The sequence below is a fragment of the Pavona decussata genome, unplaced genomic scaffold, assembly GCF_977016875.1.
Source record: "Pavona decussata unplaced genomic scaffold, jaPavDecu1.1 SCAFFOLD_214, whole genome shotgun sequence".
NCBI classification, from domain to species: Eukaryota; Metazoa; Cnidaria; class Anthozoa; order Scleractinia; family Agariciidae; genus Pavona; species Pavona decussata.
The window spans coordinates 2,045,306-2,106,253 of NW_028145619.1; the positions used below are offsets into that span (position 1 = coordinate 2,045,306).

At 37.9% G+C, this 60,948-nt stretch overlaps 3 protein-coding genes and 1 pseudogene across 4 annotated transcripts in view; 1 reads left to right on the top strand and 3 right to left on the bottom strand.

Moving 5' to 3' along the window:
• Positions 1-20,903, bottom strand: part of LOC146460202 (uncharacterized) — a 32,490-nt gene extending 11,587 nt beyond the window's left edge. Inside the window, exon 1 of the mRNA XM_085088550.1 lies at positions 18,788-20,903. The gene's annotated coding sequence lies outside the window, so the exon portion shown is untranslated. The remainder of the gene's footprint in view (positions 1-18,787) is intronic.
• Positions 508-2,034, top strand: LOC146460203 (uncharacterized; annotated as a pseudogene).
• An 11,211-nt stretch (positions 20,904-32,114) lies between the features above and the next one.
• Positions 32,115-50,677, bottom strand: LOC146460204 (uncharacterized). Of its 2 annotated transcripts, XM_085088549.1 has the most exons (9): positions 50,414-50,677; positions 49,438-49,503; positions 48,498-48,615; positions 48,028-48,189; positions 47,842-47,919; positions 46,394-46,461; positions 46,008-46,101; positions 38,923-39,468; positions 33,853-38,682 (listed from the first exon to the last, which is right to left on the bottom strand). In XM_085088549.1, exons 3-9 carry the CDS (start codon positions 48,586-48,588, stop codon positions 34,319-34,321), a joined length of 5,403 nt encoding a protein of 1,800 aa, XP_084944675.1. In that variant the 5' UTR covers positions 48,589-48,615; positions 49,438-49,503; positions 50,414-50,677; the 3' UTR covers positions 33,853-34,318. The 2 variants fall into 2 exon arrangements, with proteins under 2 accessions (XP_084944674.1, XP_084944675.1); XM_085088548.1 differs by lacking the exons at positions 46,008-46,101; positions 46,394-46,461; positions 47,842-47,919; ... (2 more) ...; positions 49,438-49,503; positions 50,414-50,677 and adding an exon at positions 32,115-32,157 and having other exon boundaries at positions 34,302-39,175.
• Positions 50,678-54,550: 3,873 nt separating this feature from the next.
• On the bottom strand, positions 54,551-59,822 carry LOC146460205 (tRNA endonuclease ANKZF1-like). Its single transcript, XM_085088533.1, has 5 exons — positions 59,292-59,822; positions 57,828-57,926; positions 57,367-57,447; positions 55,723-55,790; positions 54,551-54,777 (listed from the first exon to the last, which is right to left on the bottom strand). The coding sequence occupies exons 2-5, from the start codon at positions 57,900-57,902 to the stop codon at positions 54,654-54,656; spliced, it is 348 nt and encodes a 115-aa protein (XP_084944659.1). The 5' UTR covers positions 57,903-57,926; positions 59,292-59,822; the 3' UTR covers positions 54,551-54,653.
• Positions 59,823-60,948: the final 1,126 nt, after the last annotated feature.

Below are 60,948 nucleotides of genomic sequence, written 5' to 3' on the forward strand. Positions count from 1 at the left end.
TAACATACCGTGCAAAATATGTTCAAGTTGCGGTTGTAATATACCGTGCAAAATATGTTCAAGTCGCGGTTATAACATACCGTGAAACATATGTTCAAGTCGCGGTTATAACATACCGTGCAATTGACGGCCTTGGCTTTGTTATTTTTGTGCAATCACTTTGCCTTATCAGTGTACAACTATTGATCGCCCCCTCCAGGGGTGTGTCCAATGCACTTGGCATTTTGTGATTTTGCACTTGTTTTTGTTCCTGACAGAAATGGCCTTCTGTGTGTTTGGTCTGGTTTTTAACTTTCGATTAGATTCGTATTACCTCGCCGGCTTGGAAGTGATTTTCCTGATTTTTCTTTCGTAAAAACGCCCCTCGCAAGATCTATTCTGTTTCATTTCCAGACAACAATCCCGGGCGGCTACAGTTACATGCATTGTCACAGTTATTTTAGTAATCCGACGTCCAGCGTTGTGTCTGCCTTCTCATATTTTATTATCAATTGTATTCTGTAAGAAATGCCTCCTAAAAAGCGTGCCGCCCCTAAGACTTCCACGGCTTCTGCAACTTCAACACGAGCCAAAAGACCTCGAGCCTCCATAGTGACCACAGTTTCCGAGAGCGTTCCAGTCCGTGTTGACGACACCTCTTTGACCCGAGGCACAGTTTCCTTGGACGTTTCCGCCATTTCATCAACCATATCTGCCGTGGTCTCTCAAGCCATAAAGACTGCCTTCTCGCCAGAAAATCTAGCTGTTCTTCTCGAAAGCAGTAGACCTCCACCAGCCGTTTTGCCTGTGTCTCCCCAGGGTTCCTCTGGCGCTCTTGATGACGCTGTCAGTGCGGAGGTGATTGATATAATCCAGGACAACTCGTCAGACAATGCCGCAGTGGTTGACATTATCAATAAGCAGACGTCGAAACACCAGGACATCATGGTGCTCTTAAGAGATCTAGTGTTAAGTTGCCTTAGACATCATATTTTCTTTCAAGCCCGTCATATTCCTGGGTTACAAAATTCTAGCGCCGATTACATTTCCCGTTCCCAGGTAGAGAACTTCAAGGCCATATTTCCAGAAGCCGACGAAAATCCCACTCCACTACCCGAGAACCTAATGCCGAAGAATTGGGTGCTAACTCAAGAAGTCTCTTAAGCTCCTCTCTGACAGCCAGCTCGCGTCGCACGTACCAGCGTGCGTGGACTGTTTTCCGCCAATTTTACGTTCACTTTTATGATTCCGGAGATCCTCCTTTACCACTACCTCGAGCATGCATTCCTCTTTTTATTTCTTATCTTACATTTCGTAAATTGGCCTTTTCCACCATTAGTTCGTATCTTTCAGCTATTTCCTACGTACACAAATTACAAGGCCACCCAGACCCTACGAAATCGTTTTTAATTCAAAAACTGTTAACGGCTCTTAGCCGTCGACATCCTGTTGATATCCGTCTTCCGGTGACTCGACCTGTTTTGCATCAGCTCGTTCGTGCCCTTAGCCTTACTAATTCTTCGGCATTTCAGCGTTCTCTTTTTTCGGCGATGTTTCTAGTGGCGTTTTACGGCTTATTTCGCATCGGAGAACTGACTGCCAAGAGCACCCGATTTGCGCCTACGGTTATCCAGTATCGTAATCTGACCCTTTTGTCCAACGATGGACAAAAAAAAAATTACGATTTCAGAGTATAAGCACAACACTAGTCGTCGTCCATTTGATATTCTAATCACTCGGGATGTTTCTTCCACATTTTGCCCGGTCCAAGCCCTTATTCAATACTGCCAATTGCGGGGACATGGTTCTGGTCCGCTATTTTGTCACGCCGATATGAGTCCAATTTCTGCTCACCAATTCAATATCGAACTACAGCGGTGCTTAGCTTATTGTGGTTTAGACACCAGTCGCTATAAAAGTCATAGTTTTCGTATCGGCGGTGCTTGTCATGCCGCTGATCGGGGCTATTCTGATGCGCAAATCCGTGCTCTGGGTTGTTGGAAATCCGATGCTTTTAAAGTCTATTTGAGGTCGGAAGTTCTTCAGGCGAACTAATAATTTTTGCACATTGGGTTTTTCACGCCAAGCCTTTTAACATGGCCATTATATACAGCATGTTAGTTCAGACAGGGGCTGCTATAATGCTGTCACTACCCGTTTTGAATTTGTTAGACATTACTTTCAAAGTTTGGATGCCTGTTGAGTCGGTCAGACACTGGGCTCGACTCGGCTTGCATTATCACTTCTTTCCTGATTTTAATTTTATTTCTTTTGTGTTCACGTTCGTTCTACCTTTATTGACTATGTTATTCTATATGTATTTCCGTTGTCCCAAGGGAGCAACGTTTACGGCCTTCAGTTGTTGTTATTCTTAGACTTTTTTGCGTTGGTCAGTCATTGGGCTGCAACTCGTTAGACATGTATCTTTCGGTCTCAAGTGATATGTCACTTTTGGGTTCTATCCGCAGTGGGTGGGGATGCCTGTGGAGTCGGTCAGACAATGGGCTGCGACTCGGCACGCCTTCTCACCTCATTACATTGCCATTTCCGTCGTTGAGTGCGAGCTTTGTTTTTCGTTGGGGCTTAAGCCACATAGTGTGGCTTGTGGCGAAATTTTGTCGCCCCATTTATCAACAGGAGATTGTACTTTAATTTTTATTGCTGTTTTATGAGTTTGATAATTTGTTCAATTAAACTTGCCACAAACCGTGGCCAAATTTATTCCAACAAAGTTGTCTGTTATTCTCGCTTCTGGGAAATCTGCTAGTAACAGTGTTTTCAACAAAGCTCGCGCTTTAACTGCACCTTTTGTTTAATGAGAACATGCGTCGATATAAAACCAAACATTATGGCCCGACAGAATGTAATTTATATCGAGGCGTGGTGTTCACGTGATAATCCGGTGGAGGTGGGTCGTACCAGGTGCGGATAGAACCGTAAGGTAGCCAATGAGCTTAGAGCAAATGATAAAGCGTGGTTATGAAATAGAAATTTTTCCGAGGTAGTCTTCCTTCTTCTCCTCGCCATCAGATTGAACAGATCCCCAGAAATCTCTTTCCCACCTCCTCCCCATTTTCACCACCTGTTACGTTAACGTTTTCTCTTTCTGCGTGGGTAGAGTCCAACCAAGGCGAAATTTTGTCGCCCCATTTATCAACAGGAGATTGTACTTTAATTTTTATTGCTGTTTTATGAGTTTGATAATTTGTTCAATTAAACTTGCCACAAACCGTGGCCAAATTTATTCCAACAAAGTTGTCTGTTATTCTCGCTTCTGGGAAATCTGCTAGTAACAGTGTTTTCAACAAAGCTCGCGCTTTAACTGCACCTTTTGTTTAATGAGAACATGCGTCGATATAAAAAATATTAATTGGAAAACAGTTGACGCAGAAAACAAAACTGGATATTTATTGGAAGTTGATTTGGAATATCCTCATGAATTACATGACCTGCATAATGATTATCCTTGTGGCGCTGAACAAATCAAAGTGACACAAGATATGCTGTCAGATTATTGTCAAAGAATTGCAGAAAAATTTGGAATCAAAAGTGGACAAGTCAGCAAGCTGATTCCAACATTGGGAAACAAAACAAAATATGTATTACATTATAGAAACTTACAATTATACCGTGAATTGGGACTCAAATTAACTAAAATTCACCGTGTTCTGTCATTTGACCAATCACCCTGGTTGAAGACATATATTGATTTCAATACTCGTCAAAGAACTAATGCAAAGAATGCTTTTGAGAAAGATTTCTTCAAACTGATGAATAACTCAGTGTTTGGTAAGACTATGGAGAATATCAGAAAACGGGAAGATATCAAATTGGTTACCAATGAAAAACAATTATCGAAACTGACTTCCAAACCAACATTCATCAATAGCAAAATCTTTCATGAAAACTTGATTGCAGTCCACAAAATCAAGGAATCATTGACTCTCAATCGACCAGCACATGTTGGTATGTGTATCCTTGATTTGAGTAAAACTCTAATGTATGACTTCCATTACAATTTCGTTAAAAACAAATATGGTAACAAAGCCAAATTATTGTTCACGGATACTGATAGTTTGACATATGAAATTGAAGCCGAAGATGTGTATCAAGATTTTTGGAATAAAAAAGAAATGTTTGATAATTCAGATTATCCATCCAATCATCAATTCTTTGATGCCACAAATAAGAAAGTCATTGGTAAGTTCAAAGATGAAGCTCCTGGAATCCCCATCACTGAATTTGTTGGATTGAGATCCAAAATGTACTCATACATCAAAGACAATAATTCGTTAGGACACGAACAAGGTGGCAAAACGGCTGAAGGAATCAAAAAGAATGTCATCAAAAAAGAAATTCAACATTCTGATTACAAAGATGTTCTTTTCAATGAGAAACAATTGCATCATCAAATGAAAACAATCAGAAGTAATAACCATGAACTTGGAAGCTTTGTCATCAATAAAACATCCTTGTCATGTTTCGATGATAAACGATATTTACATCCGAATGGTCTTGATTCATATGCTTATGGACACTTTCGTTTGTAAACAAAATTTGTGACAAAACTTGTGCCACAAACTTTGTGTAAAAACTTGGTTTTCGATTTTCATTCAATTTCATTTTTGTATTTTTATCAATTTTCGACTTTTTTTTAATCAATTTTCGAATGTTTTGTTGGGTGTATGCCCCATAAAACAAATAACAAGAATGGTACGATGGGTGCCAGACACATGCCAATCCCCATCAAAGATGATTCCATGCAGGTGGATTCATCTGTCTGTCAATCCCTGCATTGCTATGATTATTGCTTCTTTTGCAACTATCACAAAGAATCATCCAATAAAACATCAAATATGCCATATTGTTGTGAAAATCAAAACATTCGAGATATCTCTGGTCAATTGACTTGCGTTTATTGTGGACAAGTTGTTGGTGAAGATTTCAAAACAGAATACATCAATTTTCATGCCAATTTGTTCAAAATATACAAGAAAACAGTGTATAATAGAAAATACCATTTGTCGCATACATTAGATCAAATTATTTTGAAAAACAAAGTTGAAATCAGTTGTTCAACCAATTTCAAAATTCATAAAATATTCGTTGAAATAAACAAAATACTGCCACAAATCAATGGCAAACGAAAGAGAATAATCAGTTTGAAATATCTTTTGCATAGAATATTGCAATTTATGAAAATTGATTCTTCCCAAATTGACTTGACAAAATCCAAAAAAACAATGAAATTATACAATGTTTATTGGGATAAAATTATGAATATTATTGGCCCCAAAATCATGCACATTATTAATCAAACATAAGTGAATATCTGATATTTTTTATCATATTTGTCACCCCATTTATCGACAATCGGCGAATTATCCAAAATGAAATCATCATTTTGAGTAAGCTTGTTTGTCAAATCATCTCTATCAAAATGTCCATTTCTCATTATTTCTTTTATTTCATTTAATAAATGTCCGTAAGTTTGAAAAGCATATTGGCATTGATACAACCTTATTTCAATATTTTTATGTTTCATATAAGCTTGAATTACGACAGAAACTGATGATATTGCCAATAATGAAGCTCCACTGGTTGCAACTGATGATGCAATGCCACCAGTTGCAAACACAATGGATGAAATATTACCAGCAAACTCCCATTTTTTGTATGCACTTTTGTACATCCACATCTTTTTGTGATATGACATGTAATAAGCTTTCAATTCATCAATTTCTTCATTTGATAATCGATTTAAAATATGATTGAAATCAATTATTAATTTCTTCTTTTGTTTTGAATTGTTTTGCATATATTATATGGTTATCTTATTTTTGATGCAATAATAGAGACCAGTTATTTGACCCAAAAACATGCATTTTTTCATCCAAGGATATGTTTTTTTCTCATTAATGGTGTACATGTATCCTTTGTCACGATGATATTTGTTGTAAAATTGACCATAGGCATCATGTAATATTCCATGTGATCTGATATATAGTTTATGGTTGCCAACCAAATAATCGATGGAGAATAGCTGTTAAACATCCATCTCCAGGTCCAATTAATCCAATTCCATCATGAATTAACTCTTTGTAAACTTCATCAGGTAAACCTGTGTTGTAATATTTTTTATGCAAATATGTGAATATTACGATACTTTTTATCTTGCATTCCTGTTTGGGTAATATTGGAAGACTCAATTTACGGTGAAAATCTATCATCGATGTTCGAATGTGTTCTTGCAATTCTGACAATTCTTTCATTATACAATTTGATTACAATATTTTTATTCATCATTATTGTCAGGTAATTGTATCCTAATATATTCAACAAAATACTTCATTGTCCAATCAGATGGATGATTGTTAAAGTAGCAATAATAGTTTTCAAATGACACATCAAAGAAGAATTCCAATTGATCAAATGATGATGACACCAAATCGGATTTGGAATGATGATATCTGTCATTTCTCCTGATATATGTGTTTGTCACAATAATCTCTTGCAATGTATTGATTCCTTTAATGTCATCTTTACTCAATAATTTTATCCATGTGTAATTTGTTTTTGGTATTGTACCACTTTTTCTTCCTATTCTCATTGCAACTTGGTTGTTCAAATATTGATCAACACCTTGAACCAACTCAGCTTTGAAATTAGTTAACCAAGTATTTATTCTTTTATCAACTGCTGCCATTATTGCATCCATTGGGTCATCTTCAGATGGTTTTGATGCATCTTGTTTCAGTTTATTTGCACAGAGTGTGATTGCTGTGTCTATTTTTTCATCCACTTTTGGCATTATTGTTTTCTTTATTGATGAATCCAACAACCCTTTGACATCATTATCCAAATGCACCATTGATTGTTGGATTTTGGTTCCAATATATGGTTTGATGATGTCCTCATTGTTGTTAATTAATTGTTGGAGTGAAATTGCATGATTTGAATTAACTCCATCTTTTATCACCAAATGTCTGTCTTCAGTATCCAGGTGCCCATCATCATTCAGATGTATTGGTTCTCTGTATTTGAATTCATCTGGTAAGTTGTCATAAGTGACTGTAAATTCAATTTTATTTCCATTTTCATCAAGAATATGGTTTCCATTTTCATCTTCAATGTATGGCATTATATTAATAGTGTTGATAAATAAATTTCAAAAGTTCCTGTGACTTCTTGGTTTATAATTGGAGAAGTAAACCCTGAAATTCTTTTAAAAATCCCCATTTGAATTATCATGGGTTTGATTGTTGTATTTGTAGTTACAAAATTTCTCCCAATTTTCATATTAAATTGTATTAAATGGGAAAATAAAGTTTTACTGTTAGCAATGGCGACAAAAGAAACTTGGTATTGATTTTTTGTATTAATTACAATATTTTTTATTTTAACCGGGCCTAATGTTCCAAATTTGTAACCATGTACATTTTCAAAAACTCCATTTTTTATGTCACCGTTAACAACACTTGAAGTTTCAATATTTGACAACCAACTTTTATTGTCAGCATGATATCTTTCAAAAAAATCAGAGTATAATACTTTCAATTCAAAAGTTCCATTAACAGCAGTTCCTGCTCCAATATTATCCAATATTGACATAGAATCAATACTAACAAATTTCATTGATTTGGGCAAATCAAATGTATTGCTTCCACTTATTATGTTTCCTATTCTGTGGTATGTGTCAGTGTTGGTTGTTTCACCTTGTTTTACTCCATTTAACAAAATTTGTGCATTTGCAACTTGTTGATTGCTTTGGAAAACAACGGAGTATAGATTGAAAAAGTTATTTCCATCAGCAGCGATTTGAAAATTATTTGTTGGATTTGTTCTTTGGAAAACACCACTGGCAATAGTTCCAGTGTATTTCGTTTTGAATAAGTTGGTAAAATAACCCAAATTCATTGCTTCAGAATCATAAAACGGATTTATTAAACCAGAAATAATCTTATTATTCATATCCAAATTGACTTGCATCTGCATATCTCCATTTTTATATTCAAACATGACATTGTCCAAGCCGTCATAAACTCCTGGATAAACGCTATCTGACCAATCTTTTACCCCATAAACAACCAGATGACATTGTACTGGAGTCGCTGTAGCTGTTCCATGCATCGTCAAATAGATGTAATTTGGAGTTTGTTTGCTGTTGTTATTGAATTGAACCAATAGCTTGCTATAAGCAGTGAAATCACGCTGTACAGCTTTGTGGATGTATGCTTCAGAAGCATCACATGATAATTGAATATTAGTCATTTCTGGTGGGTAGAATTCAAACACAATTGTGTATGTTCCAATAGCAAGAGTATAAATATTGAAACCTATCCTTGATCTGTAATCATTACTTCCACTGTCTTTAATCAATGTGATATCATAAGCTTTTTTATTCTGATGTGGGGATTGATTGAAAGCAGCTATTCCATACACTGTGATATTATATTCTGAACTGCTTTCATCGGTATCTGTAAGATATTTGAATTCATTTGTTTTATGGTTGCTGACAAGATGACTTTGCTCCAATTTGTCATCAAAATATTTTTTGGTAGTAGCATCATTATCATCAGTTGGTTGAGCCATATCTTTGATTTGTTTATTATTCATATCAAGGTTTCCAGTCATTGCAACACTTCCATCTTTTTTTAAATAGTCACTCAAATCAATATTTCCACTTATTTTGGCTATTTCTGTATCAACATATGCTTTAGTGGAAGCATCATTGGGATTGGAAGGATTTCCAAGAACGATTATTTTATGACCTCTCATATCTAATTCACCATCAAGAGCATTGGGTGTTAACCTGTTGAGAAAGTTATGATCAACGTAGTGTTTATTAACAGCATCGTTATCATCAGCTGGTTGAGCCATATCTTTGATTTTATGATTGTCCATATCGAGGTCACTATTGGAGACTTTTTGTAAATATTTTGTATCACAGAAACCTAAATTAACGACATCATATGTATTTTGTATATTGGCTCCAAGATTAGTAATTTGTTGATTACCCATATCCAGATTTCCAGTCATTTCAACAGTGCCATCTTTTTTCAAATATGTAGACAAATCAGGTGATGGTATTTTTTTAATCTCATCATCGACATATTTTTTATTCGCCGCTTGATCGTTATTATCAGGTTTTAAAACACTAATATCAAAAAATGTTTTCCGTCCAGTAATATGTTGTTCTGTTGATGTAACCATTATTTCGCTTTTAGCTCGTCCACCATGGCCATCAAAGTTTTTCAAATCTGGTATATTAAGATGAATGTTTTCATAAGACTGATGCTCAGTCAATAATCGAACATCATTGGAGCTACCAGCCCCGTCTGGCGTGTCTCGTAGATAGATACTATTGGTATGAACACTACCAGTATTGCTGTAAATTACTGCTTTATCAGCTTGTACATTACCAGGAGCATTATCCAGCAATTGTATTTGGCTCTTTGTGACAACATCATTGGGATCAGCTCCTTGTTTAACATTAACAAGTTTTTTGTTTTGTATATCATAATTGCCATTTTGGGTCAATTTAAACCCTATTCCTTGAGGCCCAGCGGCTCCTTGAAGAGGAACCGTTCTGAATCCTCCTGTTGTGAAAGAAGACGATGAACTATGTTCGTTGAATATTCCCATTTATATCATTTGGTTATATTGTTCCATAAAAATTCCTGTTAATTCTTTTCATGGGCTTATCAACATATAGAAATGAAAATGGCTCGTTTGTTGCTTTAATGTATTTATCCTTGTCGACTCCCAACTCACGAGATATCAGACTTCTTTCATTGCTGCTAGGAAAGTCATAGACACAGAAATGAGAGCAATTGAGTCAAATATCTTTTGGTGTTTTGTAGAACGATTGGCTCAGATAAATAACAGAGCAGTTTTTGTGTCTGCCACGAATGAAATAATCAATCAATGGTTTCTGGTTTTTTTCACAAATAAAGTCATCAAATATGACTATCTTCTGGGCATCATCATCCTTTAATTCCTCCACTGGAATTATATCATCATTGCTACAAACAAGGACATTATACCCGACACTATTTGATATATCAGTCAATGTTTGAATCATATCCTTGTATTTTTGTTGCTCCAAATTTTTGGCATATAAATGTATTCTATCATAATACAAAAGTGGTTTCATCAGCATATGGTACAATAAATTTGTCTTTCCAGATCCTGAATTACCACATATTAACATCCGAAACGTGTCACTTGGCATGTAACCATACAATCTTTTGAAATTAGTGTTTTTATCATGTCTGTCATAATTTGGGATTTCCATGTATATCAATACATTATATAAGTTGAGAAAGTTAATATAAGTTAATAACATAATGGATTTACAGAGATTAAAACAATTATCTGAAGCCAAGATTAAGGCTGGAACAATAACCAAACAAGTTAGAGATACATTGAAGGAGTACAAGCATGATAAACAAGATTGACAACAAGGTTTATCAGAAACTTTCAAACCAATTATTAAAGCTCAAGAGGAAACAAAACAAACAATTGATGAAAAACAAGACAAACTGATTGAACAATTGGAGAAAAACCAAAAAGCGTTGACTTCAGGTTTGGAAGACATTGCTATGTTAACTTACCAACCAGAAACAAAACCACAACCACAATCACCAGAAGCAAAGCTACCAATCAACCAGCAATGTCAAATGTGGATGCTGGTTTTGATGATGATGAGTTCCAAAAATTGATGCAATACGATCTTGCACCTCCGAGTTCTGTTCTCCAAGCTTCTATGCAAGGAGATATTGACATCAAGGATTACGATGCTAATATTGGCAAAATGTTGAAAAAACTTGGAACAAAGAAGGGTCCTTTATCCAAGGGCCAAGGAAAGACCAAGAATAAAGACAAAATTGATAAAATAGATGAAGATATAAAATTATTACAAAAATACAGAGGGCGCATTAAAATAATCCCAGAAGGAATGAAAACCATCAAAAAAGGTTATGGTTATACGTAACCAAAGAGAAATGCATACAAAATATCATCTTCTGGGAAATATGGTGGACTCATGATCGATATTCCAAAATTAATGGGACAACTCAGACTTGTGGCAACAAAAGATAAACGCAAAGTTATGGACAAAAAGGTTGATTTCGATACAATCGATTTATTGACCAAGAGATTTAATTCAAAGAAGAAATACAGCGATATTGCCAAAATGGTATTCGATGAATTGAACCAACTCAGTGAGATTCCAATCCATAAATCCAGCAAAAAATTCAAGAAATTGGGCTCTGGTGTTGTTTATTTCAATGATGCTAATGATTTGATTGACAGAATGGAATTGCTCGGTGGATCCATTTTGGCTGGTAATAATGGAGTCAAAGAGGAATTTTCACAAATAGCCCATAAATTGAATCAACTTGGCTTGATAAACAACAAACAACTCATTGATTTATTGCAACAATATATAATGTAATGATATATGCAAGAAAGGGCGATACATATTTCATCTGTTAACCGACAAAAAATAGGTCGAAGTCGGCCTGAAGACTTTATTATCAAATTTGATCCACCATTGAAGCTTGACACAACAATGAGACATGAGCTAGCTGTTGATCGAGTTTCAATGACATACTCGTGGCATAATGTCAATGCAGGATACAACAATAATACAATAAAATACAGCCCAGATAATGGTACAAAATGGAAGACAATCACATTTGTTGATGGAATGTATTCATATGATGATCTTGATGATTATATCACTCAATCAATAATTCAAAATGGAGATAAACCATCTTCCAGCAAGGGCATCAACCTATATTTTGTGCTTTCATCATATAGAGTTGTCATTGAGCTAGACAACCAGTGGAAGCTTGATATTACAAACTCTAATTTTGGAGCGCTTATTGGATTTGAACCAAAGTTAATTAACCAAACTGAACATGGGACAAAATTGCCAAATATTACCAATGATATTGACGTTTTGAACATTAATTGTGATATAATAACTGATAGCCTCAGTGATGGACGATTCACAAATACACTGATAATGATACCCACTGACAATTTAACAAGGAGTTATACCTTTACTTTTGAGCCAAAAAGAGCATTATTCAGCCCAGTTTCCAAGTCAATTATTTCAGAAATGGGGATAACAGTGACTGACGCTTTGGGTCGGCCAATTGACTTGAATGGCATTGACTGGTTCATGAGCTTGATTCTCAGGTCTAGTTTAATATAATATATCAATATATGGTACGACAAAGTGAATTTAAGCCACGTTTTGACCCAGAATTGGGTCGTTATGCGATGAAACATATCCATGGTGAAGGAATTATGGATGTTTTCAGATCAGTTGGATCAAAACTTTTCGGAAAAACAGCAAAAGAATTAGCTAAGAAAGGAGCCAAAACTGCAGCTGAAAAAGCAGTCACCAAAACTGGTGAGTTTGCTGGTAATAAAGCAGGTGATAAAATAATTCAATTATTGAGCAAAAAACAACCTTCCAAAACAAAATCAGTGACAATGAGCCAACCAAAAATGGAGCAGCCACTGACTGATTTTCAAATAGCTGAGAGAGTCAATCAGATGATATCCGGTGGAAAACTCAAAAGAAGGAGAAAATGAAAATAATAAAAAAAAAGAAAGAGAAAAGAGAAAGAGAAAATGTAACATATCTGTATAAATGAAATCATTCAGAAATCCAAAATACATTGAGAGATATGAAGATGTCTTCTTCCAATTGGAGACACCATTGAATACTGGTAATCCAGGAAATAATAGGTCACAAAAGAAAGATGGTTATCGTTTTGTTGTTGACAACACAGGAGAAGTAACACCATTTGATTGGTATAATGCAAGAATATCAGTTGGTTTTAAAGTCCAAACAATGCAAAATGGAAATATAGCAGCTGAAGACCATAATGGTATTGTAAATGGTTCACACAGTCTTATACATGATTTCGATGTAAGATTGAATGGTAAAATGGTATATGATTGTAATGATGCAAATCATTGTGTAAATATTAAGAATCTATTGGAATATAGTCCAGTATATGCTCAATCAACTGCAACCAATGAGTTTTTCTATCTGGATACAAACCGACATGCTTAAGAACGATCGGCTGAAGACAACTACAATAAAGGATTTGCCACTAGAAAAGCACTTTTGGGTCTATCAGTGGTTGTCAATACAGAAATACCATTGAATCGATACTCATTCTTTGAATCATTGATGGATGAGTTATTACCATCAACAAGATTGGAAATAAATTTGCAGATTGAATCTGATACTATTCTAATATGGCAAGCTGGGGCTGATTGTCGTGTAATTATTACCAGAATGGAGTTGATTGTGCCACGAATCACTTTCAATTCAGAGGGGCAATCACTGTATATGAGTCAGTTTTTGAAGCCACATAAATGGGTTTCTTTGCGAGAAAATATTGAGAGAAGTAATTCTTCAACACAAAGAAGTGGCCATTTTCAGATAACAAGTGGGATTTCAAAGCCAAGACATGTGTTTGTTTTCATTATCAATGATGCAAATCTTACTGCACAAACAGTAAATCCATTTTTGTACAATACATTTAGTGTATCAACAGATCCCAGAACATTGCTAAATTGTCATTTATCTGTGGCTAATGGCAATGAATATCCTGATGTACATTACACTCCAGAGGCTGATTTGACTCGAGTTTACAGAGATGTCCTCAAATATGTGCATGCAAATAATGAATACAGTCAGGGGACTTTGTTGAATATCAATAACTTCAAAACACTATTCCCATTCTTGTATTTCGATTTAACAAAACAAAAAATGGATATCAAAGATGGTACCACAAAGCTGACATTCCACTATGAATTATCTGGCACAACTGCAACTGCATATTCAGTTTATGCATTGACATTATATGAACAAGACGCTGAACTCATCCAAAAAGATGGTAAAATATTGTTTCGATAAATGGAATAAATTTTTAATGTAACGTTAGTTATATAAAAGATATGACAACTTATCATTCACACGGAGTAAAACTATCAATTGGGCAAAAAGATAAACTAGCAAAAGCATTAAAAAACAATTCAGCAATAACAATAAGATTATCAAATTCTGAATTAACTGGACCGGATCAGCTGATGTTAACCATAACACAAATAAATAGGCTGAAAAAGGCAATGCAAAACAAAACTGGAGCAGATATTAAAATAAGCAAAACACAGATACGAAAAGCTGTACAACAAGGAGGCAGTCTTTGGTCATCATTATTCAAAATTTGCACAAAATTACTACCAATGGCAGCAAAAGCAGTTGGACCATTAGCTACTGGAGCACTTTCTGGGCTTGCAAATGTGGGAGTCAATAAAATATTTGGTAGAGGACAAGTTGGTGGTTTCCTCATTCCTCAAAACAAAATTGATCAATTAATAAAATACAAAGATTGGCTCACTGAAGCACAAAAGAAGCAAATTGTCAATGCAATACATACTGGTGGACAGATTGTAATTAAACCAACTAAGACACAATCAGGAGGTTTTTTGGGGACATTATTGGCTTCAATTGGCATTCCAATGGTTTTGAATGCATTAATGGGTAGAGGGTTACAGGTGGATAGAAGTAGATCCAGAAGATCGGTCCCAGTTTTTGTTCCAAACACAACCAAAAAAGATGGTGGTTTGGTCCTACCAGTTAATTATAGGCCGCCTCCATTTTTCGGTACATGGGATCAATATGGTAAAGGTAAAAAAAAAACCAAAAAAGGAAAAGGTCTGTTATTAGGCAAAAACAGTCCATTCAAGGGGATTCCGTTAATCGGAGACATTCTGTGAAATTCATAAATAAACCACTCAGTAACTTTGAACTCATTGATTGGGTCAAAAAACTCAAAATAAAACACTTCAGAGGCATTTACAGCAGAGATAATCTACCACAAAAGATGAAAAAAGATGAAGTTGGTATCATTAACCTGGATTCACAGATTGGACCAGGTACACATTGGGTTGCGTATCGAAACGGAGACAAATATGTAGAATATTTTGATAGTTTTGGGTTAATTATGCCAAAAGAAATTATGCAATTTATGTCAACAAGTGGCAAACGATTAATGTATTCAGGTGATGAAATCCAGGAAAGAGATTCAGTATTATGTGGCTATTGGTGTTTGTATTATTTATTTGAGAGACAAAAGGGTACAAGTATATTGAAAACAATCCACAATGCACATTTTGACATGAACAATCAAAGTGTCAATCATAATTTTATAATCCAATATTTTAGAAAATTATCTAATTAATTTGTATAATGGTTGATATAAGATATTGTGAAGAATGTGATGAATACACAGAATTTTCAGGAAAATTATGTTTATGGTGTACATTGGTAACAGATTCTGAGTCAGAGGATTATGAGACGGATTATGAGTCTGACTCTGATGATAATTAATCTAATATAGTGATATAAAATGGTCAAATCATATTGTGTTAAACAAAAGAAACAAACTGAATGTATTCAGCCTTCAGGTTACAAGCAAGCCAAAAATGGTCGGCTCATGTTCTTCTGTACATGTGCTGAATGTGGTATAACTAAAACCAAATTTGTTAAAAAACAGGGAAACTAAATAGCCCGTTCGAAGGGGCGGGCATAATGGATACTTTAGCATCAACTGGTGCTGATATGTTAATTCAACATGCATTACCATGGATGGGAAAGAAAGCAGTTGAAATGGGTCGATATTATGGGTCTGAAGCTCTTAGAAACCCCAAATTGAAGAAGAAAGCTATTGATTATGCTATCTCTAAAGCAACACCTTTTGTTCAAAAGACTGGATCAGAGATGTTTGATAAATTATCAACCAAAGTAAGACCAAAAAGAAGGTACAAAACTGACCGAAAAGAACTTGACGGTGGTAATTTGAATACAATTTTGGAACAACTCGGTACACCAGGTAAGGTTGCATCGAAGTCGATGGATGTTGTTGGAACATTAATTCCATCAACAAAGGAAGTCTTTGATAGATACAAATCTAGAGACATTGCTAAAAGTGCATTTAGCACAGATACTGGCATATTGTCGAGTCAATTTTGGTCTGGCAAGGCTGGGAAAAAGACATTAGAAAAATACAAAGATTATCCTTGTGATAGTGTGGTAAAGATTGGAAAAAATATCACAATACACCAAGTTGTTCAAGCTATGATTCAATTGGTTGGCACCCACCAAATTGGGATGAGTATGAAAAGGGAATCAAAGGACGACCCAAAAGCGGTGGTTCAATTGATATACACAAAATGATTGGTAAATTACCGCGCCCAAAAGCTGGTTGGGTAGTGCCTGGTCATAAATATACTGGGCCATATAATGATCTCGAAAATCAAGTCAAGTGGGATCCAAAAACTGGACAAATATTGGAAATATATGATAAACCAACAGGCAAAACAGATGCAATAGCCATGCAACATGATGTTGATTATTCAGTCTGCAAAGATGACAAAAAATGTAAAAACAAAGCTGATAAAAAGATGGTTAAATCATTGGATGCTGTTCCATATTCCGAACGACAATGGGGACATTGGTTGGCAAGAAATGCAATAAATACAAAACAGAAACTGGGTCTTGGGGTTCCAAAAAACGTCAAAAGCCGTCGGGTAAAGAGGAAAACTGGCAAGAAAAATTAGCTAATGAGCTGCATAAACCCATAAGGCGTAACTTTACTCGGCGGCGTGTTATTGTAAATAATATTGATGAAATATGGGCTGCTGACCTTGTTGAAATGCAACAATTCAGTAAATGGAATAAAGGTAATAGGTATCTTCTCATGACTATAGATGTTTTCAGTAAATACGGTTGGATTGTCCCATTAAAAGATAAAAAAGGTGAGACCATAACTAAAGCATTTCAAAGCATATTCAAAGAGGGTCGAAAACCAAAGTATCTGTGGACTGATAAAGGCTCAGAGTTCTACAACAAACATTTCAAAGACTTGCTCAATAAACATAACATTACACTGTATTCGACTGAAAATGAAGAAAAGTCATCAGTGGTGGAAAGGTGGAACCGGACGATTAAAAATAAAATGTGGAAACGATTCACTGCTCAAGGCAATACAATGTATCTGGATATTTTGCCTAAAATATTGAATCAGTATAATAACACTAAACACAGTTCAATAAAAATGACACCGACAGAAGCATCTAAGAAAAAGAATGAAGGAACTGTTCACTTCAATCTTTATGGCAATTTGAAGCAATTGTCATCACAAGCAAAATTTAAAGTTGGTGATAAGGTTAGAATATCAAAGTATAAAAGAAAGCTGTTTGATCGAGGTTATACAGAAAAGTGGACAGAAGAGGTCTTCATTATCGATAAAATTCAATACACTACACCAATCACTTATAAACTGAAAGATCTAAACGATGAACATATTAAAGGGAGCTTTTATGAACCAGAATTATTGAAAGCTAAACAGGAGATACTCAGAATCGATAAAGTCATCAGGAGAGATTACAAGAAGAAACAAGCTTTGGTAAAGTGGAAAGGATACAATGATGCCTTCAACTCTTGGATCCCAATCAAGGATTTAGTTGCTGTGCAAAAATAAATAAGCTCATTTCACGGCCTCACGAATATTCGATAGCGAGTCGATCCAATAAAAAAATCTATTGTTGTGTGCAAGATAAATGATATTCTTACCTCAAAAAGCGTCTACAAACATCAGAACGATGAAAGTGGAGAAACAAATGTCCAATATATCCCAAAACATGAACGATAAACATCAAAACACAAAATGGCGACAAAATGGCCGACACGTGTATTAACAAACTAGTGTCCAGTCCCCTTTGGGTTGTGTCATCGTGTACTTGCATGAAAGCGCATGCGTGTTAATCCAAATCAAGCAATATTACGCAATATACAGAAAAATAGCACCACAAGTGTAAAAATTTCAGAACTGAGTGTAATATATAGGTAATCAGGCCATTGTTACATTAGTTCACAAACTCTGGTGAAGCTTTAGGGTGGTGTCAGTTGGCCCCTGACTGAAACCTGTTTGACGGCTTGTGCAGATGGTGAATTACTGAGTAGTGTGGGATGTCTTCCAGTAGACGGTACCTCCAGGGTGAGCCCGCTCAGGCCCTACTGGTTTACAGCGGGGTGCTCAGAGTTCTTTCCCGAACTCAACCTCTGTCCCAGAGGTAAACTGGGAAGGGACAGCCGCCTTTGTCCAGCGGCGGGGAAAAGACCTAGCAGGGGCTAGGCAAGTAAACAGCCAACCGAGCACCCCACGTCTAGGGTTTTGTCCATTTTCGTGACAAGTCACACAACGTCACGCGTGACAGTAACGGCATCCAGTCACACAACAACCATAATGATTATTTTTTTATCCAAATTGGTGTTCAAAAATATTGTATTCATCATTCAAATCAGCGATTGATGAGTTGGTTGGATTTAATCGATGATTGTTTGTGAGTTGGGGATCAGTTTGGTGTCATTTTTTGAAAAACCTAAATTTAGGTTTTTGAGAAACCGAGGATAAAAATTTAGGTTTTTGAAAAACCGAGGATTTACGTTTTTTGAGTTCATTGTTGAATCAGGTATGAATTCAGCGAAATTTTCAAAAGTGTGCTTATACACCCAAATATCTAACTACTAAAAAAACCAATCGAGACTCCGAGATCCTTAGCCTTGCAAAACATCGAGACTCCGAGACACCTTCGTATAAAAATCGAGACTGCGAGACGCACATAGCCGCTAAAAATACGAGACTGCGAGAACCGTGAAATTCGACAAAAATTTTGCGAGACCCAGAGTTTTTGAAGGACCATTCGCCACCCCTTCTTCTAGGACCTGTCGCTGATCTTCCCTATCTTGAAGTTGATGTTTAAGGTTATCAACTTGTTTCAGCACATCTCTTAACTCTTCCGTAAGAAACGTTGTCTTGAATTTTTACAGTATTGAGACCAAGCGCTTGAAAAGCACCGCAAACGTTGCTGGTGGTTTGTGAAAGTCTGCATCGGAGATATTGTCTCGGAGCGTGTGAACAAATACTTCGTTCCTAAATTTTCTAAGATCATCTACATTTGTCCTGACTGTTGCGTTAATACCGTGCCCAACACAATTAGAGTAAAGGATAACGTAAAACAGCATTGTGCAATCCCATTCAGATCTATCTTTATTCGTCATGGTGGCCAGGAGATGTGCATTTTTTCTTCGGTTTCGAAGAGACTCCCCGTTGTAAAAGTCCAGTCCATTCCTAGGCTCATCTTTCCATTCTCCCATTGTTGCCTTTGTACTGTTTGTCCCATTCCTGTTTAAAATTTGTTCTCAGACCCTCAGCTAGTATATTAGAGGTTACATGGCAAATTCTGAAGTAGTTTAGCTGTTCATTGGTATATTCGTTTGAAGAGGCCATATCTGGTACTCTTATGGAACTTGGAACCTTCGTGGAGAAAATGACCTTCCCATTAGCAAACTGGCGGAAATTTGACGCGGAGCGAAAGTAGATTTAACCTGCGTTAAGAATTGAAGAAGGTTGTTGTAATAGTTTTTAATTCAACAACTTGGAGTGGAAAGTTCCAGAATTTTCTCAATTAATGGACTCCAGTGTTTTCTTGGCGTCTATCTGTTAAAAGCGGAAACTCCCTATGTTTGATATTTTTAAGTGAAAAATAAAACGGCAACAACCAAAAAACGTCGACGGATAGCACTTGCACATCTTATCGTATTTTACTTTATATACTAGATACAGCTAGATAGTATATGTACTCAGTGACACTCCTACATAAAAACAAGAAAGCCATAAAGGCTTAATCGGCCCTATTTATTCCCATTGTACGCCTCGCAGTTTTTTGAACCTTTCATCCAGGCACGATTGAGCTAATTAAATAATTTTAGTCATAAAGAAGATAGCGTGATATTGTTTTGTTACCCTTCCATTGCGCCACTTGACTTCATACCGGAAGTTGCTTATGATAACGTAACGGCCGATGCGCATCAGAGACCTGACTTCCGGTTACCTATGGCTTGTCCTTTAAGCATCTTTAGATGTGTTTGCTCTAAATCTGAATCGAATACACAGAGATCGCAACAACGTTTATGAAAGGGAAGCTAGGACTGTCGATTGATGACAATAAATAAACCTAAATCGACCATTTAACTGCTACGAATGGCGGGTCAGGGTTGGCATGCGAAGAATGGTCAAGAAATCGACCCCATAATTGGTCAGTTTTCATAATACCCCTTATAGACGACAGGCCATACCTTTCGAAATACTGGATTTACTTCTTTTGTATTTCGCAATTTTCAATAAACCAGAAACAACATGATCATGTCTTAATTTCTGTCGAGCAGAGTGGCCGCCTGCGCAAATGATTGTTTTAAAATTAACATAAGATGCCAGTCAAGTAAGACGAGAATGCGAGGAAGATTCTTCCAACAAGAATCCGCCCCCACCCCCGGCCCTCTTCCCCTGATCTAGCCGGTCTAGATAGGGCTAAGCGTCATAAACAAGGTATTAGATTTGATAAAGGATAGAAGAAGAAAAAAAACAGTTCAATTCATCTTAAATAATATGGGTCAATATGATGGTTTGAGGGATAAAGAGACATCCTTCCACCGACACTTTCTTCTGGTACGCAATGACGCACTTTCTACTTAGCTCATTTTGACGTGCGCGTGAAAAACGCGTGGTGTGATGCCGCAGGAAGTAATGACGTGAGCGTGTTGTACAGTCGAACCTGTGTATAACGGCCCTGTATTAAACGGCCACTCTCTATTAAGTGGCCAGTTTTCAAAGTCCCGATTGTTCGCTCATATAAACGCTGCATTTGTTACCTGTATTAGGCGGCCACCTCTATTAAGCGGCCGCGGCCACCCTGTAGCAGTCCCATGTTTGTCTTTCTTTGTTATTTTTACCTGTATTAAGCGGCCACCCTTGAATAAAAACTAAGCCATAGTTCAAGTAGCCTCCCACACAGACGTCCTTAGGGGTTTGTCACGCGTTTCGTGGGGGAGAAAACGCATGACGAACCCCTAAGGACGTCTGCGAGGGAGCCGGAGTAGTTCAAGTTCAAGTTCAGGTTTATTCAAAAGAAAAATGTTCAACATAAAATTCAAAGACAACACTAACCCGCAAAAAGCTAGAGCTAATCTAGGCGGGTAGTGAGAAGACTAATTTACAAGAATTAATTACAGTTTACAGTTACATTTACAGTTTATGTTATTTTATGCGGTATTTTATTGTGTTTAAAATGCGATCCAGCATCACTATAAAGAAATAACATGTACAAAGCTACTGTAAGCTGACACTCGGCCGTTTAATATCGTTAACGCTTTTCAGATGTCCACAATGTGCCGAAGTACAGTAACATATCACGAACGCTAAAAGAAATTTGTTTTGAATATGGTTCACTCTTTAGCAAGAAATTCCTCTTTAATTAGCTTGTTCTTCAGCCATGTGACATTGAACATTGAGAGTAACAACTATGAAATGACTGAATGAGATATTTTGTTGTGAACTGTAAGTCATAGAAATAGAGCACTGTATACCGTAGAAGAGTAGAGGACAATTTATTGCATAGTACTTTTACACAATGTTACGTATATTATACCGTTAAGTAACAAGTTGGCACTGAACTTTGTTTAAAGGATTGGTCGCTTGAAAGAGTGTTGATTGTCCTATTGTTTCCTTGCATGAACTGTTTTTGTATGATACGCCATTAATACTGACATTAGACAACGCCCAGTGAGTATTTTTAGTGATCCTGAATTAAGCGGCTGTCTGTATTAAGCGGCCAGTTCCTCAAGTCCCGAGGGTGGCCGATATATACAGGTTCGACTGTATTTTAAAAATAGAGACGTGTTAGTCACTATAGCAACAGATTGAGTACTTGTCATGCTTCAGAAAACGTTGCAATACCGTGATCTTCGCTTGTGTCAAGTCGACTAAACAATTTTCCAAAGACGCGAGTAATAAAACACATAGTAAGGCGTATTCAGAGCGATCGTGAAATACAACGGGACACGCAGATGTCACAGAAGAGTTGAAGATTCCTTTTGGAAAATATAGTGGATCCGGGGATACTCCTCAGTATTGCTGGTTGGTGTGTGAGGCTCGATTCTCGAAACCTAACCCTATTTCAGACCCAAATAGTTCATTTCTGTGGTCTTACTTGAAGTTAGGTGACACATGAGACCCCCCCCGCCCGCCCCCCCTTCCCCACCCCCACACTATCCCCCAACCAAAACCAAGAATACTTTCATATATCGACTTTTGATTTTGCAATGGGGTGCTAAGGGACGACTAATTTAATGGGCGAACAGAATAAGAGCACGCTTTCCTTATTTAAAGAGACGAACACAGTTGCTTGTGTACCTTTCAAGCATTCTTCAAATGTTTTTGTTCTAGAACTATATCATTATGATAACGTAAGACCACACACATGGCCTGACTCCCGTTTTCTATTCTGGTTATGTAATTTCAATAAAAGTGCAAGATTGTTCTCGTTTCATAAAAAAAAACAGCTTATCAATGACATCTCCTCCTTGCATTGTGGTTCTACAACTGTCAAACAAAGCATGATTCCTTTGCCAGGAACTCTCCAATTTACACCGTTTTAATTTTCGAGTGCTTCTTAGAAGTTATTCTTTCGATTTACCGCTTCAAAAGGGTTAATTTTGTTTTTGAAAACGACATAGTTGAGTTTAAAACTTGTAAACAATATGGCCGCCATAAGGAGAGAGAGAATTTAATCCAGGTTTAATGAATAAATCAAATGATGATTTGACGTCACACAGGTAAGGAAGAGGGGGTCCCTCCCTCGTGATATACGCGCCGGTAATAGATTTTGATTGGGCCGTTTTTGTTGAAGACAATAAGAACAACCGATCCCTTCTAGACGAAAGCAGAGTTTAATTAATGAACAAGACGCCTATAGCCGTAAAAGCTTTATTTAGAGAGAAAAGGGAGGAAAGCTCTGTTGGAAATGCTCCAGTGCCGAGGCGATTTTCACCCGGAAATTCGAATTGCCCCGCTTCCAAACCCAGCACCAGTGAAGTGGAGATGTTAAGCTTTCCTCTCGTACCATACGATCGAAAATCCGTTCTAAACGAGAAGCGCCAGGCGGCGAAGAAAATCAAGATATCGGTATTCGAAGTCCAAATTCACCGTTACAAATTTTTGTGTGCAGGTCAAGAACTGTCATGCTGACTGCTCCATTCTGATTGGATGCGGTAAACACTGTGGTTAAACAAAGTCCATTCATAAATCACTCCCGTGGGAGTGGAAGCGTGGTCAAACGTGATACTAACTTCGCAACAACAATTCTGCCTGCCTGTCCTTAGCCTCCCACGCAGTCGTTTTTAGGGGCCTCGTATTACCTCCTCCCCACAAACGCCTGCTTACCCAAGCGCCACATTCCTTTCCGCCGCTAAGCCAATCACAGTGAACCTTCTAAAATCTGGAAGGTTGACCTTGACCTCAGAACGCCTCTCGCGGCATCACAACAGAGACAGAACTTGACCGAGCTTACGTGAGTTTTTAGCACCGGCCGTGTGCCCTACGTTCAAAATTTCTCGTGTAAATGCCTTTCAGTGACTGCAATAAAAAAATTCGTGACGGGAAATAGCGATATTTTCGTCAATCTGCCGACTGGTTACGCAAAGTCGATTTAGTATTTATCAAGCTTTGCCTTAAATCTTGTCGACCTGGTCGGTGTGGAGGAAACCGAAATATTACCCGATATGTCGGTAAACTTTAAAGATTTTGCAGTTGAAACTCGCTTTGTTGTTGCAATTTGTTCGGGGGCATGTGCGACATCAGGACCACAAGTTGATCGGCTCTTTGTCGTTTAACTTTCCGTTTAATAGTCTCTAATGGACTGATAAATACTGCAGATCTCCCCTTGATACCTTCTACATTCTTCTTTGCTTTCTCGGATCGAGTTAGTCTCTCGTAGCACTTCGTACAAACAAACAAATCTGCTCCAGGGTTTCCGCACCCGTAAGAGGCGACATCTTCACCGATTGTCAATTCGATCAGGCGGGGAAGATCGATTACACTTTCCCGAAGATTTTGACTCTCCCAGCAGTGTCAAAACGTCGCACAAGAAGCGCTTGTATTCACATTCGATATTTATTTTGGTGTTTCAGCCATGACCAGCCATTCCAGAAGTGAAAAAATATATATATTCCAACTTAACTCCCGCATCTCTCAAGACTCTAACAGAGACTGTAAACACTGTACAAAGCTCGCGGGAAACGGAAGCGACCATTGTTACCAGCAATTTGATTTGATGTCATTGAACAATGCCTCGATGGTGATTGGCTAGGGTGCTTGGGGAGTAAAACAATGGGAAAGGAATGTGGCGCTTGGGTAAGCAGGCGTTTGTGGGGAGGAGGTAATACGAGTCCCCTAAAAACGACTGCGTGGGAGGCTAGCCTGTCCTTTACACACGGTTGAAATGCGATAACCTCTCTTGGCTGTCACATCTGATTTCTAAACAGTGGACATGAATAACTTACATCATATGCTTCGGAAACTAATAATAAAGTGAAAATAAATATCAAGGGGCAGCAGAGAGATTTGATCTCTCCTATCATGAAAGAGGGCAAAAACAGTAGTTATTATAATCAATGCATTCTTGCTAGTTACTACCAACAACAACAGTTTATTTGTATTGGTATTTATAAAAAATAGTATTTCATTAGACAAAAAAGCGTGATAAATCACGTTGACAATAATACAGCAATAATAAAATGAAAGAGGTCAATTAATTAATATAATTAACAAATGGGTTGTTTCCTGGAAAGCTACGATCAGAGAACTTTTCCCGTTTACACAAATGTAAATTGCTGGTAATAAAAGAAGTGAAATTGCTTCGCTTGTGGTATTAGTTTCTAAGCGACCTTAGATTTCTTATCTACCACTCCATGTTTTTTTGGTTGTTCTCTTTTGATCTATACATATTTCCTTTACTTAATTTTTCACACCCGCGACAAAAGTTAGAGAGTAAATGTGGTTTTCTTGATAAGATGAGTACATGGATGCAAAACAAGCTTGAACTTTGATGCTAACGAAAAACTTATCATTTTACTGAAAAAAATTGAAAACGGCAAGCGGCAAAAAAATGATAAACATGGTCAAGTGGTCATTTCTGCCATTCTGCCATTTGCCTTAAGAGCCGTTGTCAGTAACTTTCGAGAATCCGGCGACAGAAGCGAAAATTCGAATTTTTTTTTATTTGCCCCAAAAGACCCTTTTGGTGAACTATTTTCAAAAATAATATTCAAAAGTTCCAGCCAATTTTTTTTTCGGCAAAAATTAGGAAAGTTCGAAATCGGCCTCAACGTCACCGATGGCCCGATTGAAATTATGCAAATTAGTACATTTTCAAAACTCTCGTTCAAGACAAGGCAACGTTTTCTCGAGTTGACACTTTCACAATCGTTTTTACATCCCTTTTGCTTGCTTCCAAACTATATTTTATCTCGACCTGAACATTCTTTCATTTGAAGTTAGCAACGTAAAGAATACAATGTTTGCTATTTCTTAGATAGAGTGATTTTAGCCATATTTCAGATGACCATATCATCGGGGGTATACGAATATACTGGTAATGAAATAACTTTTTTGAACGGGTAATTTTTCTTATTTATCATGTTAAAATATTTAGTTTGGCCCGTGAAAAGCGAGCGCGCTAGGTCGAGATGTGTGGAATGCACTTTGACACAATTCGCCATTTCAGCACTTCATGTTCCTCCTGTAACTTTGCACGTGTCAATACAGTTCAAGGAAGCTTTTACATAAAAGCCAAGGTCTCTGGTTTCATTTCATGCTTTAATACACGTAAATAACTAGCTTTAAACTTGAGAGCTCCCCATATTAGCATTAAGTCATCAAATGATTCGTTTCAGGTGAAATTTTCGAGTTTATATTGAGCCGTTCAAGTGAGATGAAAGAGTCGTTCCGAGGAAAACAACTTGAAATCAGTGAAATTAATACCCTGTCTCTCATATCATGCTACACTTCCAAACTACCGTTATTTTTAAGCTAGATAGTGTAAATGCTCCCTTTTTACGTGACCTAAAACAGAATTTGCCTTAAATATTACGAATAAAGTCCACTGCAATAAAAAACTGAAAAAATCGCGCACCGACGTAAATGTAAACATTAGCCGTTTCTCAACTCGCCACATGGATGAAACGCGTCCGTTGTTTTACCTCTGTATACATTTATGACCAGAAAGTAGAAACAAAAATTCCTCTCTTTGCCCATCTGTATAAAAACACTTGCCAACCAAGCTTTTGTTTTTCGGTGTGTTTGTCGAAAATACTGAAGAATAGTGCAACATCGTCACTGACTACTTGATTCATTCAATTACAACCGGATAACACGACTGAATACTAGATATAAAAAAATGCTCTTAATTCTCTCCAATCGTTACTCACATTATATCCGGCGATATCACATCCCAGAGGCAAGGCTGAAAGTTGTCTCAAATTTCGCATATTAGAAATTTAAAGTTTTGAACAACGCAGGAACGCGAATAACTTTCATTACGTGACAAGTGAAATGTGATACGCAAGCGCGCGAAAAGAACAGGAATAAGCTTTGTCAATATTTGCGCTTGTCAGTGATGACAGTGCGAAAATAATTTGAAATTGCAAGATGAAATTGAGACAAGTCAAGGTTTGCAAGGTATATTTAATGGACTGAAACGATAATCATGTAGTTTTCCTCCTCCGAGATTCACTCTGGATTGTCTGTGTCGGATTCTCATCAATAACATTACAGGAAAAGTAAAACCGAAATTAATTTACAAATCAAGTCAACAAATTAAGGCCTTTTGAAACCTCAATGCGGTATATCAATACTATCCTCAAACAAAAAGCTAATACACTTAGGAGAGTGAAGTTTGTCTTTCGCCATGGATCAATGCTCAAAAGTTGTGGATCAAGCTCAAAAGGTGCGCAAGATTTGCAATGTGTTATAAGGTTAATCAATGCAATAAGGACGTTTACCATGAATGGAACGAAAAAAAAAAAGAATTCTTTTCAGGTTAACTTGTTAAAATACAATAGGCCTTATCACGGTTTTCGACGCCATTTTGACGAGTAGGCAAACAGACTTGAAATAACAGTGTTTGTATGGAAATTCTATGTCAAATAATTTTCATAAAACATTGCTGCTGAAAAATTAATGAATTGGAAACTTTTGGCATTAGGAAAAGGATTTTAAGAAAAAAAAATGGAGGGATGTAACTTTGCCAGAAAGTGTCCAGTCGTGTTTTGAACTTTCCATACATTTGTCTGTAAAGCGAACCAGCCGTGAACTGTAGTACTATAACTGGTTCGCAGGAAAAAAAATACAGGAAAATGTATGGAAAGTTCAAAACACGACTGGACGCTTTCTGGCACAGTTACATCCCTCCAATTTTTTTTCTTAAAATCCTTTTCCTAAAGCCAAAAGTTTCCAATTCATGAATTTTTCAGCAGCAATGTTTTATCATTTTATGAAAATTATTTGACATCGAATTTCCATACAAACACTGTTTTTCAAGCCTGTTTGCCTACTCTTCAAAATGGCGTCGAAAACCGTGATAAGGCCTATTGCAGTCAAATATTTAACGTAGCTTTAATGTCAGTTTGAGATAAGTCAATGATGGTGATAAAATGTTAACTGGAAATACACAACATTAGTCTGCATTATTGCTGACGGTAGAGCTGATCGAAATAAAGGTAAGAGTTTAACCTTAATTTATTTTCTAGCGCGCGCACTAGTGTCAAAGGACAAGGGGCACAACTGGTATTTCTCAGATGTTCGTGTTCGGTCTAAAAGACGGTGTTATCTCTTACGGGCCGTCACTGTTCAAGTCTGACCTTGTCTTTGTTAAATCCTCCTAGCGTGCTCCAGAGTATCCACCACACAAACAGCCTTTGAAAAGGCCAGTGAGAGTATCTTTTGAACCTGTGTACCAGAGTCTAGTGATTATTCAATTTATAGCGGTCTTTATATGGAATTGGTTGAAGATATAACTTAATTACGAGTTCCATTTGGATTAGGTTAAGCCACAGTGCATACATTGGTCATGATGAACAACGATTCTAAAAAAAATAGGGGAAAATCAGAAAGGGAAATATAATGTTCTTTCATGCTCTTATTTTCACTCAAATGAAAACACTTTACCTGCCCTTTCTAGCAACAACACTATTTCGTCCTGAATTTCTTCATAGGCCGGATCTTTTGTGCCTGTATAGGTGCGAGCGAACGCCCTTTTTGTATGATTAAGCGTATCACATTGCAAATATTGCGCATTTTCTGAGCTTGATCGATCCGCACGGAGAGGTTCCATGGCGAAAGAAAAACTTTACTCTCCTAAATATATTAGCTTTTTGTTTGAGGATAGTATTGAAATACCGCATCGAGACCTCGAAAGCTCTTGATTTGTTTACTTTTCATTTTAGTTAATTTCGGCTTTATTTTGAGGAAAATAAAGGTTGTTGTCGTTGTTGTTGATGAGAATTCAGTAAAATCCCCCCCGGGGGGATACATAATTTTCGTTTCAATCCGGCAATCAAACATACCTTGCAGACCATGACTTGTCTTACTTTCTTCTTGTAATTTCAAAAATTATTTTCGCACTGTCATCACAAGCGCAAATGTTGACATATCTTATTCCTGTGCTTTTCGCGCGCTTGCGTATCACATTTCACTTGTCACGCAATGAAAGTTGTTCGCGTTGTTTCATGTTCAAAACTTTAAATTTCTAAGGGACCGTTCATTTTTTATGAGCGTGGGGGGGCTGGTGGGATTTGGTTAATTGCCACTACGAAACTGTATGACCCCCCCCCCCCCTAGCATGCAATTTCTTTCCACATGACCCCCCCCCCCCCCAAGCAGAAACTATTTTTTTCTGATGACCCCCCCCCCCCCCTTCCCACCCAACCAGAAACAAATCATACTCCTAACTTTAACAAAACGCTTATGTACTGTTTATATCAAAGATAAAAGTAATTGTTACTGTGATTTTTTTTACAGTACTATTAACAACTTACCGTTCTCTGCTTAGGTAAAGATTTCTCTTGTTTAAAAAAACGTTTTATAGATAGCAACACGTTTACAGCAACGACAAACCCTAAATTTCCATTTAGATTCTCAAAGAAACTATAAAAATTAATCAAGCAAATGGTTAACGTAAAATTACTCCCCTTCGAGTAGAAACAATTAATACACGTACAGATCTGACTAACAAAATACGGATCGAAGCATACCAATCAACGATTAAGCAGAAAAAAACAGTGGACGCACAGATATCAGGCACGTAGGTAAGGGTTAGATAGGGGTGTTCGTTGAGCTCTAAATCTTGCTGAGCGCCGGAGGCACTGTTACTAGGGGGGTCCGGGGGCATGCTCCGCCGGAAATTTTTGAAAATCTAGATTCCCAGAAACCTCATTTCCTGCATTTTGAGACCCATTTTAGGCAAATCACAAATTTGTTTTACAGCAGCTTTTTGAGCTACATACATCATTTCTACGGCATAATTGTTTCAACTTAAACAAGAAAGTTCAATGTACATTCCGCGCCCTGTCGAGTTCTGATAGCTATTTGATCTACTGATAGTCATACACCAAGCTGGTAAACTGCATCATTCTCGGGTGTAGGCCTTCGAACAAATTGACTATCTCGTCAAGATTGACAGGCATATCATATTTGATATGCATTAGAACCAGGGCGGACATTCTACTCTCTCGCATGGTACACCTCATGTAGTTGTTCAACCTCCTCATTAAGTGCTTTTTCTTCCGCTATTACTGATCTGTAAAGGGGGTTCGTTCGAACCCCCCCCCCCCCCCTCCTACGCGCCTGGATATTAAAGTACTGCTATTAAAAATGACAGTTACAAGCTTTTCTAAAGATGGCCTACGGCTCAGATTTACCGTCAACTGAAGTCACCAACAACAGTTCTATTATTAAAAACTAATCTGGATGTTCACACTAGGCATACTACTGAGTCTACTGATACTCCTGGGCTCAAATAATTTACTAATCAACAGTCTTTATAAAAGTGAGTACTATTAAACAGAACATTAAACAATCTATTGATATAGTTCTGAGTACAACCACTTTGTAGAAAACTACTCCCCCACGGATGATTCAATAGTGAGACTGTTACGTTTTTATATTGATTTGAACTTGTACAAACATAGGTGTCTACTTCAGTTTATATTCATTATTGCTTTTCCAACAGATATGCTTCATTTCCTGAGTTGTTGTTAATATAAAATGCAGATTTCGACCTCAGTATGTAAAACAAATTAAAAGTGGTTAGGAAAATCGCATTAAATAAAATTGAAACAATATTCAATTTCTTCATCTGTTTCTGTGTTGAGCCACTTTCAATTTCCCCTACTAGCCAATTATTGCTGGTGACCACCCCCCCCCCCCCCTCTTTCACTCAATTTTTTTTGGTAGCCCCCCCCCCCCCCTTTAGTGCCATTTTTTTTCTCGTGCCCCCCCCCCCCCCTAAATCCCACCAGCCCCCCCTATGCTCATAAAAAATGAACGGTCCCTAATATGCGGAATTTGAGACAACTTTCAGCCTTGCCTCTGGGATGTGATATCGCCGGATATAATGTGAGTAACGATTGGAGAGAATTAAGAGCATTTTTTTATATCTAGTATTCAGTCGTGTTATCCGGTTGTAATTGAATGAATCAAGTAGTCAGTAACGATGTTGCACTATTCTTCAGTATTTTCGACAAACACACCGAAAAACAAAAGCTTGGTTGGCAAGTGTTTTTATACAGATGGGCATAGAGAGGAATTTTTGTTTCTACTTTCTGGTCATAAATGTATACAGAGGTAAAACAACGGACGCGTTTCATCCATGTGGCGAGTTGAGAAACGGCTAATGTTTACATTTACGTCGGTGCGCGATTTTTTCAGTTTTTTATTGCAGTGGACTTTATTCGTAATATTTAAGGCAAATTCTGTTTTAGGTCACGTAAAAAGGGAGCATTTACACTATCTAGCTTAAAAATAACGGTAGTTTGGAAGTGTAGCATGATATGAGAGACAGGGTATTAATTTCACTGATTTCAAGTTGTTTCCCTGGGAACGACTCTTTCATCTCACTTGAACGGCTCAATATAAACTCGAAAATTTCACCTGAAACGAATCATTTGATGACTTAATGCTAATATGGGGAGCTCTCAAGTTTAAAGCTAGTTATTTACGTGTATTAAAGCATGAAATGAAACCTTGGCTTTTATGTAAAAGCTTCCGTGAACTGTATTGACACGTGCAAAGTTACAGGAGGAACATGAAGTGCTGAAATGGCGAATTGTGTCAAAGTGCATTCCACACATCTCGACCTAGCGCGCTCGCTTTTCACGGGCCAAACTAAATATTTTAACATGATAAATAAGAAAAATTACCCGTTCAAAAAAGTTATTTCATTACCAGTATATTCGTATACCCCCGATGATATGGTCATCTGAAATATGGCTAAAATCACTCTATCTAAGAAATAGTAAACATTGTATTCTTTACGTTGCTAACTTCAAATGAAAGAATGTTCAGGTCGAGATAAAATATAGTTTGGAAGCAAGCAAAAGGGATGTAAAAACGATTGTGAAAGTGTCAACTCGAGAAAACGTTGCCTTGTCTTGAACGAGAGTTTTGAAAATGTACTAATTTGCATAATTTCAATCGGGCCATCGGTGACGTTGAGGCCGATTTCGAACTTTCCTAATTTTTGCCGAAAAAAAAATTGGCTGGAACTTTTGAATATTATTTTTGAAAATAGTTCACCAAAAGGGTCTTTTGGGGCAAATAAAAAAAAATTCGAATTTTCGCTTCTGTCGCCGGATTCTCGAAAGTTACTGACAACGGCTCTTAAACGTAAATCTAAATCTGTCTATTGCCTTGGGCTACGTACAATACGGAAAATATTTATTTAGATTTATGTAATTAGATAAGCAAGTTTAAATGGAGCCTTGACTTACAGTAATTTCATACGAAAAATTATCAATAGTATCCCTATAATACACAGAAACGTTCGAAGAATATTTAGAGTTCAATTCATTAATAATATTTATAGCCCTCATATTATTAGACGGGCTATCAAACGTGTGTGCACCGCTGTATCTGAAGCTTCCCATGTATGTTGTCAAAGTTTTCTCTTGACTCGATTGCTTAGCGTCTGTAAAAGAGAAGGAATGGAAAACATCAACTAAACAAAAAAATCACATTATTGCCCCGTGCCATGTGATGGACACAGATGTTTACCCTGGTAGTTCAAGCTTTGTTCAAAGATTCCTCGAAATTAAAATTCTGACTTTTGTTCCTGTAGACATCGGTAGTGCAAGGGAGGAAAAATTAATGTCAAGGTATTAAAACAATCAACCGATGAATTCGCGTCCCCTCTGGCTATTCCTGCATTCATTCGTTTAAAGTTTTTTTTTTTTTTTTTCCAGACTACTTTTTACAAGCTGTCGTCTACTGAAGTAGTATATTTTCTTTTAGGTTAGAGGTAGGATTACCAGAAACTAACTGGTAATCCTACCTCTAACCCAAAAGAAAATATACTACTTCAGTAGACGGTTGATTGTTTTGAGCTGAAAAGTGTTGCCGGGCCAACGCGACTCCTGCAGTTCGAAAATAGATTTGTAAAGAAGCCCTCAACGGTACCACTGCCTGGCTTAGCTCTGCTTAATGATGTTTATCTTGATCATGAAGGGAAAAACTTAAATATACTGAATAGAGGTTTTCTTAATGATCATTCTGAACCGTTAGGAGAAGTTTTTCATATACCATTGGGTATGCTAGCTCTGTGGCATTTGTTTAGGCTAACCGGTACCAGCTCGGATTAACTCAGACAGCGCATTAATAACTGCTATGAAAACATGGGATCCGTGGATTTTGTAACTCATGATTTCATGTTTATTTACAGTGAGACTGCAGGATGTTCGTTTATCACGTATATGAGAGAGGCCAATAGACCCGCGTCTTTAGGAGACAGCGCTAAATATATGTCATAAATGAAGACATAGGATCCGTGCAATTCGTTACTCGCGATTTCATGCTTGCTATTTATCTGCAGTGAGATTGGAGGGTGTTCGTTCATCTCGATCACGTATATGAGAGTCTTCATAGATTCATCATTGTTGTCTATGCTTTCGAGAGCTTTGGCCTCTTGCAGTTTTTTTTTCTCCGTTGCCTAGTGATAAGTATTATGTTCTTAGAGCTGACATGTATCAGCATTGTTTTGTGGGTAAGCTCGCATCCGGTAGATATTAAAAGCTAAGACAGTCGGTAACTGTCATGCGATTCTCTAGGATGCTTTTAGCGATTTCTTCTGACAAGTGTTCCTGTATTTTTAGGATATTTCTAAATGTACAATGTAACTGGTGTGATTGAAAAAATATCTTTTATCACCATCAGGCTCCTATGAGTCCTATCGCCTCTCTTTTATCATGCACCCGCTCTCGACTCTTTCTCCAGCATTGCATTATCATTGTAGGGGTTTCTAACAAATTTTTGTGGTGGCGCACAGAAACTGGTCTTTGCTGGCTTTCTTAAAAGTTTGTAATAGGCGTATGAACTCGATTTATCCTAATATCGGTAACACAAGGTAAGCCACGTTAAAATACAGTCTTACTTCAACACACAACCTACTCTTGCCAGTGAACACCTCCACAAAAAAAGACAAGTTTAAACACGCTGAATTAGTAAGGTAATATTTTCACTCAAAATCAACCAGTTTAAAATTTGCCAACCCAGCTTATTACGGAGTACTCGGAAGGCTCCCGCTTTGCCATACTCCGTCTCTTCGCTTCTGGTTTATCGTCATCAAAAAAAGGTACGATAAAGCTGGCGATATTTTTTCTCGAAGATATTAGCTATTCAAAGCTACTCTGTAAATTCGAGACTTTTTGAATCCTCTCTCTGGTTACTACATCGCCGGCAACGAAAACGGTTGGCATTCTTCCAAACATTTAGGAGACACATCAAGAGAAATATAGCAAACAGAGCTCGCACGAAACTGCGAGTTCTTGTTTTGACGTCACAAAGCGACTAGTCCCAAGTCCCCAATGACTCGGTCGTGAACCAAGATGGCGTCTTTTTCTACCGATTTTTCGTACTTAAAACAGGGCACCGATAATTGAGGCTTTTTACCGAATCAAACAATTTTTTTTCGTAGAAATGCTGCAACTTATAAGATATCTCATGTAAGCGAAAAACAAATTTGGGGGTAAGGAGCACTTTAACAGCCAAACATTAAACAAAGACACTGTCTTTCACAAAACAACAACAACCACAACATTTGGATAAGAGTAAACTTACATTTTTCAAGCACCATTTCAATTCAAGTGGATGTCATCACTAATTAGTATAAAAGGAGCCCAGTTCCTCACAGCACAGAACTGCTCTGACTCTCGTAGATACTTCATAGCCTGGTGAAGAGCTACACTGGCCGTTTTCCCCTTTCCAAGATGTTGGTAGAAACTCTTCATGAACTCCAAAGTTGCCTGGTCTTCAATTGCCCAAAGTGAAGCCAGAACAGAACGAGCCCCAGCGGCCAAGAAAGCCCGAGCAATTCCGACGACACCCTCAGACTTGATCTCTCCTCTGCCACTATGACAGCAACTAAGCACAACCAGTTTTGCTCGCAGCTTAACAGATTGGACATCCGACATCTTCAAGATGTAGTCCTCTTCTTTAGGACCGTTGTTCCTTGCTTTGGATCTTGAACTTCGTTCGTAATGTTTTTCCCATCCAGGATTTGGCGCCAAAGCAATTTCTCCTGTTTCCTTTCGTCCATGAGCTGCAATATGAACCAAAGAGGCTGAAGGTAGTCGTTTCAACACCTCGTCTTTGGTTGCTTCTGTTCCTGTAAGTGGTGGAATCTTAAGAATTTCTCCTATCATCTCCACTTCGTCTTTGGCATAGGGCAGTTCGTTGAACTTTGGTTTTCTGACATCCCCCAGATATGGGTCTCCGACAAGCAGTGCCTCCTGCACACTTTTGCAGTCCTCAGGGCAATCAGTGATTAGTCTTAAACTGGTCAACGAGGGTACAGTGCGTATGTGGATAGATGTGCTAAGTGCCGAAAATGGAGCCAGGCAAAGGGGACCATCGGGCACAATGATCAATTCGTTACCTTGACACAAGTCTGCAATGGGGCTAATAATTGCATCATGTAATGGTTGTAACGCATTAATGGTGCATTGTGATGGCCCTCCTTGTTTATCGTCATCCTCCTCGTCATTGTCATCCACATCACGATTGTTTAGCTCATCCAATGAACGATTCTCACATCTAACGCGGACTCCAACTTCCATCTCCTTCAGAGTGGTATTTAACAAGACAGTGACTGCATCATCGCACGCTCTTCCCTTTTCCAATTCCTTTTCTCGAAACTGAACTTTGCTGCTTTTGCTGATAACCCAGAAAGTGATTTTGTTGCGCCTGTGCCCCAAGAAAACCGTTTTCGTAGATAACTTGCTTGAGATGTGAGAAATTGTCTCCTTAGGTTCAAGAGACGCTTGTGGGGGCTCTGTCAAACCATAGTGTCTTTTTAAGGCATCAGCTAAAGTTTGTGCTCGACCTTGCTCAGCAGCACACAAGGACTCATCAATTCTTCCCAGCTTCAATAGGCTTTGCCAAAGACCACTGTAAGCACCACGATAAAGGTCTCGAAAACTTATTTTTAAAGCATCTTCACGAGTAATTGAAGCTCTGACAAAATCAAGTATATTTACACTAACTTGATAACATTCGAAAGCTTCCTGAAACTTTCCCAGGTCTTGGTAGGCGTCGCCAAGGTTGCCATAGGTCATACCTTCTTCAGATCTATCGCTTACTTCTTTTGCTAATTTCAGATGCTTTTCATGGTATTCTATGGCCTTTTCGCAGTTGCTCAGGTTCTGATGAGCAATGCCAAGGTTGCCATAGGCCCCACCCTCTTTGGATCTATCGCCTACTTCTTTTGCTATTTTCAGATCCTTTTCAAGGTACTCTATGGCCTTTTGAAAGTTGCCCAGGTTATAATAATCGATGCCAAGGTTGCCATAGGCCATACCTTCGCCAGATCTATCGCCTACTTCTTTTGCCATTTTCAGACCCTTTTCATGGTACTCTATGGCCTTTTGGAAGTTGCCCAGGTTCTGATAAGCTGTGCCAAGGTTAACATACGCCCCACCTTCTCGGTATCTATCGCCTACCTCTTTTTCTATTTTCAGATTCTTTTCATGGTACTCTATGGCCTTTTGGAAGTTGCCCAGGCCTTTATTAGCGTTGCCAAGGTTGCTATAGGCCCTACCTTCTCCGGATCTATCGCCTACTTCTATTGCCATTTTCAGCTCCTTTTCATGGTACTCTTTAGCCTTTTCGAAGTTGCTAAGGCTTTGATAAGCGTTGCCAAGGTCGCCATAGGCCCTACCTTCTTCGGATCTATCGCTTACTTCTTTTGCTATTTTCAGATTCTTTTCATGGAACTCTATGGCCTTTTGAAAGTTGCCCATCCTCCGATAAGCGATGCCAAGGTTGCCATAGGCCCTACCTTCTCTGGATCTATCGCCTACTTCTTTTGCTATTTTCAGATGCTTTTCATGGTACTGTATGGCCTTTTTGAGGTTGCCCAAGCTCTGATAAGCAATACCAAGGTTCCCATAGACCCCACCTTCTCTGGATCTATCGCCTACTTCTTTTGCCATTTTCAGATCCTTTTCATGGTACTCTATGGCCTTTTTGAAGTTGCCCACGCTCTGATAAGCGATGCCAAGTTTGCCATAGGCCCCACCCTCTCCGGATCTATCGCCCACTTCTATTGCCATTTTCAGCTCCTTTTCATGGTACTCTTTAGCCTTTTGAAAGTTGCCCATCCTCCGATAAGCGATGCCAAGGTTGCCATAGGCCCAACCTTCTTCGGATCTATCGCCTACTTCTTTTTCAATTTTCAGATGCTTTTCATGATACTCTACGGCCTTTTGGAGGTTGCCTACGCTCTGATAAGCGTTACCAAGGTTGCCATAGGCCCCACCCTCTCCGGATCTATCGCCTACTTCTATTGCCATTTTCAGCTCCTTTTCATGGTACTCTTTAGCCTTTTCGAAGTTGCTCAGGCTCTGATAAGCGTTGCCAATGTTGCCATAGGCCCTACCTTCTCCGGATCTATCGCCTACTTCTTTTGCTGTTTTCAGATTCTTTTCATGGTATTCTATGGCCTTTTGAAAGTTGCCCATCCTCCGATAAGCGATGCCAAGGCTGCCATAGGCCCTACCTTCTCTGGATCTATCGCCTACTTCTTTTGCCATTTTCAGATCCTTTTCATAGTACTCTATGGCCTTTTGGAAGTTCCCCAGACTCTCATAACCGATGCCAAGGTTGCCATAGGCCCTACCTTCTCCGGATCTATCGCCTACTTCTTTTACCATTTTCAGATACTTCTCATGGTAATCTATGGCCTTTTTGAAGTTGCCCACGCTCTGATAAGCGTTGCCAAGGTTGCAATAGGCCCTACCTTCTCCAGATCTATCGCTTACTTCTTTTGCCATTTTTAGCTCTTTTTCATGGTATTCTTCAGCTTTTTCGAAGTTGCTCAGGCCCTGATAAGCGTTGCCAAGGTTGCCATAGGCCCTACCTTCTCCGGATCTATCGCCTACTTCTTTTGCTATTTTCAGTTGCTTTTCATGGTACTCTATGGCCTTTTGAAAGTTGCCCATCCTCCGATAAGCGATGCCAAGGTTGCCATAGGCCCTACCTTCTCCAGATCTATCGCCTACTTCTTTTGCTATTTTCAGTTGCTTTTCATGGTACTCTATGGCCTTTTGGAAGTTCCCCAGACTCCGATAAACGATGCCAAGGTTGCCATAGGCCTTACCTTCTCCGGATCTATCGCCTACTTCTATTGCCATTCTCAGATGCTTTTCATGGTACTCTATGGCCTTTTGGAAGTTCCCCAGGCTCTGATAAGCGTTGCCAAGGTTGCCATTGGTCATACCTTCTCCGAATCTATCGCCTACTTCTTTTGCCATTTTCAGATCCTTTTCATAGTATTCTTTGGCCTGTTGGAAGTTTCCCAGACTCTGATAAGCGATGCTAAGGTTGCCATAGGCTCTACCTTCTCCGGATCCATCGTTTACTTCTTTTGCAATTTTCAGATTCTTTTCATGGTACTCTATGGCCTTTTGGAAGTTGCCCAGGCTCTGATAAGCGATGCCAAGCTTGCCATAGGCCCCACCGTCCCTGGATCTATCGCCTACTTCTTTTGCAATCTTCAGATGCTTTCCATGGTGCTCAATGGCCTTTTGGAAGTTGCCCAGGCTCTGAAAAGCTTTTCCAAGGTTTCCATAGGCCCTACCTTCTCCGGATCTTTCGCCTACTTCTTCTTTTGCTATTTTCAGTTCCTTTTGATGGTACTCGATGGCTTTGTTGAAATTTCCCATTCCCTGATAAGCGTTGCCAAGGTTGCTATAGGCCCCACCATCTCTGTATCTATAGTCTACTTCTTTTGCTATTTTCAGATGCTTTTCATGGTACTCTATGGCCTTTTGGAAGTTGTCCAGGCTTTTATTAGCGTTGCCAAGGTTGCCATAGGCCCCACCCTCTCCGGATCTATCGCCTACTTCTTTTGCCATTTTCACATCCTTTTTATGGTACTCAATGGCGTTTTGGAAGTTGCCCTGGTTTTCATAAGCGTTGCCAAGGTTGCCATAGGTCATACCTTCTCCGGATCTATCGCTTACTTCCTTTGGCATTTTCAGGTCCTTTTCATGGTACTCAATGGCCTTTTGGAAGTTTTCCAGGCTCTCATAAGCGATGCCAAGGTTCCCATAGGCCTCACCCTCTCCGGATCTATCGCCTACTTCTTTTGCCATTTTCAGATTTCTTTCATGGCACTCTTTAGCCTTTTGGAAGTTGCCCAGGCTCTGATAAGCGTTGCCAAGGTTGCCATAGGTCGTACCATCTCCGAGTCTATCGCCTACCTCTTTTGCAATTGTCAGATCCTTTTCATGGTACTTAATGGCCTTTTTGAAGTTGCCCAGGCTCACATAAGCGTTTCCAAGGTTTCCATAGGCCTTACCTTCTCCGGATCTTTCGCCTACTTCTTTTGCTATTTTCAGATTCTTTTCATCGTACTTAATGGCCTTTTTGAAGTTGCCCAGGCTCTGATAAGCGTTTCCAAGGTTGCCATAGGTCATACCATCTCCGAGTCTATCGCCTACCTCTTTTGCAATTGTCAGATCCTTTTCATGGTACTTAATGGCCTTTTTGAAGTTGCCCAGGCTCACATAAGCGTTTCCAAGGTTTCCATAGGCCTTACCTTCTCCGGATCTTTCGCCTACTTCTTTTGCTATTTTCAGATTCTTTTCATCGTACTCTATGGCCTTTCGGAAGTTGGCCACATTTCTATAGGCGATGCAGAGGTTGCCATAGGCCCCGCCTTCTCCGGATCTATCGCCTCCAAAATAAGGTTTCGTCATGGCTTTTTCTAAGAATGTAGCGAAGTCTGTAGAAATATAAATAGAAGAAAATACTTATTTTACGAAAAGGTTTTAAAGCTTTTTCACACATCCTTCAGGGGAGATGATTAAAATGTCACTTAAAAGCGTGATAATGTGTAAACCTTCAAAAAATGTTAGCCGTCAATCGATACTAAAAAGATTCAGCACTTGTTTCTACCTAATGTACAGGAAATAAAAACTTGAAAGATGAAGGTGTGGCCTATACTGTAAAATACCCCTATAAAAGTTAGGAAAGTTCAGATGTTATCTTGTGTAGAAACTAGTAAGGCATTTCTCACTCAGTTACTTTCCCGGAAAGATCTATTTACGAACACGCACAAGGTTCTATTCAATACTTTTAAGGGCTACATGATCTAGTGGTTGTATAAGTCGACAGGCCAACCTCGCTCATATTGTAAGAAGTCATACAGGCTGTAGATAGTCTTCCCAATCCTGTCTTCTTTTCGTGAAAATTTGGCAGGCTCGTTTATCAAATTTGAACTAGTGACGCAATTCAACATAACATGGTTTTTTTAGGAATTTTGTTTTTGATTATGTGAAAACTTAATTAGGTAAATTAGGTGAAACGTAATTAGAAAACTAAGGTCTCCATTGTGTTTAAAACAGATTTACAAGAATAGGCTATAATTTGGGAGCTTTTTGTTTGTATTTTTGTTGCAAATTTTTGCTTTTAAATGCCACTTTTTCAGATTTTTATAAAAATTGATTCAGTAAATCAGTTTGAATCACCCAAAGGGCCTCGAGTCGAAGAATGTTTTATCGAAATCCCGTCCTTTGCACTGTAAACAGTGGCCCGACACCTTTAATTAATGTAACAGACAAGAGCCAAGGGAGATGCTAAAAACGTCACTAAAAAGCGTGATAATGTCCACAACTTCAATGAAAATATGAGGGTGAAATTTGGACTCCAAAGTTATATGTCAATTGGTGCTAAAAAGATTTATCACTTGTTTCTTATCTAAGGCAAAACGTTATCAATGGTGTTTTAACAGAATAATGTGGAGAAAGTAAACTTTATAATTATGACGAAAGAAAACCCCGGTCGACCTAAATATTGGAGGTGGAATCTAGTGCTAGATTAATTGGTTTAAATTTATGACAGTTTGCGGTTAAAAGAAATTAGTGAAGATCGTGACGTTTTTACTTTTCAACACAGGGAAATATAAAAAGAACAAGAAAACAACCTGCAATTAATTGGCATAAAAATTGTCGGGGAATCCCTTCATTTTATAAGCCCAACAAAACTCATCGTCAGAATATCTAGTCTGAGGCCTAGGTCAAACGTCGAACTTTTCATGAGACGAACCAAACTGAGCGCATTTAGTTCATTATAAGTTCGACATCTGTCTCAGGTAAGTTCGTCTAAATGAGTTTGGATCTAGCAACACGCCTTCTCCGTCTGCTTCAGGCGGAAAGAACGTGTGAGGATCGTCTCGAGACAAACGAGACAAACAATCTTCTCACGAGACGAACTAAATTCATAAGTGAAAAATTGTATGATAATATATATATATATATATATGTATATATATATATATATATATATATATATATATATATATATATATATATATATATATTGAACAAAGGAGAATGGACTACATCTGTTATTGAAACCTTTATTGACCCTATATATAATAGAATAGAATATATAATAGAATAGAATAGAATAGAATATATAATATAATATAATAGAATAGAATATATATATATATATATATATATATATATATATATATATATATATATATTCAGCCTTGTTTGCGGGAAGATTTATCGATGATCATGTCCGTTTTTTGATGAAAAACGACTAACTCTGGAGACGAGAAAAATGGCGTCTTGGAGAAAGAAGTTCCACTTCTCAAATCCCGCGTCAAAGGACGACGAAGACACCAGTAGATCGTGTTTTGATTCGACAAAATACGTCTGTCTCATCTGCAAGTTCCCATTCTGTAACAAGTGTACTTTTGGAGAGAACTTTTCCACTTAAGCAGTCGTCGATTCTGTAAAAGATGAGAACATTCTGCAATATGGAACTTCGCGAACGAAGAATTTTCAATGTCAACAGCGACCGTAACGTGTTTCGCGCCACCTTGTTTTATTGTGAACTGGTTCAACTTTTCTTCACACATGACTTTCTTGAACCACCATGCGGCTCCAGTAGATGGACGTTGATCCATGATCCAGATACATCTTCTCTGGTCATCCTTTCATTGCCAACGGAACTGGGAACCATGGTATAGATCACAATGTATGCTTTGCCTTCAACTTTCCATCCCATGTTTTCTGTATTTGATCGTCCCAACATAATCAAAATGCAACGACCTAAGATGGGTGTGCTCTCTGCCTCCGAATAACTGGGGGGTTATCAGGTGGTGTTTATATTTTTGCTATGGCTTGAAAACGTTTTCAAGCAAAGCATTATGACATGGTTCGCTTTGCAAACTTTCACAGGCTCGGGACCCAACGTGGTCTTCTCACACTTGTCGTTCTCAACCCAACTAATATATGGAGGGCGAAAATGTGTTCACAGTTCATAATGCACTAACGTCTTGGTGTACAGGTGTTTGCTAGTGTCTGGGAGGTTTGTGGGATGAATCCTGGTGTTAAAAAGGGCGACCAGTCTGTACGACTCCCTGGTGCATGTTTCAGTCTTATCAGAATTTTGCTCGCACGAGTATGTCCTTCAGAGCATGTTCTCCTTTGTGAAGGACACAACCCTCTTAGTTGGTCTGCGTCTCACTCGGAAAAGGAGATAATAATCTCATCAAAGTTCTTTGCTCCCTCCCAGTACAAGGAGACTTGATTCAACTATGTGGTTTGCCCTTAGTCGCTGCTTTACATAAGCACTCTCCTTATCCTCCGGTAGTAGAGGGATGCCTTCAAGCACAGGCACATATGACTGCCACCTCTAGTGTGAAGGTTGCGCCCTTAAAAAACTCAAAAAGATTGGCGTTTCAGGTCCCTTGCCTTTTCAATGTCACCCCACGACTTATCTGGTCATTCGCGTAGAGGCATTTACATAGTTCAGCTACTTCATGAGGTTTCGGTTCTTCCTACGTGTACAAGGGGTAATCGTTTACACCACCCAGCTGACGAAAAGGAGATGGTGCAAGGTCAAACGAGGCTCTTTTAAATCGTAATGTCTTAATGTTTGGATGTTCTCCTGGCATCTGATTAAGCCGTAAGGTATCACGCGCTTGTCAGAGAGTTCTTCCACAACTGCTACGGGATGCTACGGCAACTTAAAAGCAGATTGCACAAATATTTGTGCAACGAAGGCCCTAGGAATAAACTCCCTGTGCTGGGTGTCAGCTGCGTCCACAACACCTTCAGCTTTTTGCCCTTGGATGACTTCCACTCATGTCCGTTCCATCTTCCTCGTCAGATTTTTTAGTCTACAAAGATCTCCTTGCTCATTAGAAGGGAGTGGAGAGTGGTTGCCCTGCTACAGCTTCTCATTGGTTGCCAATTAGTTGCCTAGTGTCAGTTTCATCCGAAAGTACAACCCAGCGACCAGAAAAACCTGGAAGCCATAACAAACTCACTGTCCTTGTGGTGGGCTTTAATGAGAGTAGATTTTCGTCAATTTTCGCACCGGGGGTTTTCCAGGATACGGTGTTCTCCTTGCTTTAAACATGTCAACTTGTTTGGCCTTAATATCCGTTGGTCATTTTCCTAACATCTCCAACAACTTGACAGAAGTATAACAACTAGATGAAACATAATTTAACAACACACAACATTCAATTCCATCACTCTTAACAACACAAGAGGATAAATGAATATAAATATTTGAAAGATATATTTTGAACTGCAGATGAAAGATCAAATAGAAGAAAGATCCTCGCAGTTAGTATGCAACTTAAGCAGCTGCGAAGAGATAAACCTGAAAAAAAATTCAGGCTTGAACAGGATTCGAACCCATGACCTCTGCGATGACGGTGCAGTGCTCTATCAACTGAGCTATCCCAGCGTTGTCCTAGGTTGCTTCTTTGGCTGTCAGCAGTGGCTATCCTTGCTTCCTCCACAAAGAACCGAAGAGCAACATCATCATTGGAATATAAAACTACACTCTGATCACGAGAATCTTGTTGAAAATAACGTTTCTTGTTCTGACAATATTTTTAGCCAGTTTTGTTTTTTAAAAGACGTTTGGGTATTTCATAACCAGCGTTAAAGTCGGCCTCTGTCGATTGCTTATTTGTGCTATTTCTAGGATCAAGTAAAGTGACTTACGTATGTTTACAGGATCTTTCCCTTCGCCTTTCCCTCAGGTCAAATAATGGTCCACAGGCCAACCCCGGTAGTTTGGAAGATAGCGTTTTTGTTTACGAAAACCAAATGATACGCGAACAACTGCGTACCTTTTCGAGTTCCTGCAGAACTAGAAAAATTTAGCCAAAATCTAAAGAAGAAGACACCTTTGATAAAGTTTGAGTCGTTCTTGTTCCTTATTATAAAATTGGCATTCACTTGTTAGTTTTCGAAAACAAATTGTACCCTGCGTTTTTGGGTCTACAATATACTTTCCGTCGTCTGTGTTATGAGTCTGCGATTGAATGCGCAAGGGCCTCCAAATATCGACCTAAATGGACAGTAGTAGTTTTCCTAGTTATTCAGATAGATCGAAGAGCAAGATGAAATGCTTGTAATAAAAAAATAAAGTAAACAACATTTATTTACCCTCAGCAGTCTTTACAGCACAAGTGCCAGTGGGGCCGAGCATTCAACTTCACAAAGAAATAATTTAAATTGAAAATAACTTGGTTAAAAATCTCAACTGGCAGGAGGCAGACCAGCTGGCTATTTACAAGTGCGGCCGAGGAGTTGTACTTAGGGTAACCAAGAAACAACTTCAGCTAGCTTTGAACAGGACTAATTGTTCAATTTATACGTTGACCTCTAAAAATCTTAAAGACTAAGAACACTGGTGAGAGTCGTACTGCTTTCCTCGATGATGAATTTGTTATTCACAGTAATTTAGCTGCTATAAAAATAAGCTGAACGCACTTCTCTGGTATATTTTTGTGTACATGTGTTATCCTTTTACACCTAATTCCTTTACCTTATAAAGACCCCGGTACTTTGAACAGGCATCAAATCAGATCTATACAAGTCGACATTGTTTACATAAGTCTATCAGCAAACAAATATTGTTATCAGAATAGCCTAAAATTCGTGTCAGCATGTTAATTCAATATGCCGCTCGCTCGCTGGCGTGAGACATGGAGAAAGGGAAGTCACTATGCACTCAAAAGTGAGATGCACGGATAATTCTTCCTCCTAGCGTCTCTCGCCACTCCCATTTCTTATAGATAACACTTGGGACGAAAAAGTATATTTTTTTAAACAATATAATACTAAAGCTTCTGTCAGTAGACAGAAAAATTGTCCAAAACTTATTTAAAGTGATAAACTAGGTGAGAGAAATACTCATAAAAACAAATGTCTTGGGGGGAAGTATTCATGTAAAACATTTCTGTTTATGGTTTTGGCGTTTTAGACTACCGATTTGTAAGTTTTGAGTTTTGTTGATTTGCTTATGGCAAAAATGTTCCCATTTCATGCCTCCTAGTATCATTCATTAATCTCCCTCATGGCAACTGATATTTGGAAAGACCTTCCAACTCCTTTAAAAAAACTAATACAAAGTATGTTTGCTTTTCCGAAACTTTTATTATACGTTACTTACTGACAGAACAACGAATGAACTAGTGTTCTTTTATGATGACCTCGTAACATATGTTAACATTTTACAATTAATAAGTTCTTCCTTCCTTTTGCTTTTTCATTTTTTTTTTTTTTGGCCTGCTATCTAGAACCTAAATTAGCCAGTGAGCTAACAAGATAACCAAATGGTTCATTTAGCTTCCCTGCTTACACGTTATTTTAACTAATAATTAATTTAATTCTATATATATCACCACTACAAGGTTGTAAGAATCAACCATGTACATTGACAAAAAGCACAAATAAAAGATTATTATTATTATTATTATTATTATTATTATTATTATTATTATTATTATTATTAACATCATCATCATCATCATCATCATCATCATCATTATTATTATTATTATTATTATTATTATTATTATTATTATTATTATTATTATTATTATTCTTTGGTCGTGTGATAGTCATTTCAATTCATCCAAGTCAAATCGGTCATAAATTCGATTGCACTCGACCAATTCAGCTTAACCCAGAGGTTTGCTTTCATATTCTAATAAATAGATGCAAAGTCAAGCCATTGAACATCATTTTATGAAATTCAAGTTACCAACAAAGACATTCTAGCACCAAAATTCCAGTGCGAAAAATTTACCATTATACCGTCTCCGTTTGAAAGAAGAAGAAAGCTTTAAGAAACTGCACTGCATGGACTCTGAATTTTCGTAAGTCTTTCTAGTTTGATACGCGCGCCTTTAGAAAAATTCACAAACTTTTTGACATCTTAATGTGTCTCCATCAATGTCCAGTGTTTCCATAATAGCTTATAAGACATTATATTCACCTGCATCTTCCCCTCCGTTTGTATCTCGCAGCTTGTTGTATTCATTGACGGACGTCCTCCTTAGTTCCGCCAATTTCTGGTTATTCTTGTCAATCTTACATTGGTCAAGATTTAAAACACGCATGTTGGAAAAGAAATAAAAGCTTACACATTCTTTAAACTTTTTGCCTGTTTTTCTTTTATGATTCTTTCACTTTGTACCTTTATTTTATTCATGGAAATTTAAAGTCAACAGCGAAATTGGACTGAATTATCAAGAAAACTAAATAATTTACTTTTTGTAATAAGACTTTAGCAAGAAGGTACGCACACAAAGGCACGAAAGACTATCGTTAAGTGTGAACATGACAAATATTTTCCATTGAAGCATCTGTAGTGAAGGATACTGCCAATCCCTTTTCACACCACGTGATGGCTTCCTCAAACTGATTCAGCTGAGCACATGCACTTGCTCCTAATAAAAAGAAAACGTTAAATTCGGCATAATTCTTGGCTTATTTAAGAAGGCTAAATGCCCATTGAAGAATTACATAAGTAAGAACCTCTTTTTAATATTACGTTTCCAAACAATCGTTCCTTGTTACTTTGCAATGAGCAGTGTTTATTTACAATCGGTAAGTTCAGAGGAAACAAAAGGATATCAAGGATGTTGATAGTGTTTGGACAAAAACATTCCAAAATTGACAGTAAGTACCCTTCCTCAAAATAAATATGCTCTGATTACACCAACGGGAATATTTCTACTGAATTCTTGCGCATAGAGCAACCTCTAAAAGGTCATGTTACTGAGGTCTCTAAAACAAATTTGCTATATTTTTCTGCCACAAAAACTGCTATCTTTCCTTACTATTAAAATGCAGTTTGAATGATACAGAAGTTTCTTTTTCCCTGACCCACACATTTCAATTATTATTAATTTGTCGGTTAGCGACTAACATGTAATTAAGAGACCATATCATGCAACACCAATACCTCCTTTTTTTTCAACTGTTCATCAAATTGTTACAAATCATTACAAAATCATTACAAAAGCACGATTTATTATTTAATCATAGCAACGGTGATCTTTTCACGTGTGAAGATAACATGTTATTTTCACGTGTAAAGCTATCATGTTTTCGGGCGAAAGCTCACCTTGTATTTCATTGGTGTTTACAGCTGTTTCGACAAAGGTTGTCCGATAGAAAGCGTAAAAGTGTACGCGACAATGCCGAAAGGTAGTCTGGGAAATACCCAATAAATTTCAATAAAGGCTCAAAATCCATATTCCACGCCATCTCAAGTACGTTCGACGTGGAGTACCACAGAGATATCTGAATTTGGGCACCTAATTTTCTCTAATCTAAATTAGCGACCATGTGAACTGAATAAACAACCTATTCTATTTGCATAAAACTACTGCGCAATATATGTATCCTATTAGTATAATTATGACAATTATGATTACTATTATGATTATCATTATCATTATCATTATCAACCTCCTTCACGGTAGTGATTTCCTTTGTTTTTTCTTTATGAATTATTAATGAGTTTGAGAAGTTGAGGTAAAAACACTAAATTACTTGTGTGCAACATTCATGAAAACAGCGCCTTTTAAATGAGATAGACCATTCCCTTATCTACATAGGAAACTACGAAACATATTTTTTAAACGGATCTAACATTTTAGCGGTGTAGCAATTCCGAAATATATGTCACTGTAACGTTATCCCCGTCCCAATAAAACTAGTGATATTGACCGTCTTTGCATTCTTATCGTTTGTGAAATCATTATTTTACTGTAGATATTTTAAATGTTTACATAATGATTTTGTATTTAAGTAACTCCTACCTCTGAAGATCGCTTTCAAATAAGATGGCTGTAAGGAACAGGCAACTTTCGCATCAATCAAGGAATCAGTATAGTTTCCTGTGAAAGAATAAAGTATGAGGAGAAAGCTAGCATATTGATGCGGGTTCAATTGAAGAACCCATTGTATTTTGATAAACCAATTTAAAGTTAACAAAAACTTCTCACCCAAACAAAAATAAGCTTTTGCTCTGTTGCTGTACAGTTGGGCTTTCAGTTCCTCATCCTTGCAGTTTACTTTAATTCCTTCCGTGTAGAAGTAGATGGCGTTGTTGAAATCTTTCTGTCTGTAACTGTTATTACCCTCATTTTTGCAAACCTCTGCTCTTGCTAAAATGAAGCAAATTAAAAAGATAATGTATAAGTAGATTGCCTGCAGGGCAACGGCGTTTCGTTGTGAACGACACTTTTCTTTGAGTTTCTTTTAGTGCACCTGTGTAAGAAACGAACGGCGCAGCTTAACACAATTGTAAACGTTTTGTTAAATTGACCCTTGGATAAATTCTTGCACGTACTTTCAAAACGCAGTGAACTGGCACGAGTCGCTCCAGCCTTATAGTTAGCCACACCAGGAAAGGATATTCGAATTTTGTTGCTTTTAAATATTCTGGTAAAAAGAATCAAACTTTTCTTCTCACCTCTTAAAGTGCCGTCATCAAAATCCAATGTCTCCTCACCAGCTGGTGTGACGTCATTTTCACTTGCAGCTTTAATTTGACTCTGCGCCATGAATGCTGGGAGTTCGGGCTAAAAACCCTATGAATCAAGAGTCAATAAAAACTTCTGTTTAAGAAATATTTTTGTGTATGTTAAGATTGCAAAAAAAAAATTGAAGAATAAAGACCAGTACGCTATTTTCTTTTCGCCTCATTCACCCTTGGGAAAGAACAAAAAGATTAACAAAGGCTATTGATTACTTTAGATCGGTACCAGCCCAGTTGCAATACCCAGGTTTGGAAACCAAAGACATGCAAACTATATTATGGCGCGGGCCGCAAGGCTCCTTTGTTTATGATTGAATTGTATTTCTTTTAACTTAAGTCTAACAATATGTAAATCCATTTTATATTAATTTTAAGATGGCTGAATAAAGCTTATTATTATGACGACGTTTTGGAGAAATAAGCCTTATTCCAAAATGGCTTCCATTTTAATATTCTTTCGTTTGCATTCAAATTAGCCCTTCTTGCCTCGTTCAAGATAAAATATTCTTTTGATATTTAAGCTTAAGAACGAGGTAAGAATGGCTAATTTGAATACCAACAAAAGAATATTGAAATAGTAGCCACTTTGGAATAAGGTTTATACAGGAGAAAGAAAAGACGTTTCCCCGACACTCCTTGAGTTTTACTAAGCAGGATAACTCCATGCACGGTTTGCGTTTTGCTCGCGTTTTACTCCTTCCGTAATTTTTTTAAACAATTTTAACCAGAAAAATTAAACAGTGTGTAGAGTAATAGCTTGTACCCCGGTTCCTGCAATTTCGTCTATTTTTGACCGATTAAGAAAATCTGTTATTAAACTTCCAAGAATAGGCTAGTGGACGTGAATTCTATCGCCAGAATACAACTTGCTTACCGAAGTTTCCATAAAAAACCTCTTCTTAATGTTCCTCTGAGTGGATAACAAGTGATCGTAGGAGTCCTGAAACAGAAATATTTGGCAATTATTGTGATTTGCTTTTGTCATCTTTAACTGATGAGTCGATTCGAGTGGTCGTATTATATTTGGCGAGAATTTATGACAGAGCAACAGCTGGGCAGTGCGAAAGGAGGCGTTTGTTGAATTTACGAGGTATGGGATAATGTTATTATATGTTGCTAATAAGAACCTCGATATTACTGGGCCAAATTAAGTACAGTGGGCGAAGTGATGCGGTACAAATAACTACATGTAAGCAATGTTTGTAAGGGGAAATTCAACTATATCAAAGTTCATCCGTCTAAGACCATCCATGGCTTTTAGGGAATCAAACGCTATTAAAATGGCTTTTTTTTTTCATCTCCTTGAAAATCCTTTTTAGTCTGAAATTGGAAAGTTTAATTAGAAGACAAACAACGAAAGGTTTTGACCTTTTGCTGTTTGTCTTTCAATATAATTTACACTGCAATATTCAAAATTACTTTGACGGCACAATAAACTGTCATCGCTCGTTTTAATCTATTTTATTTTAAATGATAGCAAAGAATTCCAATACCTGTTATAATTGAAAACTTCCTTTGTCATCGAAAACGCTCAAAAATATCTCTTTTCTGAAAGCGTGAGGTAAAGTTTGTTTTGTACTGTTTTCCGCACAGTCACGCAATTTCTGTCGATAATACTTCGCATCGGTTTTTTCGTTATCCATTTTTCTTCTATACTGTTTCAATAAATTAGACCCACTCCACTAATTTTCATAAAGCCTCTGACGCTGGAAGCTTAAACCTAAATGCTACTCTATACACAGGCAAGCTCTGTTTTTTGAATATTTTTCCTCGACAAGCCTTCTCGCTTGAACCAGAAGTGTTATCAAGGGAAAACGTGCACATTTTCTCGTACACAAGTTCAAACTAACCTTACTGTGATGTGAAAACTTGCTTTGGTGAGCCGGCTACCGCTAACTTCGTTCCCGAACTGTGAGATCACAGCTCCAGAGCTGGGAAATCCGTTGAAGACTACATTAATTTACCAACAAAGTTATGTCGTTCTCGGTTTCCGCCCCCGTTCAGTAAAACAGTGGTGACGTTTGGCTGGCCTTGCGTGATTCTCGGAAAGCAATAGGTTGTTCCCCGAGGAAATGAGTCAGTAAATTTTACTTCGGTTTCAGGTCATATGATTGTCATATGACAGGACGTTGTATAAACTGGAAAGATATGTTAGTCATGTGAATTATGTGAAGCATCACATACGGGCCAACATAAGAGAACTATACAGGCCCGCAAATGATCCCTGAACGGGAAATGATGCCCAAATTTGACCGCAAATGATCCCCGGACGGGAAATGATACAAAGACAGAATGGAATGGACTCAAATTTGGACAGTGGATTTAATCTCTATACACTTCTTTTTTTTTTTCTTAATAACACCAGTCATTATATCAAACTAACTGCACGCAAATTTCACAACTTTTAAAATTATAATGTAGCAGCTCAGTGCAACAGAACAATTTGCCTATAAACTGGAACATACATGTACAGTATATAAACAAATTTACTTATGCCATTACAACGCCTAAAATGTACACGAATTGTACGAAACTCTTCATTTTTCAAATAGGGCTAACAATACGAAATAAATTTTAACAGTACAACTACAAAAAAGTTTACTGGAACAGACCAACTTATTCGAATGGGAAAGCCCCCTCAGAACGCATTACAATTTCGCACTGATGTAGTAAGCTTTCCCCGAACTTACCCAGCCACTCTCATCCCGAACGCATTCACTTTAGAGAGTTCGTGAATCATGGTGGGCGGGAGACGTACCTTGGACGAATGTCCATGGACGGCGCTGATTATGTTGCCTTAGTAGGTCTGGTGAACATTCGCGATATTAAGGATGCTGTGGTGTCTAGCTTGGGAGGAGGCCTACATAAAATCGAACCAAGTCAAAACGAAGCTGATTTCGACAGCATTGCTTTGGTGGGCCATGAAGCGGAAAGCGATTTCCATAGCCTTCAGCAAATGGACGCGAAAACAACAGATGTACTCGAAGAATTGAAATTGAAGTATGGAGACGGGCGAATTACTGAGTATCAAATTTTCCCAAAATGCGGAAAAAATTGACAGATATTCCCAAGGCGTCTATGAGGGAGACATAGTGTGTTTTGTGAAAATTGTTTAAAGAAAGACTGCGTTTCCAATCAGCAGCAAAATGAAAATGAAAGACAGAATCAGCATATTACACGATACAACGAGCGAACTATCCGCGGGTTTAGAAGCGATGAACCAAGAAATGAAAACAGTAAAAGAAACCTTGGTAAAGGAAGCTGATGTAGTACAAGTAGAACTACTCGAGAAGAAACTAGAAGAAATGGAAAACCGCTCTAAGAGAAATAATATTGTGATCTGGAACATTCCAGAAGGTGTCGAAAAGGACTCGTCCTGCTTAGCGCTGGTAACTTCGATCTTGACGGAACATATGGGCTTAGAGGAGATAGAAGTAATGCGGGCCCACCGCACCCGCGCCAATATCAAACAACGGCAAAATTTCACAAGCGGGGCTCCTCTAACAAGGCCAGTCCATGTATATTTACTAAGATATACCGCCAAGGAATACATCTTGCGTAATGCTGCCTCTAAATTAAAAGAGAATCCTTTCCATGAAGCAAATCTATACATTTCAGACGATGTATCAAAATCTGTGAGGGAGCAGCGTAAAAAGCTTAAAGAGAGACACCTGAATGAAATCCGTAGTCGAGAAGATGTCCAATTCGCCTATATTCCTTGGAGCGTACCGGCCAGGATCATTTTTAAGCTGAATGGTGAGTCAAAACTTTTAGTCCTTCTACCTGCAAGCTAAAAATGCCAACACCAGCTAAACTGACTACTTGACTTGATCACGTTTATAGTTATACTATCAATATACTATCTTTACTCCAGACAGTCTACAATATTCTAAGATGCACTATCTAGTTTTTTCACTTGATTTCATAAACTCAAAGACCGTTCTTTGTTAATCTTTGTTAATCCTTGACAAATGGTATATATGCATTCACAGGAAGCCATAATTGTTTTCAATCGTTTTATTAAGTTAATATTTATCAGTTCGGAGCAAGTGCGGCTGAGGGAGAGAGAAACGATGCTACACTCCTTCAGGAGAGAAGATGAAAATTTGAAATTCGATATTAATTCCAAGCTAAATTATTCACATTGTGTTTATGTAGTGCAATTATTAGTGACTGTAAGTGGAGTAATGGAGTAATGTAAATAAGCATTGTAATAAGTGTAAGTGGTGTTCATATTGTATTGTAAGTATTGTGTTTTTCGAAATAAAAAAAAAATTAAAAAAAACATATTACACGATAACTTAGCATATTACACGATAACGTATTGGACGACCGAGACTAAAAAGTTATCCTTATTAAGACTAAGATCCGATTAAGAATAAAGCGACGATAATGGGTGACCGCCGTCAAAGTCAAGCGCTTTGACCGATTCTTAACTCACCCGCTCTTTAATTTTCTCGCGCTTGTATTAAGTATTTAAATTCTCGTCTCCTCTTGTTTTTATTCAATCTTGGGTTTCAAAGCTGTATTGAAAAAAAAAGTTTCAATGGATTTGCGTTTAATAACGTAGCGAACTTGTTAGTAGGATCTTTTCCAATTAACTATTTAGCCCTATTTGAAAAATGAGGATTTTCTTACAATATGCGCACATTTTAGGCGTTGTAATGGTATAAGTAAATTATATACATGTATGTTCCATTTTTTTATAAGTAACTTGTTCTGTTGCACTGAGCTGCTACACGAATTAGAAATTTTTAGACTTTTGACTTTTGCATGCAGATAGTTTAAATAGAATAACTGTTGTGTAATTGTTGTGTAATTAAGAAAAAAAATGAAGTGTGTAAAGTTAAATCCACTGTCCAAATTTGAGGTCCATACCATCCTATATTTATGGTTAATTTGTGGTCCAATTTAGGGATCATTTCCCGTCCGGGAAAAAAAAAACGGCAAAATGAGTGCGCATATTCGTCACGCGAGCAATCTTACACGGCAAAAAGGCGGCATTTTTAAAATTCCCTTTGCTTGTTCTCATTTCGCGTGGATAAGCCCAAATCAAAATAAATAAGGTTGCCGCTTTCAGGAAAGGTTCCTTCGAACTTCCTCCATCACATATCTGATTCAACAAAAGAATATTGTGGTAACAGGTGTGAATATGACTTCTAGTTTCTAACCTTTCGTTAACATAATACAGTGATGTACGTGGACTAGCCGCTGAGAGAAAAACCGCTCAAAACGGCGTTTGGAAGCACTGAGAAGCCTTGAAAACACAGCAAAACACACCGGGTAAGCTTTTTCAGACTTTATTATGATCTTTGTGAGTTGTTGTGGCAATATTGTTGTCTAATTTTCGATTTAATTTTAACGCCACACAAACTCTTATATCACGCTTGCATGGTGACCTGTGGTTAGTATTTAAGGTTTAAGATTAGGGGAACAGTCAGTTTTCATGCAAGCAAAGGTTGGTTTCACGTAGCTCTTAGACTAAACATTTCTAAAACTCCAGGGTTTAAATCGAAGTGGAAATTCTACGACTTGAAATCATACCTCGCCGAAACCATAAAAACTAATCATCTGAATACGGTTTACTGATCAATAACTTCCTGTTTGCTTTAAACCTCGATTTGAACCTCAGAGACAACAAATAAAATAACACAATCTTTTTTTATTGTCTCCATTGCTGAAATTTATCGCTGAAATTTATTTTCAGAACCGCGAAATTTACGACGAAAGGACACGCTTACGGGAACAATATGAATAAATAAATAATGTAAAAAGGATAATTAACAAATGGACGGCAGTTTTCAACTGTCTATACTCTTAGACCATAAAATGACGTCATAAAATGTTCAAAACTCAAGTAGAACAAGGAGCCGCAGGCGAATTTTGACAGTTATTGTAAAATGGTGTAAGGCGTGGACCATTCTCATGTGTTGCAAAAATCAGTCACATCCCCCCTACAACGAACACCACAGCGGTTGGTCTAAATATGGGCTCCATGGATTTTCCGTCGGCAGAGTGTATTTCCATCGATCTTGACCAATGAGGCAACTATTTTTCCCATCAATTCAATCTTTCCGCCATTCACTGCTGCTACCTCTCTTTCTGATTTTCCATATCAAGTCTGTGAGCCTTTACACAAGCTGTACTGCAATACTTGTAAGTGAGTCGCTCAAATGGTACCTGGCCAGCTAAACTTGTACTGCACCAAGCGCAACTACGTTAAAAAACAAAGAAGGATTCAGTGACACAGTGGGTAAAACTGCGTATGACGCCAGCACAGCCATTAGGGCAGCGGTACGAGCATGCGTCGTAGCCTGGGTTCAAATCCAGACGCCACAACTTGCGTTAAAAGAGGCCTTTACAGTCCAAGAGATTTTCAGATGCAAAACACAAAGCTAATAGTTAGGTTGAAGTTTAAATTGCTAGTTATTTAGTTTCTTTCCAAATTTAGTTCAAGCAAACATTCGTTCTGTCTGCAAACGGAAATTGTTTGCCTAGAACTTAAGGCCACGACCAAACGAGCTGGCAATTTACGGCAAGTTGAAAACTTACACGACAACTTGCGACACTTGTTTCGTCTGGAGGTATGCGAACTTGCTATGACTTGCGTTCAATTTGATCGAGCTCAAACTCACAGGGAAGTCGACGGAGGCTTATCGCCGTTCGGCCACCGAACGCTGGTCGCCCTAATAGTCTCAGTATCGGTTTCTCTGCTATCGGCGCGCAGAAAGCTGCACTGAAATGGCAATGCATTTTTCAGCACTGTCGGGTTGAGTTTGGTCCTGGTTCTCCGGGTACTTGTTAGGCTGACAAGGGCCAATATGGCCGAAAAAGCTGTCCAAGGCAGCTAACACTGACGCTCATTATTTCGTTTCATTTCGATTTGCCTCGCTTCGTTTCCTTTCCTTTCGCTTTGTTGATACCAACATGGCCTTTGTACTCTTCCCTGAAGCTGCAAGTTACCAGAGTACGCATGCGCGGTACTTGTGACACAACCCACAAGAGTTGGACTTTTCCTCTTTCCCAAACAACTAGCATTTTAAATTCCAATTCGATCCAGAATTCGAGTGCCACTGGTTGGTTATTGGTGAAACTAGTATTATCCCCGTTGAACAAAAACGATTATTCTTATTTGAAGGGCATTGTAATATTTCCTTACCATGAGGTAACGCCGGCTTGTTTGGCGGCCATCTGTTGAGCGAATCTCTTCTCTGCAGCAAGGGCCCGCTGACATGAGAAACATACTGAATCTAAGTGAGGAGTTTACTTCAATAATTTATTGCTACTCAGTACGAGATAATAGAGTAACAAAAGTTCTATCGGTTTGCCACGCAACAAAATTCTCAAGCCAATAAAATCATTAATGTATGATTTCGCCTAGTGACATTGTTTGAACGCATTAAAAATACAGTGTCCACAATAACAAGAGTCCTTAAAAGCAGGAGCTGTTTTCATTAAATCTTTTTCAGCGTGACGTAAACTCATTTGTGTAATGATTGGTTTTATCAACAGAATTGATAGAGTAAGTTTCGCCATCGTAAAGAGATTCGAGTGGCGGCCAAATTAGTACTTTATCAACTCTGTTGATAAACCAAACACTCGCTTCCACCCCCGCGGACGCAGCATCACAGGTTTTTCAGAAACTAAGCCCATTGTCCTCATGTTGTGTAAAAACGAGGTGTCCGTAAGAGCGGGCGTCCGGAAGGACGGAGTTGACTGCTAGCAATTATTTCGTAAGTAGTGGATGTTTCAGTTTGTGCGTAATTCAGTTTTGCTGTCGTTCGCTGTCGTCGTAGTCTTTGTCGCAGTGTCGATAGTGTCTTCTATCTAAAGAACGAATTTTGTTTTTATTTTCAATCTAAAGGGACCCTCTGAACATCATGTTCATGATGTGGGTTCTCTGTATAAAGATTGCCGTGTTTGGTGTTATCCATATCACGATAGAAGCTCTAAAGCTCCGAAAAGGGTGAAATAAAAGTACTTCATCAGTATGACAGAAATGTGATGTCATGTTTTAAACCTGGCCAAGGTTGTTCAAAGAGCGGATAACTCTATCCAGTGGATAAATCGCTATCCAGTCAATAAAATGTTCTCCAACCAAAACATTTTATCCTCTGGATAGCGATTTATCCACTGGATAAAGTTATCCGCTCTTTGAACAACTGGGACCTGGTGAAGAAATTATGAATGCACGTTTTTTCTTTCAGTAAGTGGCACAGGCATACTCGGAAAAAAATCAGAGTGGTTCTTTTCTGAAATAGAACCTAGCCTTCCATTTACACGATTATTAGTAAAAGAAACTTTACTATCGCATATAATGAACTCAACTGACTATTTTATAAACACTCAATTAATTTCATTTGTTTCTTCGTGCTTCGAATTGAGAGATAAACTTCTCTCCGGAATGAATACTTCTACTGTATAAAAAGTTTAAAATAAGCAAAAAATTCAGTTACTTTATTTGTTTATTTTATTTTATTTTATTTTTTATTATTTTTTTTTTTTGTTTTATTTTATTCTATTTTAAGTTATCTTAGGAATTAGTTAACGAATCAATAATTAGCTATGAATAGCTTTAGCAATACTGTATTTGTTATAGTCATGCAAATAAAGCTTGTTGTTGTTGTTGTTGTCGTTGTTGTTGAGTGCTCCTATCAGGAGCCGAACCTAAGACCTTCCGATTACTAGTTCGGATGCTCTACCACTGAGCTACAGGAGACTCGTGGGAGCTTAGGCCATTAAACAAACTAGGCGCATGGGACAAACATACTGCTACTTCACCAATATTATTACCCGTCAATACCTTTTCTCGCTCACTTAAAGCTTGATGAGCTTTCTTTTCTTTTTCTTCTTCTTCCTTTTTTCGCTCGATAGCTTTTTGTTCCTACAAAGAGAGAAGATCAACAGGACATCACTAACAACATCCATCCGGTTCAATCTACATCTTTGAAAATGTCTTCATCCTACTGAATACTGATACTTTTTAGAAAGCACTTCCCTGGGGTTCCGAACCGATCAATTGACCGAGTGATTGTAATAGTTAACCCTTTAAGCCCTAACAGCGATCAGCATCAAATTTCTCCTTGTAATATCAATGCTTATTCAACCCCTGAGGTCATAAGAATTGAGTATATGATCAACGAAGGTGAATTTTTTGATATTTTAACTTCTCCACATTACTTTTATAAGAAAAGTATGGAGACAAGAGAGGAGAATTTGTTCTTTGATATTAGGTGTTAAAGGATCAGTTAAGCATACTCGTACCTTACCTCTCTGTTTCTGAGCTTTCTTTTGTGCCTTCTTCCTTTCCGCGTTCCGTTTTTCTTTCTCGTTTTCCATTTCCGCTGTCAGTGCGCTTGGAATCTGAAAATAGAGCGAGATTTAGAACGTGACCATGTTTTATCCTACATTTGCCGCTCGCTCTTTTCAGTTTCTCAGTAAAATTGAGTAGTTTTGAGTTAGCATCAAAGGCCAGAATTAGTTTGCACTTTTCTCATCTATGTACTCGTAATTTTTTCTTTTTTTGTTTGTTTGTTTTTTGTTTTTGTTTTTTCGAGAAAATATAAAGGCGAATCTCACGTTTGCCGTAAACGCGATTCTAATCTCTCTATTATCACCACTAATCAGCGAGCTGTAAGCCAGTCAACTCCAAAACTACATGGTATTCTTAGGAATCGTCCAATCAAACGCACCCTGGCCACCCTAGCAAAGTTGCTCTCGCTTCTTCAACGTCAGTTCGAAATATCGACGGTAAAATATGGGAAAATTCTTCTCGGGGAGACGTAAATTAATAAGGCTCGACTTACGTAATAAACGTAAAACTAAAATAGTATCGTACGCATCTGTGAGTGCAGAATTTGTTTGGGATAGAGTTTACATGCTAGTTATCAGGTTGTTGTTAAATTCAACCGCAAAGTTGTGCTGAATTTTACTGAGCCGACACGAGCGCCCGCTCAAGAAACCAAAAATTGCTTGAAACTCGAGAAACTTAAAACAACCGATCAAACGGGCTCAGGTTTAAGTACAAGTACATGAAGGTCTTACAACGCACAAGCAATGAGCGAAATCTATTTGTCAGACAATCAGAGCGGTATCAGCATAATGTCTCTTCTATCTCTAACTGGTCCTAATTGCGTCCATATTTTAGCCTTTTTTTTTTGGGATAACAAAATATCGCTGTCTCCTTACTGGGCGAGCTTTGGTGTTATTTTGAGGCCTGGTGACACATCCTTATTAAATTTCTAATCAGCTTCAACATGTTCAGTTCAATTGTTGATGACATCCAAGACTTCCGTAACACCTGCTTTAAGCGAAGAAAAAAGCGTTTAACAAACTAAAACAACTGCAGTACCTTGTTGTATCGTTCTTCCGTTCTTCTTCAAATCAAAAACTTACTATAAAATTACACTTTTTGCATCTCCTGTCCGCCATCACGAGAAACCCAGCCGCCTTTTCTCAAATAAAAATTATCCGAATTTATGCAAAATGAACTGCATCACAAACAGGTGTACTGAAAGTTTGACAAAAACAGAAAATGAAAAGCTCGTATTTTAAAGTTTTTAAACACTATTCGTGGCTTTTGCTTTTGTAACTCTTACCCATGCAACTTTTTGCTAATTTCTTTTGTTAATAGCATTTTATTTTCTTGTTTTATTATCAATTGTTTGTTTCTTGTTGGGATATATCAGCATATTTAATTGCTACTCTGTAAATCGAAATGGAACCTACCTACTGCTGCGTCGGTTTTCTTGAAAAACACCGTCTCAATTAAAAAATTAAAAAATAATAGAAAGATGGCCCGTTTTCAGTTGAGTGATCAATCGGTTGACAGTGATATCATTAAAGCCTTGCTATTAGCTTGATTAAAATTCAATAAACATAATAGTCACTTTGCTAAATTAAAACGGAAGACAAACTTTTACTATAATGGTAGGTTGGTATAGAGTTTACTTGACAGTTCTTGTTCAATTCAACTTAAAAGTTGTGCTAAATTTAAAACTTGACCTTTGAAACCCGAAAAAAATTAAGGAGAATTAAAAAACTCATTAACAATTCATAAGCCCATTGGCCTAACAAATGATCGATAAAACATCACGTGCAGTGGTTCTAAGACCCGATAAACCTCTTCCTGATTAGTATATGCGGTGTTTAATGTTTTTCTCGTATGCTAATTTCCAACGTTCACAAAAGCATCATTGTTATGAACTCTCTTGACACACGTTTTTCCAGGAATGTTTTTGAAATCTTTTTGGGTATAAGTACGTGAGGGTCTTGCAGCACGCAAGAAAATGAGCGAAGTCTATTTTTCAAACGATGGTATAAGCAGTCTCTTCTAACTGTAATTGGTGCTAATTGCGACCATATTTTAGCCATTTTCCTACAACAAAGGTATCGCTGCTTCCTCACTGGGCAAGTTTTAATGCTATTTTGAGGCCTCGGGTGTCTCATCTTCATTAAAGATAAAGAAAATGTCAATCAGCTACAAAATTTAAGTTGCTTATGAGCTGATGCTGATGACGTCTGTAACCATCTGCTTTAGACAAAGCCGGACACGGCGTTTAACAGACTCAAAGAACAGTAGTTCCTTGCTACATTGCATTGGAGCGAAGTTGCAGCTACAGATTTAACAAAGTCGAGGTAAAAGATACAGAGAACCCAAGGAAACTTGTCGAATCCGTTGTTTGGTCAACAGAAATTTTGAAATACCATTATTGATATTCAAAGATCTGCGCTTCTTGAACTCCATCGTGTTTTGTCCAAAACTCACAAACGTAAGATAAACTTTCGCTTTGTATGTAGCACAATGAACGAAGCTGAAGAATTCACTTCCACGTACATTGTTAATATTATTTTCAACGCTTTCTTATGTTATACCGCCATCACGTTGAACAGTATCACAATCCACGCCATAAAAAAAACTTCATCGTTACCAAAACCTTTGAAAACATTGCTCCTGAGTCTGGCTGTTTCTGATCTAAGCGTCGGATTACTGGTTCTCCCTTTATACATCGCACATCTTGCCATGGGTTTGGAACAATACGCTGAAGATAATACAACTTACAGGAACACGTACATCGCATTTAGGATCATTGGATATTTTTTATGCTGGGCTTCGTTCTTTGGTGTGATTGCACTGACTGTTGACAGATTCTTGGCCATTCATCTTCATCTCAGGTATCAGGAGTTTGTCACTCACAAGCGCGTTGTTGCTGTGGTGATCTCAATAATGGTGCTAAGCTCATTTCTTTCGTCTCTTCCTTGCTGGATCTCAAGAAGTTATAGACAAATTTATATCGCTATTGATGTTTTCTGTTCCGTAATTCTTACCATACTTTGCTACAAGATCTATTCAACTGTTCGACGCCACAGAAATCAGATTCAATCC

Coding starts and splice junctions, on each gene's coding strand:
- LOC146460204 (XM_085088549.1), bottom strand. CDS start 48,588: ATGGCGCAGAGTCAAATTAAAGCTGCAAGTGAAAATGACGTCACACCA. Junction 39,469..46,007: donor AAACGGAGGGGAAGATGCAG/GTGAATATAATG, acceptor ATATTTCTACAG/ACTTCGCTACATTCTTAGAA. Junction 38,683..38,922: donor AGGCGATAGACTCGGAGATG/GTACGACCTATG, acceptor GATCCGGAGAAG/GTATGACCTATGGCAACCTT.
- LOC146460205 (XM_085088533.1), bottom strand. CDS start 57,902: ATGGAAAACGAGAAAGAAAAACGGAACGCGGAAAGGAAGAAGGCACAA. Junction 57,448..57,827: donor CTCAGAAACAGAGAGGTAAG/GTACGAGTATGC, acceptor CTCTCTTTGTAG/GAACAAAAAGCTATCGAGCG. Junction 55,791..57,366: donor CTTTAAGTGAGCGAGAAAAG/GTATTGACGGGT, acceptor TTCTCATGTCAG/CGGGCCCTTGCTGCAGAGAA.